General features: G+C 41.5%; 1 protein-coding gene across 1 annotated transcript; it reads left to right on the top strand.

Moving 5' to 3' along the window:
* Window positions 1-17,720: 17,720 nt before the first annotated feature.
* On the top strand, window positions 17,721-66,449 carry ADAMTS5 (ADAM metallopeptidase with thrombospondin type 1 motif 5). The gene is made up of 8 exons (XM_068144475.1): window positions 17,721-18,982; window positions 32,013-32,145; window positions 47,983-48,150; window positions 54,147-54,430; window positions 55,647-55,830; window positions 57,069-57,244; window positions 58,083-58,258; window positions 61,786-66,449. The coding sequence occupies exons 1-8, from the start codon at window positions 18,026-18,028 to the stop codon at window positions 62,363-62,365; spliced, it is 2,658 nt and encodes an 885-aa protein (XP_068000576.1). The 5' UTR covers window positions 17,721-18,025; the 3' UTR covers window positions 62,366-66,449.
* The last annotated feature ends 5,640 nt before the right edge of the window (window positions 66,450-72,089 follow it).

Here is a 72,089-nt window from a genome sequence, read left to right as displayed (position 1 = left end):
AGTTCCTTTGTTCCAAGATTTGAGAACAAAAGGAGGTAAAGATGCGGGAGGAGAAGACAAAATAGGCTAGTTAAGGTTTTCAAGGACAAGTGAAAAAGCTCACCTTTTCACAGGTATTCCACAATCATCTCTAAGTGGAATGGTAAATCCACATTGCTGTGATTTTCCAAAGCACACTATTCTGAGGGATTAGTAAATGTATTCTGAAATAATTTCAAGTTATGGAAAGCTCTGTGACCATTTCTCAGTCACCTTCGATGGCATTTAAGATTTCCAGAGAGGCCTCAGAAACTTACCTGGAATGTGAGCGTGAGAACCTGTAGAAAAGGTTTTGCTGCCATTTCATAAAAGCTCTCAGTTAGGTAATTTGTACATACTTCAACTACAGCTTACTGCAAGTTTGGATGCTTATCAGGTTTGGATAAGGGTCTGCCATGTTCAATGTATTCTTAACAAGCTGGAGAACTAAAGCAAAAGAGCATCTGAGTTCTGAAAGGTTCCTCATTCCTCCCAGTTTCAAAGCCACTCAAAATATCCAGCTGGCATGACACCAGCCTACCTTTTCATTTCTTTGTGTGAACTTTGACAGATGATGAGTGTGCAAGCTAAAGGACTGAAAACCTGACCTCAAGCATGATAAAAGAAAAAAAAAAGGGGGAAGGGGGAAAGAAAGGAAAAAGATAAAAAAAAAAATTAAAAAAATAAAGAAAAAGAAAGAAAAAGAAAGAAGAAAAAAAGGAAAAGAAAAAGAGAGAGAACAAGGCTCTGAACAGAATGAACTAACAGAGAGGATTCAATAAATAGTTAATGAGGGGGCCAGAAGATCCTTAGAGGTATCAATATTGCCTCCTTCCTCACTGATAGGCAGCTGCCTTGCATCTGCACCTGGGGTGCCACATGGCCTGTGCAGCAGGAGGGGTGACTGAAGGAGATGGAGGGGCCAAGGCAGCTCCTCACCAGCCCCAGCCTTGTGGACAGCACTCCCAGTTCTCACACCTGCTGTGTCTGGGACTGCAGCCCAATATTCTCTTCTTTTATAGGCCACCAGTAGGTCCAAGAGGAAAGAATTTTTTATAATGGGGGTGACTGTGTTCCCAGGTCAGTCTCACACAGCCATGCCTGCTACTCATGGAGGTGACTTTCTGTCCCTGTTGAAATGAAAACATCTTTGTTACTGCATTCTAGGAGTTTGTTCCTCCAGCTCAGGCTCTCCAGGTGACTCTGCCCAGGACACCTGATGTTGCAATATATCAGCTTTTCTCAGCTGCTTGGCTTGTAAAGCAGAGTAAGATGAACTTCCCGGTGCTGCAGTGTCATGCAGCGAGGTCTCAAATTCCCTGATAAAGAGGACCTTGGAGAAACAGATGCCACCCAGGCTCCTTGTTTGGTTTAAGTCCCTTTATGAAGAATTTCCCATTATTAGCCTGATTTCATGTTTATCTACTAAATCTGCATAGCTTTCTGCTGTGACCCCTTGGTGACTGGAGAAGGAGTAGAGAAAGTTGCAATAAAAATAGCAGTGGCAGGGTATAAAACATGAGCTTTTGAATCTGTTTATTTACCAAGTACAGCACAGAATGTCTACAAATTTTTGTGTATATACATGAGGAACTGGATGTTTCAAGACCACTTCACTGTAGGCCTTCAGATTGGAAAGTTGTCTAGTTTCCAGAAAACCTCTGATTAAGAGTTGCAGTGTCTTAAATCCGTGGAAGCAGAAATTAACCTTTCCAGGTAGCAAATCTGATTAAGAGTTGAAGGCTCTTAAATCTATGGAAGCAGAAATTAACCTTTCCAGGTAACAAATCTGTTTGGGTTATGGGTTTTGGCTTTTGGGTTTTTTTTAATTAAGGAACTTTTATTGTTGTCATGCTAAACAACAAGAGAAGGTCCCAGCCCTTAAAAAAAACCCCACCTCACATAACCTGTAGCCACTAAGCTGAAGGCAACTTCATCCCTGCTCACTCCACACATCTCTGTGGTAGTGAAGAGCTTTCAAGTAGAGCAATAACTCAAACATGACCTTCCCTGAGGGATGCTGCTAGAGGCAAATAGTCTCTTGGGCACTGGAGAGAGTAGGAAAGAACCAACCCACAGAGCCCACAGGGCAGCAGGAAGCTCAAGCAGAGGACACTAAATGCCTCTGATGGAGAGAATGGGAATCTGGAAGTTGTACCTGTTAGTGACATTTTAAGAGAAGAGCAGCCAGCTAGAGCTGGAAAGGGTAGAGTGTAACAAATCACTGAAGGGTCAGTGATTTTGCATTCTGCAAAGGTTTTGCAAAATGATCTCCTATCCTTTTGGAAGGGTTTCCTTGCTTTCTTTAAAGGGTGCAGTCAAGAGACAAAGCAAATATTGCCGCTAGATACTGTTGATAATCATTATGAACTGTGACCCGAGTCAGCAAAATACCATTTGACTCAGCCCCAGACTAAAACACTACCTAACAACCTTTTGGAGTACACTCTTTCACAGAAGAGAGGTTTCAATTTTTCTGTTTTCTTTTGGGGGGAGTTTTTCAAAGGTACAGACAGTATTGACACAATGTGAAGGACACAGTCATCCATGGGTCTTTTCAGGAAAAAAAACAAACAGTTATTCTGCGCTGGGTTTTGTGTAACAAGATTTTCATAATCATCCAGCAAAGCTCTGACAGAAAGACTTTCCACTACCACTTACCTCCTACTTCTGTAAATGAGTTGTGAAAAAAGCTGGTAAATGGTAACTTTAAATTGCATTTCAGTGATATTAGTAGGCTGCCAACAAGGAACTTTACTTAAAGAATCATTCTGAATCTCAAAGAAAACAAAGCCTATCTTGCCTCCACATCAGTTTCCATGCTCCAATCCAGAATGCTTCCATATTTCATTTTGTTTGAAGGAATAAAAGAAAGGTTTTACAGGAATTTCCCTTATTTTAAAGTGACCTAATTAGTCCCAAAGTTTGCATAGATTTAAATTTAAAAATCAAGTGCAGTGAGACAAAGATGTTCTTTGCTTTGTTTACTCATCTGTTTCTTTGCATTAGGAGCAGAGGAAATGAGGCAGGACTATTTAATGCAAATGGTACTGAGAACATGGAACAAGTTACTAGTGTTGGTAGTTAGTGAAGAGCATGCATGTGTTCGAATCACTGTAGGTTGTTTCTCTGGTAGGGAGGATTGAGGGATGATAATGCAAAACCCTGGGACTCTGCTAAACTAAACAAAGGAGTTGATACTAAATTTTGGACCGGATGCCTTTTTCCTGAAAAGGTTTTGCTTCCAAGTGATTCAGGTGCAAACTTGTTGTGTGCTGAGACTGAGCGCCAAGAGCCCTTGATATTGCTTCTGGGTGTGACACGTGACTGCAGGCAGGGGGTTTCTGGTTGTTTTATTTCTGATGCAAGTCTTACTTTTTTATCTGTAAAGTATGTGTGCTAGGAAAGGAGTCCTACAGGCTTTGGCTGAGGTTGGGATTTTGGCCAGGCCTGAGTGGGTGCAAAGGAAGGGAGAGAAAGACAGGTTGAGGGTTGAGGTTGTTGGTGAGCTGCAGGTGGAGATTGTTGGTGAGCTGCTTCATGTTCAACAAAGAGGCTACTGGGTGCAAGGATGTTCCCTGAAAACAGCTGTAGACAAACCATCAGTTCTGTAGAAAAATCTGTTTGGCAAGAGCAATTGTTATGCCACATGCACAACAGAAAAGAAAAATATGTACTCTCTTACATGGTTTTCTTCTGAGGTAAAATTCCTCTGATATCCATGGAGGCAACACAACTCTGAATCACCTGAGGACTGAGGTTTACCTACAAGGCATCAACCCAGATGATTGCAGAGCTTTGATATTAGCTCAAACACAGAACTGAACTAACATGTCTGCAGGACTTCTAAATTAGAGCTGGCTTACGTCCAGGCAGTTCGAAGCATAAGCAAAGGAGCCTCAGGTCTGTCTGAAATGTCCATATAGATGGATTCTCAGATAGGATGCTCTGAAGTGTTGCTTCTTGTGGTTACAGTTAGTGTGTGGGTGGCTGAGTTCTCTGAATCACACATTGTAAAAACAGCAGTTTGACAGTTCCATTAACAATACAGATGAGTTTGGTTTCAGTATGAAAATGCTTCTTTTTGGAATTCCCCAGATCTGCAGAATGGGTCAAAGGGGGGGAAAAAATAAATAAATTTTAAAAATTATTCTGAACTTGAAAGGAATTCATGTCTTTGCCACAACATTTACTACTGGGAAACATTAGTAACTTTTACTATAAGAGCTATTGACCAATAACTCTCCTAGTGTTTCTCTGGTAGCCCAGCAAAGCATTAAGTGAAAAAAGACTACAGAATGAGAGCGGTTTCATTTCCCATATTACAAAACAAAATAAGATCCTCACCTTGTGCAGGCAAATATACATGCACACAGAGTAGCTTCAAATCTGCAGAAAGAGTCTGCAACTCAAAATAATGGCAGAGCCAACTAAAATTCATCAAGCTTGTGAACACAGGCTACTCATACCACAAACATAATGAAAGCCATCACAAGTCCAGCTTCATGTGGCTTTCATGGACCCACAGCATCTGCTTGCTTTGTTTTGGAATTTCTCTTCTGCCCCATGCAAGTCACTGCTTCAAGAGAAATATGTGAAGGAGTCACTCTGGGTCTACAGAGCAGGAACAGCAGGAATATCCAAGCTGAACCATCCTAGGTGCTTCTTAAAACTGGTTTAGCCAAATGAGAAGAGAAAGGTCCACAAGGGTTGTACTGCAGAGAACAGACAGTCTGATAAGCCACTGCCTTGCATTTTGTGCCTTCATTAATTTTCACGTGTGCAAACTAAGAGTAAGATTCTGCTGTATCATAATTCTTTGGACAATTATAATGGGGACTACTCCATACAGATTTAAAACAACAAAACAAAACAAAAAAACCCAAGAGATTAGAGGGCCTTACTCAGACTTTACTTCCAAGGTAAAGTACAGTTTACTCACAATGATATGCCTCAAGGCTTTTTGTCAAGGCTACGTGGATTTTCCTCACCCACCAAATGTTTTCTCCTTGATGCTTAAAACTCAGCAGTGAGGCTAGTATATTGCTCTTCACTAAAAAAATGGCCTGAATGCCACCAGTGAGTGATGAGTTAAAGATTACAGAAAAGAATGGATGGATGTTTTAAGGAAAAAGAAAAAGAAGAGGAAAAAGAAAAAGGAGAAGAAAAAGAAAAAGAAGAAGAAAAAGAAGAAGAAAAAGAAAAAGAAGAAGAAAAAGAAGAAGAAGAAAGAAAAAGAAAAAGAAAAAGAAAAAGAAAAAGAAAAAGAAAAAGAAAAAGAAAAAGAAAAAGAAAAAGAAAAAGAAAAAGAAAAAGAAAAAAAAAAATGAAAAAGAAAAAGAGAAAAAGGAAAAGGAAAAGGAAAAGAAAAAGGAAAAGGAAAAGGAAAAGAAAAAGAAAAAGAAAAAGAAAAAGAAAAAGAAAAAGAAAAGAAAAAGAAAAAGAAAAAGAAAAAGAAAAAGAAAAAGAAAAAGAAAAAGAAAAAAAAGAAAATGAAAATGAAAAAAAAAATTAAAAATAAAAAGAAAAATAAAAAGAAAAAAAAATGAAAATAAAAAAATGAAAAAGAAAAAGAAAAAGAAAAAGAAAAAGAAAAAGAAAAAGAAAAAGAAAAAGAAAAAGAAAAAAAGAAAATGAAAATGAAAAAAATGAAAAAGAAAAAGAAAAAGAAAAAGAAAAAGAAAAAGAAAAAAGAAAAAGAAAAAGAAAAAGAAAAAGAAAAAGAAAAAAAAAGAAAAAGAAAAAGAAAAAGAAAAAAGAAAAAGAAAAAGAAAAAAGAAAAAGAAAAAGAAAAAAGTAAAAAGAAAAAGGAAAAAAGTAAAAAGAAAAAGAAGAAAAAGAAAAAGAAAAAGAAAAAGAAAAAGAAAAAGAAAAAGAAAAAGAAAAAGAAAAAGAAAAAGAAAAAGAAAAAGAAAAAGAAGAAAAAGAAAAAAAAAAGAGAAAAAGAAAAAGAGTTCTTCAGAAGATGCAAACAGGACGGGTCAGAAGTTTTTATGTTTATTTCTTTCTTTCTTTCTTTCTTTTTTTACAGGAGGTACTATCTGAGCCCTGTGGGTAGAAATATGTGTGAGCAGCAAAACCGAGCTGGAGTGAGGTCAGCAGACAGAGGATATAAAGGAGGGAGAGACCTATAAGACAGAGAATCCTTATCCAGCCTTATTGCAGTGTAGTTGCTCGATGTGATTCATGTGGATTTGCCTAGGCATAGAAAATATGCAGCAAACATTGAGTGTATTGGAAACTGATAGACCTCAACATGTGATTGTAAAGCAGTGCTTATTGTCAAGCAAGATTTTTCTGGATGAATACCAAAGAACACAATTCTTGGCAAGACACAATTCAATATTTTTATCAGTGACCTGGAAATAGATGCAAAATCATAAATTAAGTTGGAAAGACACTCTAAGCTTTAAAATGGGCTGGATCTTGACACGAAGAACTTCACATCCTGAAGTATTGAGCAGAGCAGTACATCTGGAAACAAAGACCTTAGAAGAGGAACATTTTTTTTTTTGCAGAGAAGCAGGTACTACATAAAAGCAAAAGGAGAAGCTGCTACTGTTAATGAGCTACATGAGTTCCTGGTGTGGTGTCAGAGTTACGGCAAGTCGTGTTGCATGGGCATTTTACACTGGCACGAGCAGCATTGTTTTGTCCAGCTGCAATACCCACATCATAGAGAGAACTTTGATAAACTGAAAGAGTCTAGGGAAAGGATCCTGACTGAAATATTGAAAAATAGGTCTCTGAATATGCACAAAGTCTTTACCATGTTCTAGCCTCCCCCCAAAAAATACTAGTGATATGTCTGTTACCTGTACTTTTACTGGCTAGGAAAAAGAAATGGCAGATCCTTCAAAGTATCAAGGAAAAGTTTAACAAGATGTGATAGCTGGGCACTGCAGCTAAAGGAATTCAGATTATAACTTGGACGCAACTTTTTAACAGTTAAGGTTAATAGGTATTGGAACAAGTTACCAAAGGCTGGTATTTCTTCCCTGGAAATATTGAAATACTGATTTTAATTACTCAGGTGGGTCAAGCTGAGTACTTTGGGTGTGAGCATCCTCAACCCCAAACATACATTGGCTGCAAACTTTATGTGTACACTCTTGCACATACATTTGGAAGCTCACATTTGAGAGCTTCCCAGCCACATCAGGGGAAGAGGTTCAAGCACAAAGTATCCCTTAACATACTTTGCCTTCCCACTGCCTCGGGCATAAGTCAGTGACCAAGGAAGAAGGTGGTGAGGCTGAAAACAGGCTGACTTACAGCTGCCAAATACAAACACAGTGCTAACACTTCCTTACACAACAGGAGCTGGAACATTGTGGTGGACCAGATGCACTGATCAGTCTTCCAGGATGAAAAGGGTGGAGTTTTGTTGGGGAGGGTCATGGGTGGGACACTGTTTTGTTATATTTTCTTTTAAAACTTGTCACCATATGGTTTGCATGTTTTAAAGATGTGAACTCTGTGCGAAGGAGAATGGCTTTCCTACACAGGGAATGGGTGAGTTTTTATGAACCACGGAAAGTCATGCTGTTCATTGGCAAGGGCTTGAGTACACACATTTTTCTGTTCATACTGGAGAACATAAACCCCAGTAAACATCAGGGAGGAAAGAAGGTTGCCTGGTGTGGTTGCGATCCGGACCATGACGTGCACATTTCAAAATGTCCTCTTGGGAGAAAAAAAAAATCTGAAAATGCTGCAGACAAGGAGGCAGAGAAGTGGAAGAGCTCTGAGAGAGCGTAGGTAATTTGGGGAAAAGCCTCGAGGCTGTGATGAAACCTCTCTAACTCAGACTACATAGGAGAGCAAAAGTTTGTGTTGGTTTAGAGGTTCCTTGCCTTGTTCTCCCAGCACCTTGAAAGGCAGGCTGCCTCCATGGGTGTGTTTTGTATACTGCTTTGTAAATCTATTCCAGGTCACATGAGAAAGCCATGGCATTTTGCAGCATGATGTATAGTGGAGGTAGTGTTGCTGTTGAGTGGACCAGCTCTGGTTTTATTCCTTATGAAGACCACAGTACATGGGTTTTGAAAGGACCACTTGTTCAGATGAACTTGAGATCAAGCTAGCCTCTCTCTGTCCATACGTTATAGCTGCCAGGCACTCTATTTATTTATTTGCATATTTCTTTGCAACATAGCTGATGAAGATTTTCAGTACTCATATTTGACAATACTTTGGGTGTCCAGTAAAGAGGGAAATCATCTCATCTGGGACATTGCAGTTTCATTTAATTGCGCTTGAGGAAGATTTACCCATTCCTTTTAAACACACTCCCTCCTGGAACAATGGTGAAAATAGAGTCACGACACTTGGTGATTTCCACCATTTCACTTCCTGAAATGAAAACTATAATGAAATACCATGCACTTTATAGTACCATATGGTCAGGAAAACTAGATAAAGTCTTCCATTGTGCCAGTCTGGTTGTTAAGGGAGAGGATCTGCCTACTTTGGCGTAACAGGATGTTCTGCATATTTTGTAGTCTTGCACAGTGCTCCAGTCCTGGTGGGCTAAACGTTTTCAATAAGAGCAATAAAATTGGAAAAAAAAAAATTAAAAAAATAGAAAAAAAATGACTGAGGCCCTTCTCTTACACTACTTTTCTTTAAAGGGGATATTAAATACAAAGTTTCACTCTTGGTGGAAATCGTCCAACTGACTCCAGGATACTGTGTAATCATTAGGAACTGGAAAAACTCAAGCTGCCTGTCTGTAGTGGCTTGGATAAGACCTGCTGGGTGCATTCCAGAAATGAATATTGCAGCTGTGATGAGACTTGGGTTCAGTCTCTTCTTTCAGGGTGAATTGTGCCCTTGTGCCCAAGGCAAGCACAATCCTTGTACACGATTTATATCCATTTAAGCCCTTAAAATAAGACTAACCTACCAGTTTAATGCTATATGGGCCTCCTAGCCTTTTTGATGGAAGTGTGTGCATTACAAAGTACGTGCTAATCATTAACATGTATGTTCTCACTGTTAAAGACAGGAAAAGGTATTCAGAAAACTGCCTCCCTGTCTTACGTATATGCTCTTTTCTCATTTCTTCATATAGCATTCTTGCCTACAAGTGTCTAAGACACTGGCATCTGAAAAAGAACACTGTATAGCCTTTAGCTGATACTGCAGCTTGTTTGTGTCCCTCTGATGTTCCTAAATAGTAGTAGCAGGACTGGACAGTAAGTAGGACTAGGAAGTAGTGCAGCTGCATAGGAGGTCATCAGGACAGCAGGACAGCTGGTGTTAAGAATGTGACACCCACTCAGTATGAATTTAGATGAGTTTATTTGGTCTAGCTCTAGTCTAGTCCTGTGCTTGTATGCTAATGGGAACATATCTGCTGGTTTAGCTTCATCTGAAACAAATCCCAAGGTGCTCCATGGCTCCTACCTGGTACAAACCAAAGCACATTAATTGGAGATAATAGGAAGAGTTACTTCATAAGCACATTCATGATGCTACCCTAGATGCACCCTGTGTGCACTTAACTGACTTTTTAAACAACATACAAGACAAACAAGTGCTCACAATATGATCATACTTGTGGATTAATGTTACAGAAGTATCTACAGAGAGAGCAAATTGCAGGGTCTCCACATTTCCCTTTCATGGTGAAGCATCTTAAGATTCTATGGTTACTATTTTGAGTGAGGACAAGCCAGATGAAGCTTTGTGCCAGGCATTGGTGACACCTGACAGTGCTCCCCCAAGCCCTGCCTCAGAGGACCTGCAAGATCCTCTCCCTACAAGTTTCAGGGCAACCAGGATTCAGGTGGGAAAATCTGTGTGCACGGCAACATTAACTTGATATCTTAAGTGGTGCAGCGTGTGTATTAATGCCAGGTGAGATCTGGCAAGTGAATGTTTGTTTTAAATTTCCCTTTAATCATTCTTACAGCTTTAACTTTGAAGTCTAGGGAAGTACATTTTCTGGTTTATGCCTCAGATGACATGGAAAAAAGATATTCCACCTACAGTACTGGAATATCATTTATAGATGTGTAAATTCATAAAGCTATGCCTCTAACAGTTTGCCCACATGGAACTATCCCAATTTGCACCAACTGTGAACTTGACTGAAAAAAGAAGACAAAATAGCAGTGTTTGAGGCATTTCTTTTATGATAATTACCCCAATATTTCAGCTAGTTTGGAATATGTGGAAGGTTGGACTCGATGATCCTCGAGGTCTCTTCCAACCTTAGTTAGTTATACTGTGAACATACATCCAGCCTATGTGCAACAAAAGAATAAACAAGATTTGGGTAGAAGTGAAGAGAGGCTATTTTCTGCTAAATCAGTATTGAATCAGTTTTTGTTTAGATGTAACTTATGAAAAATTTTAAGGCATATAGCTAGCTGAAAGGGTAAATTCATGAACAGAGCCAGGAGGACCAAAGCAGAAGCTGAACATACAAATCTTTGCTAAAATATTTAAAGAACTAATGATAAAAAGCAGTAAGGTTTGGAGTGGTATAAGACTACTTGGATTTATTCAAGTTCTGTTTTTCTACTACAGATGTTCTGCTAACAAGAGCAGAGATGTTCAAGAGACCACATACTGGCTGTAAAATTCTAGGACTGAGATTAATTAAATGTCTGCTGCTCCTCATACAAACTAGACTCTAGAGTTTTTCAGGCCATCTAGTCTCTGAAAAAAAACAGCTGTTGAATACATCATGTGCATATCTTGCGCTCTTAAAATGTATTTTTATAACAAGTGCCATTGTTTCACAAGGAAAGTTTATCATCTTACCCTTCCTCTGATTATCTTGCTGCTGCTGCTCAGGAAAAAACACAAAAAGAGAGAAAGAAAGAAGGAAGGAAAGAAGGAAGGAAAGAAGGAAAGAAAGAAGGAAGGAAGGAAGGAAGGAAAGAAGGAAGGAAGGGAAGGAAGGAAGGAAGGAAGGAAGGGAAGGAAGGAAGGAAGGAAGGAAGGAAGGAAGGAAGGAAGGAAGGAAGGAAGGAAGGAAGGAAGGAAGGAAGGAAGGAAGGAAGGAAGGAAGGAAGGAAGGAAGGAAGGAAGGAAGGAAGGAAGGAAGGAAGGAAGGAAGGAAGGAAGGAAGGAAGGAAGGAAGGAAGGAAGGAAAGATAGAAGGAAGGAAGGAAGGAAGGAAGGAAGGAAGGAAGGAAGGAAGGAAGGAAGGAAGGAAGGAAGGAAGGAAGGAAGGAAGGAAGGAAGGAAGGAAGGAAGGAAGGAAGGAAAGATAGAAGGAAGGAAGGAAGGAAGGAAGGAAGGAAGGAAGGAAGGAAGGAAGGAAGGAAGGAAGGAAGGAAGGAGAGAGAGAAAGAGAGAAAGGGAGAGAGAAAGGGAGAGAGAAAGAGAAAGAAAGAAAAAAGAAAGAGAAAGAGAAAGAGAAAGAGAAAGAGAAAGAGAAAGAGAAAGAGAAAGAGAAAGAGAAAGAGAAAGAGAAAGAGAAAGAGAGAGAGAAAGAAAGAAAGAAAGAAAGAAAGAAAGAAAGAAAGAAAGAAAGAAAGAAAGAAAGAAAGAAAGAAAGAAAGAAAGAAAGAAAGAAAGAAAGAAAGAAAGAAAGAAAGAGAAAGAAAGAAAGAAAGAGAAGGAAAGAAAGAGAAAGAAAGAAAGAAAGAGAAGGAAAGAAAGAGAAAGAGAGAAGGAGAGAAAGAATGAGAGAGAGAGAAAGAGAGACAAAAAGAGAGAAAGAAAGAAAGAGAAAGAGAGAACAAAAGAGAGAAAGAACGAGAGAAAGAGAGAAAGAAAGAACGAGAGAAAGAAAGAGAAAGAGAGAAAGAGAGAGAAAGAGAGAGAAAGAGAAAGAGAGAAAGAGAGAACGAGAGAAAGAGAGAAAGAGAGAAAGAAAGAAAGAGAGAAAGGAAGAAAGGAGGAAAGGAAGAAAGAGTAAAACAAAAGTAAAAAAAAAAAAAAAAAAAAGTATAAGGATCTGATATTTGCTCTACTAACATCTGATACTTCCTGCAGAGCACTGCCTCCACCCAACATGTGTTTTTAAACAAAATTCATGGTAAGTTCAATGGTCACGATTATTCACTTATGTTATGGCTTATGTGAGCTCATTTCTTGCATCAGTTATTGTAAGGTGAGGACCTCATTCTCTAGGTCAATACCTAGGAAATATTATTTTTCATTTGTGCCTCCTTTTCCTCCTGACTGGACAATATTATAGGTTCTTTTGATCAGTAAACTCACCTCTCCTCTGAATCCTGTATTACAGGCTAGAGGTATGTTTTTATTATGTGATATTTTTATATATGATTAATCTTGCAGAAATCTCTTTTCCTTCTCCATAAGTGGATACCCTCACAAACTGATTTCTAGCAAGACCTGATACAGTCTCCTACTTTAATTTGATATGATACTCACAAATTCACAATATTCTTGTTTTGTTACACTGAAACAATGCAGCTATTTAAATGGTGTCCAACGCTGGTTAATCACTGTACCATTTACGGATGCCTCCTTAACTCTTATGGCAAAATGAAGCTGATGTCAAAGGTAAAATTTTCAGCCTGCTGAAACTTGATACATTACTTACACATGCCACTTATAAAAACTTAAACCCCAAGCCAAAGGCGTCTCCTTCGCTCCCACATGGCTGTAGTTGAAGATGTCATTGACCATAAAGAAGCAAGTAAAGCATTTTGCCTTAAAGTTGCAGTACTTCACACCAAAAAGACTTACATTTCCCACCAAATATGACTGATTCAAGTTCATTATTTTATTGTAACTGGAAATATTTCTATTCTAAATCTGGCCAATTACAACTACAGGTGGCCATATGTGGAGCTGGCTTGTGAGGGGCACAAAGGTACAGTTTGACTAATGCCATCCAGGAGCATCCACACTGAAGAACACCAGCCTGTGCCTTCACTGTGAAAATACCTTTACATTGTTTTTTTTTTTCCTGAGGTAGATGATACTTGACCTTTAAATAAATAATTTATGGCCTACAAAAACCTTGGACTGGACTCCTTAGAAATGCCAGCTGTGTGTGGAGGAAATGCCAACAATGGAAATGAAAGAACGTGCAGCCCACAGCAAGCTTCCCACTACTGCCTTTGCCACATGCAGTGTAAGATGGGTTAAGAAGTTAGTTCAGTTTCCAGAAGCACTTAGTTCCCAACTCATCTGGTAAGACTGAAAGGGAGGATACACCACTAATGGTGATGTTAGTTTATTTATCATCCACAAAACCATTTCCTTATCAACAAGCAAGTTAGAGTCAGTCAAAGAAACTATCAGGAAGTCTCCATCTGAATGGGTTTTTATAGCATTCATGCCATGTAAAGACACATAGTCCAAGTACAGGACAATGTTGACTGTGCCACTGCCTTGGAGTAGGAGTCAAAGGCTGTACAATCTATTCCAAATGCCAGTATATCTGGTCCTCTCCAGAGCACTAACCGAAAATATTCATCTATATGAGTTCTTTGCAAAATTACTTATAATGAGTATTTTATTGAACAACAAGCTTAGAAATTCATGCCTTCAGTGGTTTTAATGCACTGCCATAGGGAAGCTTTAAAATGAATAGACTTGTATGTTACAATCATAAAATTTGTATTATTAAAACTGGGGACAAGACCAATAAACCAGGGTGGATTTGCAAGTTTGAAAGCTGTCCCCTGTTAAGAAGCATGCTGCTACAGGTAGATTCTTATATAAGAACTTACTTACTGGGTCAAATTCCCAGCTACAGGCCTGTGTTGATCACAAATCTATCAGATTTTTGGTTGATGTTACTTTAGAACATGTTAAGCAGCACATCTGCTTGGATTGGAACTTCCTATAATGGTATAGAAAAAAAACTAATACATCTCATAGTAATTGCTGTCTTCCCTGTGCAATTACATAGAAGTGCCAAATACTTCTAAAATCAGAACAGCTGAACAGATTACTTTTATTTTCATTTCCAAGGAGGAAGAGTTAATGATGGTGTTAGGTAGGCAATATCTGCTTGGCCTTAACTACTATCAGATGGCTATAGGCAGGCACAGGACTAATTTGCTGACACCCCAGGTTTATGCTTTTCCACTCCTAGTAATGTGACAGAGAATTGAAAAAATGTAAAACAGGTCCCTTCTATAAGGCAGTTTGAAGGACATGTGAATAAAATGATTAGCAATTTTTTCAGTATCTCCATGTCTCCTTCATATGAGTGTTTACAGTGCTTAGAGCTATATTTCTTACACAGCTAAAATACTATATGCTCTGAATCCCCAGCTACCGAGTCTGTTGCTTGAAGGATCCAAAAGGGTTTTATGGGCAAACCCAGAGGGTAAAACACAATCTTAATGAATGCAGCTTGCAGCTCCCAGAAACTCAAGAGGACTGCGCTTGTTTTACATCAGGATTGAATTTGATCCAAAGTGTACAAAACTTGTGTTGTGTCTTAAAGCTAATTGAAGATTTGTGGTTCTCAGTTCCTCAGTTGGGAAAGGTCAGCTTGGAGATTTCCAGGTCAGAACTGTTTGACAAGTATCTAGTGTCATCCACAACTTGAGACATGCTAACAAGCTTTCTTGTTTAAAGGCAATGCTCTGACTGTAAAGAGAGGGTAAGAAGGCAAAACGACAAGGAAAAGGAAGACAATGTAAGCAATTTATCCTTACACTTCAAGACTCTCTGACTAGAAAAGGGTTTCTCTTGTTGCATGAGGCATGACTGACCTATCTTCCCATTATTGCACTCCTGAGTTATTATGGCTTTGAAATGTAAATAGGAAAGATTTCACAATCTGTGGGGTAATCTGCACAGACTAATTTGTACCTTCCTGGAAAGCCTAGATCTTTGCTCAGTGAACCAGGGCATTGTGGAAGCTCAGCAAACTTTTCCTGTCATTTGGGAAATCAAAGACAACACAAGAGATGACTAGTGAGACACACCATTTAATTACCATTAACCCTTCTGAGCATTCCTGGTTTTCCTAGACTATATGACTGGACAGTTGGAATTATGCTGTAGCATGAGATAATATTACATTGGCCTCCTGTGTACCATATGCCTTTTCATTAACAAGCTAACACTCTTTTAATGAGAGTTTCTGAGGCTTTTATCCAAACTACATTCCTTATCCTAGATCTCATCTTTAGCACCTCTCCCAGAGGTATCTGGACTTTGGACCCAGACACATATATGAATGCAGGGCTTGATCAAATCCCAGTGAAGTCAATAAAAGTATTTCTTGCATTGAACAGGTACCTACTAGGCTCAAATGAAAGGCAAAAGCTATCCAAGAAAAAGTGGGACACAAACTACTGGTTCTTTTTATAATCAAAATATCCCTTGTTCTTCTTAATACCTCCCTTTATATATATATGTATGTGTGTGTGTGTGTATTTACTGTCTTAACTTTCTAACTCAAGTAACTGAGAAAATGTTTAAATTTTAAACTGTTGAATAGTCCTGGACCAATGCCCCAAGAAAGTTGTGTGACCTTCCTGATATATAACTCTTCATTTGTGAATTTACTGACTCCAGTCAGGAAGTTTTGGTGATGACAAAATACTGAAATGTAGAAAAAGAACTATCAGGAGGTTGAGAAATGAACTTTTGTTCATAGTAATCACCATTTCAGGAAAAATGGACAAAGATGACCTGCAAATCATTAGTGCCTTAGATATTTAATAAGCATAACCTCAGCGTTATTTTAATGTAATCATTTACTTGGGAATATTAATTTTTGAAATGTGTGTTGCATTAGTTAACCTGCTCTTAACAGAAGTGCTAGATTCTCAAAGAAGCCTCTGTTAACCAGATAGGCAGGTGCTGGTCTACTATTCTCTGAGCATCCCATCACCATGGTCCTGATTCTGGGAAGTGTTGCAGATGCGCACGTCGATTCCTTGCAGTGAGAGCGGTTGAGCTGAGATGCTATTTGCAAGCTACAAGAAGACTGGAAAGCTGCATCTCTCCTTTGGAGTCCTGCACTAGGGAGCACCTGTTCCTGACACCCGTCTCGGGACGTGGGAAGGAAACAAGAGATAATAAGCAATTTGTTTTCCGTACATCCGTGTCTGACTGGTGCACGGCAAGGCGACCGGTAATGCTGGCACCTCGGTAGGAGGAAAGCCAGGGCAGTCGGACACCACCCGGGTCCTGCTCCTGTCGCCCTCCCAGAGTTCAGGCTGCTTTCCAGCCCTTGCTCATTACGGAGTGCGCTGTTTGTCAGTCTCCTCTCATTCTCCGGGCAGTGTTAATGTGGAAAGGGCAGATGAAAAAGTAAATGCAGGCAATCGCCCTTTGTGGTGTCCCTGATGGAGCACGAAGTGAGGGAAGAAAGACGAGGGGATTGGGTGAGTGTACGCGTGTGTCAGTCAGCAGGAGGATGATCTAAGTATCTGAAGTCATTCAAAAGGTCAAAGCGAGCAGTAAGTCATCCCCGCCCTCTCTCCTCCTCGGGGGCTCTGGGGAAATCACAGTCCGCCCAAACTAGATGACAGCTTGCCGGGCCTTAATGACAGGCTGCGTACAGAAGAGCCGCGGCCTTTCAGACAAAGGGAGGAAGTTTGGTGCCGGCACTGACCCGAGAAAAGGTGCCGGGACCGGGGACGAGCCAGGACATGTGGGGCAGCGGCGGGAGAGCGCCCTCCATAACCCGGCGCAGCCGCTCCCCCAGCCGCCGCATCACCGGCGCTCTTCGAAAAGCCCCGGCCACTTCCCTCCCCTCCGAGCCAGGCGTAAACGTGCCTCCTTCGCTGAACACTGCAAAATGAATGGCCGCGTCAGGCAGGAGAGAGGGGGAAGCAGGCAGGACGTGAGGTAAGCGCAGTCCCACCGTCCGCGGCCAGCGGTGACATGTCAAACCCCGGGTGACTGTAGCTTTAAGCGGTTCGAGGCAAATCTTGCGGTTTTCACACACAAACATTTTTTCTCTCGGTACCTCTCTCCCCCCCGGCTTCCTCCCGCTCTTCCCGTCTCTTGCTTCCCTCTCTCCTGCCTCCTTCTCTCTCCTCTTCTCCTCCCCCCGCAGTCCCCCCCCTTCCCCCCTCCCCTCAAGTTTCTCCCTCTGATTAAATGAGAAGGAAGTGTGGGAGTGGTGGTTTTGAAGCTCTCCCTTTAAGAGGCAGCCTGCAGTGACGAATTGTTGAAATTGCCATTGCAGGATGGCATTCCGCTATAAATTCATTGTTCCACCTCCTCTCATCTTCACATTTCTCTCCCTTCTCCTCTTGTTCACATCGACAGACTGGGGATAACAACAACAACAACAAAGATACAGGGAGAGGGCTTTTACAAAAATCCGGGACGTTTTTCGCTTCTTGGTGCGGTGGTGTTTCGGGGTGGTTTGGGTTTTTTTTTTTGGTTGTTGTGTTTTTTTTCTTCTTTTCTTTCTATTTTTTTTTTTTTTTTCTTTTTAACCATCTCACCGGAGACGATCGAGGGGACTTTCGGTGCCTGAATTTCTTCTCTCCCCTTCTCCTCCTTCTCTTCAAAACACAAGGGGGCAAAAGAAGGAAAGGGAGCCCACCGGAGCCCGAGAAAGTGCCGAGTCGCAGCAGACCTGCCCCCTGCCCTTGCTGCTGCTGGTGATGATCCGGTGACTACATCAGAGAAGTGGAAAAGGAGTGGGAAGTGCTCAGACTTCTCTACTTGCCGGGTCCGAGCCTCCTCTCCTCCCTTTTCTCGCTCCCCTCTTTCCCTCCTTAGCAGAAGTGATTTGAGATTTGTTGCCTCTCTCTCCTTCCATGTGCTCCCAGCTCTTCCCTGCAGAGAAACACAAAGTTCACACGCGAGCGGCTTTTGTTGACATTTTTTTCTCTCCCACTCACACTTGACTCGAGTTTGGGAGGGAGAACTTTTCTGTTTGTTTTTCTTTTTCTTCTTTCTTTTTTTTTTTCTTTTTTATTTTTTCCCCCCTCCTTTCCTTCCTCTTTCTCTCCTTCCCTTAACTACATAGCGGCACTCGTCCGACCGGCTTTTTCCACCTCCCTCCCCAACTTGTGTTGTTATTATTATTACTACTATTAATTATCACCCCCACTGTGGCCGCTCCGACGGCGAGGCAAGCATGTTGCTGAAGCTGGTCACCCTGCTGCTGGCTGCCGAGCTGCACCTCGCTCTGTCCCACCCGCCGGCACCTGCCGACGACGGAGCGCCGCCACCCCCCGCCGCAGCTGCCGCCCCGCCACCGCCCCGACCCTGGCCGGGCCCTCCCCCCGGGCCGCCTCGCCGCCCTTCGCCGCCTCGCTGGGCCAGCGGCGTCGTGAGGCGCCTCGACCCGACGTACGCGGGGGGCGGCAGGGCGGGATACGTCCTCTACGCTGGGGGCCAGCGCTTCCTTCTCGACCTGGAGCGCGACGAGGCAGTGGGGGCGCGGGCGCCGCGGGCCGGCGGACCCGCGCGCTGCTACTACCGCGGCACAGTGGACGGCAGCCCGCGCTCCTTGGCTGTCTTCAACCTCTGTGGCGGCCTCGACGGCTTCTTCGCCGTGGGCCGCTCCCGCTACACCGTCAGACCGGCGCGGCGCGGCGGGGAGACAGATGGCTCACGGATCTACGGGGAGGGCCCGGCCCGCGTCCCGCACTTCTTTCGTCGAGACCGATTCAGCTTTGAGACGGTGCCGGCCCGTACCAGCTGCGAGACTCGCGACTTGGCCGGAGCGGCGGAGGCCGCGGCCGGGGCCAGCCGGCGGCGTAGACGTCGCTCCGTATCCCGGGCCCGGCAGGTGGAGCTGCTGCTGGTAGCTGACGCCTCCATGGTCCGCAAGTACGGGAAGGGGCTGCAGCACTACCTTCTCACCTTGGCCTCCATCGCCTCCAGGCTGTATGCCCACGCCAGCCTTGAGAACCACGTCCGTCTGGCCGTGGTGAAGGTGGTGGCCCTGGGGGAGAAGGAGAAGGGGCTGGAGGTCAACAGGAACGCCGCCACCACCCTCAAGAACTTTTGCAAGTGGCAGCACCAGCACAACCGCCTTGACGATGACCACGACGAGCACTATGATGCCGCCATTCTCTTCACCCGCGAGGTAGGCATCATCTCAAACGGCAGTTTGGTGCCCTCGAATAGTATCATGGGCTGCTTGGGCTGCAATGAAGTCTGCTTGGTGGCTCTTCAGCCGCATTGCCCTGCCTTGCCCAGTGATTACCTCCCTGCTCACAACTTTGGCCTTTCCATCGGGTTGCACTGCATCTCAGTGACAAACATCCATGGTCACAGCCACTGGGGGTGGAGAAGGGGTTGAAAACTCAACAAATTGTGTATGCATTTGTGTATGCACCATCCGCTGTGAGGTCATCCCCGCTGTGGGTGCAGTTACCCCCACTGTGGTTTGTGCCAGAGCGGTGCTGGGACTCCTGCCAGCATGGAGAGGTGATTTGCCTGATCATGGGACTTGGCTGAAACTGCCTTAATTTATCTCTGCTTGAGAGATGACATTGTTCCGTCTTTCCCATGAGATGGTTCACGTACTTCGCCTCTCTCTTTGGGAAGGTGGTCCAAACAAAAACGGTTGATAGTGCTCCCTAGCCTAAATTAGCCCCCAAAACAAACCTGCTAGTGAAAATGGTAAACACTTCAAAAGTACACATGACTTTCTTGTTGAGTGCGTTGAGATGCTATTTCCATCAAGAATAGCTCTGCTGCACTGGGAGCCGGCAGCGCTTGTGGTTCAAGGGTAGGACGTAAATGCAAACCGCAGGTAAACAGAGCTGCAGAATTTGAGTGGATTGGGCTGACTGATTGTTTCCCAACTGAAAAATGGGTGTTCTGATCAACTCTGGGTCAGATCTGGCCAGTGTTACCCATGCAGAGCTGTGCCTAGCTCCCTGCCTGGTTGTTAATTAATTGCATTACCAGAGGTCGTTAAGGGACATTGCTTTAGTAGACATGTGGTTGAGTTTATGCAATGAAGTTCTTCTGTAAGAGTATCCCTTCAGTGGTTTGGGTTTGGTGTGTTCTTTTTTTTCCCTTCCCCAAGAATGAAAAAAATAACTGCATGACTTTCCGTTCATTTGAGTTCTCCTGCTTTTCTACATCGTAGGAGCCTGCCAAAAAGGATGCTTTGGATGGTTTGTGGAAGGAGTTACTCCAGAAGGGGGGCGGGGAAAGTGCCTGACTTGCTTTTATAGCTGTAAATAGTTGAAACATTAGGTTCTGTGTCAGTCAGGGATAACTTGTGCAGCAGGAGACTTTTTTAGCAGTGTAAAGCCCATCGGTCCAATTTGCAAGCTTTCAATTTTTTATCGTTACAATCTGAATGAAAGCAGGCTACCTAGGCTGGGTCAGAAAGCTCTTGCTTTTTTCCTGTAAACATCCTTTTTAATGGCTTATTAATTAAGCCTGGGCCAGAATCCATCACTTTTCCCATTTATTTCTCTGTTATTTATGACAATTCAAAAACTGTCGGACTGTGAATCTTAGCATCAGCTATTAAGTTAATTTGTATTGAGACAGGATGTGAATTTAAAGTGCACTTGCTTTCCAGATGCTTATCTGTAATTCCTTTGCATGGGTGCCCTCCTGCCGGAATAAGAGTGTGCTGCTAATCAGTAATCCACTTTCAAAGAGTCCTGAGCAATGCATCTTCCATGCGTAGAGTTACTTCTTTTGGATGTAAGTAGTACCTAAATTAAACAAAATGTCACAGTTCCTGTGGTCTACTTCCACTCTTAAGATGCAAATATTGCTTGCCCTGTTATTTAGGGATGCAAATGCAAATGTGAGAAAAAAGCACAGGCTTCTGTTTTCTTGGTTTACATTTTAACACATTTAACTATGGGATTAGCTCCCATGCACGTTGTTTGGCATTACCTTGTTTGACTCAGTAAGAATAAGACTATAGCTTCTTACTACATGTGCTCATGATGTTCTTTGCAAGGGGTATGTGCATGTCCACAGGGTTTTATATGCTTACACTTGAAATGTCAACACGAATCTCTTTGCTCTTCTTGGAATGTAAACACAGAAAGGGTTAAAGGATTAAAAAGCAGTAGAGATGTTTCCCAGAGAAAGCAGTCCCATTTTGAACTAAAGAGAGACTTTTTTTCCAGTGTAGCTTTTCAAGGAGAGTGGCAGCATTTGGCAGGAGGATCCAACTTTTACAACTGTGTTTTGAATGTATGAAGTACGTTGCTTAGCTACTAGACGCTAAGCCATGGCTGCATGTTTTGATGGGCTCTGAATTCCATCATGCTAATTTTTTAACATCCAGATGTCTTGTTCTAAATGGCTTGTTTTGTAGGCATGGGGTAAATGTGTGAGGTACATTTTCCATCTTTGTTTACTAACTGAGGCCACCTTGAACTTTGTGTGTCTGTGTTGACAGAATAATATTTGCAAATCATTTGTCATCTAAACGCATGTCCTCTGTTCTGTGTAGCCATTTATGTGTAGTTAGAATCTAACTTTTGCATGCCTGTTGCCATACAAGTCTCTAATATTATCTTCATTCTAAAGTGACATTTACTTGGATGTTATTTTTGTCACTAGAAGAGGCTCTCTGCAAAGATAGTAGCTTTGCTTGAATTTCTTATAGAGAAAGAATCCTGCCAGAGGTCTGACTTGCCAGTACAGAAAAGGTGATCATTTCCTAATAAATCCTGTGAGAGCTCTTCTTAAGGTGACTTGGCTGTAGCAACCAAGTCGGTGTTAAGGTGCGTAGTGAAATGGAGGAAGAGCTTGTAAAGCCTCCTTCTTTTGGAGATTAGCTCACTTTGTTCTCAATGGCAGTGAAGTCAACAGCAAATTTAGAGTTTAGTCCATTTCAGACATTTTTATTGTGAACAGTTCTCAGAAGCTGGAAACAGGTTATCTTCTGTCTTCAGGCTTTTGTGGGTGCAACTTGCCAGATTTGCCACAGTAGAAAACATTCATGACTTGCACTCTACACTTGAACTTAGGCTATTATTTTCTGAGATCCAGCCTACTTTGCAATTAGTGACCCTTAGCTACATTTTAAGTGAACTATTGAATACATTTGAACAAAATCCAGTTCTCTGCCTTTATTTCCCCCCCCAGTTCTGAATCATGTGAACATTAAAATAGGTATTTCTCACAGTAGATACAGGCAAGAAGAGAAAGAAAAAAATGCTTTCCTACGTGCTTTTTAGCATCATCTGTGATAGTACCATCATGCTTGGCTCCAGCAGAAAGTTCATATTAGAGCCAAAGGCTACTATCCTGCCTTTCTCCACCCAGTATGGGTCTTGCTGTGATTTAGTTTGTCAATCTGATGGTGCTGTTGAAATTGAAAGCTTTGGATTTGAGCTAGCAGTGTGCTCTTGTGGCTGAGAAGGCCAATGGTGGTATACTAGGGTGCATTAAGAAGAGTATGACCAGCAGGCTGAGGGATGTTCTCCACCCCCTCAACTCTGCCCTACTGTGTCCACTTCTGGGCTCACCAGTTCAAGAGAGATGGATAATTACTGGAGAGAGTCCAGTGGAGCACTACAAAGATGGTAGGGGAGTGGAGCATCTCTCTTACAAGGAAAGGCTGAGACCTGAGTCTGTTTAGCATGGAGAAGATAATATTAAGAGGGATTATGTCAACATTTATAAATATATATAGGTGAGTGTCAAGAGGATAGGCCAAACTCCCTTCAGTGGTGCCTAGTGATAGAACAAGGGGCAATAGGCACAAACTAGAACACCTAAAGTTCCACCTAAACATTAAGAAAAACTTCTTTCTTGCCAGGATGATAAGGTACTGGAAGAAGCTGCCTATAGAGATTGTACAGTCTTCTCTGGAGACTTTCAAAGCACAACTGAGCATGTGTCTGTGCAGCCTGCTTTAACTGAGCATGTGTCTGCGCAGCCTGCTTTAGGCAAAACTACTTTAGCAGGGACATTGGACTAAATGATCTCCAGAGGTCATATCCAGCCCCTACCATTCTGTGATTATCCCAGCTCTGTGGGTCATAATTTCATTGTGTGGGGCACATGCTTTCTTTGGCTCTAGTTCCTTCCTTCCTTCATTTTTTACTTCTCTGTATTGTCATTTTCACACAATTATTATCTCGTATTAGTAAAACAAGCTCACTGTACCAATGGTCAGTAGAATATATTTCACTAATGTTTATTATCATTACTTTAAAGAAATCATAATGTGATATGTCTATATCACTTTTGTAGTATTTTCACCAATTTTGTTACAAATCTAATACATTTAGATAATGTCCCTGGGGAAAATAAAGTGGCACATAATTTGTGCAGAAGTAATGTGATTCATGCTCATCTACAGAGATGGTGTGGAGTTTCCCCTCAGAGGAACTATGGGTTAGGCAAGTTAAATCACATCTTTTTCCTTGATCATTCATCATGTTTCATGACTGAAACTTTTTTTTTCCCCTTTCCCCTCCTCAGGCAGAGTTCAAAAAGCTTTATCTGCATTTTCCCAATATTTTAAATAATCTGTGGTTTGCATAATGCTATGTTTTCTTTATCTGCTTTGGGGAAAAAGGTTTTGTTAATTTGGATATTCAGAGCATAAGAGTTTTATCTCATTTAGGGTCTATTTCTAACAGTTTGTTGTAGAGTGTCCTGAAATCATGAGTGCCTAGGGTCCTCATGTCTCATATATAAGGGGAGAGTAAGAACATCCAGTCTGGTGAGGAGGGAATTTCTGTACTTAGGTCAATGGAGCATCACATATATATTGGGTTTTCTTGAATTTTACCTTACCTAGAATTCATAGATTCATAGAATTCACAGAATGGCTTGGGTTGGAAGGAGCCTTCAAGATCATCTAGTTCCAAGCCCCCTGCCATGGGCAGGGACACCTCTCACTAGACCAGATTGCTCAAGGCCCCATCCAGCCTGGCCTTGAACACCTCCAGGAAGGGGGCAGCCACAGCCTCACTGGGCAACCTGTTCCAGTGTCATCTCTTAGATGGCAACCAAAGTGAAGTGCCCTGAGCCCCTTGTGCAGGAACCTGGAGCATCTTCAGTCAGGTGGTAGTGGATGGGGGATCACCAGCCCCCTGCCCACCTCCTGGAAATATTCCTCCCTGGGGCACACTGTGATTTTGTAATGGCCATTAAAATTCTCTGGATTATGCTTGGCAAAACCAGCTACAAAACATTTAAGCAAAGCCTCTGAGAGATTTGTACATGTGGTGTAACTGGACAGAACCATGGTACCAAAGTTCAGCATCACAAGTGAGATTCAAATGCCCAAAACTCAGTCCTGAATGAAGGACGTTGACCTGAAAAGACCATCTCAAGTTAAGCTACTGGAGGCAAATATGTAGCTTCTGTTTTGGTCTGTATGGCAGGTATCAACACTCCTGTTTTCCCAGAAAGGTGACCAGACATAGACCTTTTCTTTCAAAGTATGGCCATAGGAGAGCAAAGGAGTAACTTTATGAGTCTGATGGGAGTCCTTCCTTGCTTTAGGCCCATTCTGTGGTGCCCTAACCTGGACAGCCCCCATGAGTGAAGCTCACCAGTGTTTTGGAAAGAGGACTTTACATGGCAGACTTCCTCCAGGGCAGTTTTTCACCATTGTGGCTTGTAAAGGCTCTCTTTTTAAGTATAGTAGTATTGGTTGAAGGGTAAACCAGATGATTCTCTAGTTACCTTGTTCACCAGTTAGCCCTTATCTCAAATACCCTTTGTTTGGTCTTAGGTTTTGTGTTTCTTTTGATGTCAAGATATCATGCACTCCTTGGGTGATACCCATAATACTCTCTGTTTGTGTGAACCTTACTTTCCCTGTCATGAGCTGTTCTGCTTTATTGTGACATTGATAAATTTTTGCCCACTTTGCAGAGTGGGGTATGAGAGGGTGGATGCAGAGGCCTCAAATACCTCCTGACCCCACTTTCCCTTCACATGGCTGTGGTGGGAACACTGCTGCAGGAAGTTGGAAAGTCATGTTTAATTCCTTCCTCTGCTTGAAGGATTTTAAGTCAGTATCGCCTGCCTCCCTGGGGAGATCCTTAACCGGTTGGTTGTGAACTGTTTCAGGTGTTAAGGAAACTTTCCATTCCTCTAACCAAAATTACATCACTGTTTAGAAAGTAATTTAAGATTCATATGGTGAGAAGGAGAGAAATCGTGACCTGAAGCCACTGACTGGAGCACACTGCTCAGAGTAAGGTGGGCTGGGTTTCCAAAGCACTGGGAGAGAAGATTCTTTCTGTAATTTACCAAGGGACTGTTCAGTGTTAAATACAGAAGCAGACTGAGGAATAGAGACCAAAAGGTAGGTCACTCCACCAAGCACTATAAACACTAATTGCAGGCTGGGGCTAGGGAAACCTTAGGCACAGGAGGAGCCGCAGCTCCCTGCACACACAGATGTGCAAACCTTCATTCTCAACCGTAGTCTGGTGTAAACTGTGGGCACACTCCTATGAAATGTACTTCAAAGGATCTTCATCCCTGAAAGGAATTTAAAGTTGGATGACAGTCTTACTGGGCAAAGGTTTTAACTGGTGATCCGTTATGAAGTAACCAGAAAAGCAAGTGAAAAAACACACAGAGACGTAAAAGCTGTTAGCTGAGCTTTAAAAGAAGGTGATGTGCAGCTGTGCCTGCCAAGTCTAATCCTGTTGGTTTCTTGTACATATGATCAGAGAATATCTGTAGACTTAGCTTTCTTCACGGGAAAAACTGGAGAAACATTAGGCATCTCAACCCCAGTCAGGTATAAATGCTTAGATGCTCAGAACTGTAAAACTGTGGCACTCTGGGTCCCATAAGGTCACAAACTGCAAGCCATATGAAGGGAAGATAACTCAAAGACCAGAGGACATGTGAGCCAGTTTTACTCTCCTACCCTTACATTCTACCAAACTGTCCAAGTGGTGCTTTGCATCAGGTCCACAAGCTCTGGCTTAATACCAGGTTTCACTAAACAGCTTATTCTTGTTTTTAAGCCTGCTGCAGAAATCTGAGAATTTCAGGTAAAATAAATTAACTGCTCCAGTGGGTGGCCACAGGAGTTACCTTCATTCACAACAATGCCATGTATAGATGGCAAACACCAGCTGCTCTAGATGTGCTTTAAAATTCCAAGAAAATCTGGCCTTTAATAAGCTGTCCAATTAACTACTCATCTTCCACTGTACAGCTCAGCTTTCCTGCGACATTCCTTTGCCAAAAGTTAAGTCTTAACATCTATTGTCTCTGTGTAGCCAATGCATTCCCTATTTATTCTATTTTGAAACTACTGTAATGCAGAGCAAATGCCAAACTCTGCATTCCTGCTTTGGAAACATCAAGGAACACTTATTCTTCAAAGCTTCTTTTGTTATTGGGATGCAGTTATGTGAATATACAGATCTGAGTAAGTGATTCACTTTTTAAATAGAAGCCATCATGGCTATCATGGGAGTCCTCACTTTCTTAGTGCTTTATCCTGGAGTATGAATGCCTGAGGAGACTAGCACAGACTTTTTAGATAGTATCATTACATATTTATTATATTTTTTTGTTTTAGCTAAAGAATAATTATTTTCAAGGGAAATAAAATCTTTTATGGTCCTTTCAGAAACTTTGCTTCAAAGAATTCTAAGGCTGCTTTCCAAGGCTGCCCAGGAAAACTAAAAGTCACACTATCACAGTATAACTAAGGTTGGAAGAGACCTTGAGGATCATCGAGTCCAACCTATCAACACAGACCTCATGACTAGACCATGGCACCAAGTGCCACGTCCAATCCCCTCTTGAACACCTCCAGGGACGGTGACTCCACCACCTCCCTGGGCAGCACATTCCAATGATGAACGACTCTCTTGGTGAAGAACTTTCTCCTCACCTCTAGTCTAAACCTCCCCTGGCGCAGCTTGAGACTGTGTCCCCTTGTTCTGGTGCTGGTTGCCTGGGAGAAGAGACCAACCCCTTCCCAGCTACAACCACCTTTCAGGTAGTTGTAGAGGGCAATGAGGTCACCCCTGTTGGTGCTGGTGACATGTAATCCATGGTTTATATCAAAACAAATTTTGCCATGAGGGTTTAAATCAGTGGAAATGTAAACAGACATGGCTTTCACAAATGCCACTTGAAATTGTGCTGTGGGAAAGGACCATGTAGATATGGAATGATGAGTTGAACTGATAGCAAACTTTTCAGAATATGTGTCTCAGAGATGCTGCTTGGTAGGCTTCGATTATGTACATAATGTATTCTGTTTGGTGCTATGAATAGAAAGATATGAAAGTTCAAACCATTCAGAAGCAAGAGAAATAAAGGATAAATGAGACTGTAAGTTGAGAACATACTGGAGCTGAGTCTTCAGTCATCTCAGTAAATGATTATGGCAAATGTCAACATTAGCTTGAAAAAGACATCCTCATGAAGTCATGGAGGACTGAAGCCTACAACAAAAAACTCAGCATATGCTCTCTGTTCAAAGCACAGGCAACACGTGCCCTTCCCTAACAGCAGATGGGCGACCTGTAGACATGTCTCCCCAGTAACAACTTCATAAAAAGAAGCTAATGCGAGAAAATATTTCCTGTCCTTGTTTCCAAGATCTTTTACAAGCCTCCTCCATCACTGCCCAACTGGGATTCAGTAGGTGGCTGCAGGGCTCCCCATACCACCTTGATCAGCCTGCTGGTCCCACACCATCTGGGGCCAGCTGTTTTCCAGCTGTTCCTGGAGCGTTGGAGGAGCTAGGTAGTTTTACAGATCAGCAATTTTCAGAAGAATTTAGTTTCTGCTGTGGGATTTCCTAGAAGAAACCCTTATATAATACAAGCTTGTAAAGAAAGTCCTTTTATCCGGCCTAGTCTTAGGGTATTTCATAAAGAAATTGTGAAGCCTGCTTTGTTTTGTCTAGGCAACTGTTATGCAGATGAACACTGCAGATGAACACTGCATTGAAAGTGGGTGGGATGCTGAGATGTGTGGATATGTGTCGTAGTCTGGGAAATGATGGACGTGGAAGAACAGCAGTATGAAGAAGTGGGTTTCTGAGGAAGCCCATGTGTGCAATATGGTACAGTGTTAGTAACATGTGACATACAACATAGGAAAGGTAAACCAAACATTGCTCTGTTAGTGCTTGCATGTAGAATCACAGAATGCAGTGGGTTGGAAAGAACCTTCAGAGTTCATCTAGTCCAACCCCTCTGCAGTAAGCGGGGACATCCCCAACTAGATCATGTTGCTCAGAGCCCCATCAAACCTCACTCAGCTTTCTTGTAGGCCCTCTTCATGTCCAGAAAGGCCATTATAAGGTCTTTGCAAAGCCTTATTTTCTCTGGACTGAACTACCCCAGAAGAGGTGCTCCAGCTCCCTGATTATTTTTGTGTCCCTGCTCTGGACCTTCTCCAACAGGTTAGGTCCATGTCATTCTTGTGCTGGACACAGTACTCCAGAAGCTGTCTCACCAGAGCAGAGAAGAATGGAAGAATCACTCCTCTCAATATGCTGACCACACTTTTTTTTGATACAGCCCAGAATGCAATTTGCCTTCTGGGCTGCAAGTGTGCATGGCTGGCTCATGTCCAGCTTTTCATCCACTGGTACCCCTGCTCCTCATGGCTATTCTCTATCATATCATCCCCTAGCCTGTATTGATAATGAAGATTGTGCCAACCCAGGTGCAGGACCTTGCGCTTGGCTATGTTGAGGTTCACCTGGAGCCACTTGTCCAGTTTTTCCAGGTCCCTCTGGATGACATCCTGTTCCTCTAGCATATTGAATCACCCTTCAGTTTGCTGTCATCTTCAAACTTGCTTCACCTGACTGCCAGGACGTTTCAAATATCATGGAGAATGTCTTGGCAGCTACATCAGCTAATTCCCTTAGGACTCTGGGATGCATCTCAAGAGGTCCCATAGACTTGTGTGTGTTCAGGTTCCTCAGGTGGTCAAAAACTTTGCCTTCACTTACAGTTGGGAGGACTTTGTCCCCCTGGTCCCCTCAACCACAGTCCTTCAGCTTCAGAGGTCTGAGGAGAGAGGTTGCCAATGAAGATGAAGGCAAAAAAAGTTGTTGAGAGACTCAACCTTTTCATCATCTGTTGTTAGTAGCTCACCATTCTTGCCCATCTGGGAGGGGTTATGTTTTCTTTAACTTTCCTTTTCTGGTTGGCATACCTGTAGAAGACCTTATTACTCTTCACATCCCTTGCCAAGTTCAGTGCCAGCCACACCCTGGCCTTCCTGACTTCCTCCTTACACAACTGAGAAGCATCCCTATACTCTTCCCAAGATACCTCTCCCTGTTTGAACTGCTTGTGCAGTTTCTTCTTGCCTTTTAGTTTGGTCAGCAAGTCTCAACTCAGCCATGCTGGTCTCTTTCCTTCCTTGCCTGATTTCACAAGCTTGTGTACGGCTTTCAAAATGTTGAGGGTGATATTGCTTACCAGCCATGAGTTGGAAGGGCTGCTTACCATTAACATTCCTGTAGTAGTTTGCCATACTCCACACTTCCCTCAAAGGAAGTAACCAAAGAAGTTTATGAGATGCCTTCTTAGAAAGACTGTGTTCTTTCAATTATATATGTGTTATCAAATCTGGAGAACCGTTGTGAGGTCTGGTTGTGTTTGCTGGTAAAACTCCATGGCCGTATCACTGGCATTGCTGTTTCTTGTAGGAAAAGGAAAATAAATGATGCACTCCCATAAGACACCTGTATACTGGTACTATTTTGTCCACACTGACAGCAGTGCTGATGTATCTCGGCAACAATGACCCCCAAATACAAGAAAAGACCAAATGGCATGGAATCTGCATGCAGAGATGAGGCCTCAATTAATTCATTTTATACTATTTTTGGTGCTGTCAACCTGAGAGTAATGTAGACCTCCTCCTCCAGCCTGGTTTATGTGCCTTTTGATACTCCTATAAGGATTTCAGTGCAACTGCTTGTGTGAGTTCAGTACAAATTCCATTAGAATAAAGGTACTTTACTTCCTATACAATTTAGACTCACTTAAATCAATCATGTCATCAGAAAAAGGTATTTTTATTGGCTCTATGCACATGCATTTTTCCTGAGTTTTGTTACTCGTGCTGCTGTAGGTAAACCACTTACAGTTACATTTATGTGGAGTTTGCACTGTGTAAACTGTACCCTTAGACTGAATGGGACAGATTAAGAAGTAACATTTAAAAGGCTGAGTGGCTATGAGCTCGAGCAAAAATAATTGTATTTTCCTTGTTGAATATGTCCCAGATGTTTGATGCTATAACATGATCTCACTTAAGCCTTCTTCCAGCATTGATCCAGACATGCTGAAAATTATGTGAAGTTTATTTGCCTAAATAAAACTGGAAAAAAAGCCTGCACTTCTTTTACTTGAAAATCAGCATCCTTATTCTGTATCTTCCCATAACCCATGCAGAGCCAGAAGCAATGTCTGGGGGGTTAACTGGATGTCAGAGGTGGGAGCCAGTGGTGTTAGAAAGAAAACTGCCTGTATATTATCTGCATTGCTACAGAATGGAAGTTTTTCTTAAACCACGTATTATACCTGTGAAGATCTGGGAATTGAAATACTTCTGCACTTTATTCCTTCTCATCTTGTGAGGCTGCTATGTTCAGTAGTACTGTGATATTTAAATCCTGACACCTGGAAGCCAGAACTGATCCTTGTTACGTATATGTAATATCACCATATAATTCTAGCTTGAAAATGTCTACTTCCTCTTGGGAAAAAAAAACCACACAAAAAAACAACTAACAAAACAGAACTAAGTAGAAAAAAATATTTTCTCTTAAGCAGATCCTATGTTATCATATCTGTGAAGTCAAGGTGGTTTTCTTTGACTTCAGTGGGATTTGAATCCTGGGCCTTTTCAAGTGTGCCTAAATTTGGAACTGTCCTCTGACCTGAAGCCTCATACAAGGACATCTGTTACTCAGATAGGTTTATTAGGAAAGGCTTCATAAAAGAAAGTCTTTATAAAAGGAGATAATATATAAAATATATATAAAAGGAGAAGTCTTAAAAATTATGGGGAAAAGGTACTCTTTGATCATTTCACAGTATCACAGTATAACTAGTTGGAAGAGACCTCAAAGATCATCGAGTCCAACCTGTCACCACAGACCTCATGACTACACCATGGCACCAAGTGCCACATCCAATCTCCACTTGAACACCTCGAGGGACGGTGACTCCACCACCTCCCTGGGCAGCACATTCCAATGATGAACATTTGATAATACTCCCATGCCTTGAAAATGACAATTTCATTCAACCACAGTGAAATGCTAAAGTGTTCCAAATAGCGTAGTACCTACTTTTCCTACACAACTAAAGAAATATATATGTACATTCAGACTAGTATTCTTCCCTCTGTTTCAGCAGAAGCACTAAAACATCAATGTTGATAATTAAAACACTATGTCTGACTGAAGCTTCCATTATCATTATAGTTAACCATTATCATTCTGAACAGAAAGAATAAATATCAGGCAACCTGCAGGGATTTGGAGGCACCCCGTATCTACAAGTAGGAAACATGATCAAGTTGTTGCACTAGTAGGCCATTGTCATATCACTGGCTCTTTAAGCAGCCTCTGAGTATTGGTTAAATATTGGGTATATTTGGTAATACATTAGCAATCATTGTCATATTTGACAGATGCATGATCTCAAGTTCAATATATAGTAATCTAATTTCTCAAAGTGCAGGTATAAGACTTTTCTTTGGGAAAGAAAGGTGATTTCTGGTTCAAGGACTGATCAAGAGTCTGAAGCATTCTCTCTGCTTCTGTAAATAAAGAGAATATTCTGTTTTTATTGTCAAGGAAGAAATGCTTCTACAGCATGTGTTTTGAGTATCTAACTCAGTGCAGGAGGTTTGAGCCTGTGGATGCATCACAGAAATAAAAAATTAACTAAGAACAATTAATTACAGAACGTAGTCAAGTTCTGTGAAGTCAATAAAAATACTCCCACTGACTGTACCAGGGATAGAATTGGGTCACTGTGCTTTTAAATTGCATTGCCATCTTTAGCTGGAAGCTTATATTGATGTTTTTATCCAAGTTCTACTGTTTGCAAAGGTCTGGTGACTTTACCCTGTTGTTGCCTGAGGGTGTAAAAATTTATTTTAATGATTTTTTTATTTTTTTTTCCCTTCCTGGGCAGGATTTATGTGGGCATCATTCATGTGATACTCTGGGAATGGCAGACGTTGGGACCATATGCTCTCCTGAGCGCAGCTGTGCAGTGATTGAAGATGACGGCCTCCATGCAGCTTTTACAGTGGCTCACGAAATTGGTATGCAGTGCCTTTTCTGTTCACTTGCCAAATCAAACACTTGTAACAGCTGCATTAGTAACCAAAATACTTTGCAATTAATTCCAGATTTCCCCTGGTCCAGATACTCACTTGGGGATTAAGGCTGTATACATACGCACTTCAGAGTTAACTAATAAGGGATCAGAAGGCAAGTGAAGGCGCACAGTAGGTGTTTCCTTTCTGACAGTGTCGTTTCTAAGCAGTAGTTGAAGTGAAAATTCAAAGGCTGCTGCTGCTGTCCAAGGATGTCCATACTTGTCCCTCCTGAGAAAGTGTTTTGTAATTTGCATTCATTCAATGTACACACAGTGGAAAATAACTCACCTTATATGGCTCTACTCTTGCAAAACTTTTTCTTGGGACAAAGTATTGCCTGCAGATAAAGCTTTTGTGGGTAAAACCAGAGTTCTAATCTTTTCCACCTTCCTTGCAAAATACAGTACTAATAGAAATCCTGAAATAAATGAAGTAGTTTTTAGATGATAAAGGTTTGGTCAAGAAAACTGTGTAACTTTCAGTTTTCACCTCAGTAGGTAACAATTTAATGTGGGAGCCTTATGGGTCCCCTTCCCAAGGATTTGTGAAAGAATTAGTAACAGAAGAAAGTTCATCTTCTGAAATATTATCATCTTTCATGATACATTCCTACAGAGAGACTGCTGTCATCTTGATTATTGTCAGTTTACTAATGTTTTGTGAGCTGTATTCACTGGAAATACTTTTGGTATGAGGGCTATTCACTTTGGTGAGTGAACAGCAATTTGAGAGTGGAGAACTAGAACTTTTTTTTCTTTTTTTCTTTTAAACATTCTTGGAAGGAAATGACAAGGAAAGGAGAACTTTCAGAGGGAGCCAATTGCTGAATTGCCTTGTACCTTATGCCAAACCAAAGTAAAGTTTGCTTTGGGAGTATCATTGCAGTAGTTCAATTTTCAAGTAGCTAGCAGGTAGAGCCCAAGACTTGTGTGCCTTATATATATCTGGCTCAGCAACCAGGGGTCACCAAGTATGAAAAAGCAGCTGGCATGTCAGCAACCTGACCCTTCAATGATTAGTAAACTCAATCCTACTGCTCATATGGTGCTACAAAGAAATGAAATCAGTAGTGGCTGGAGAGGGATCATGCGTTGCATGAAAACATAAAACGTTGTGGCAGTATGAGTCCCTAACGCATGGATTTTATTGTAATAAACAAGAATGTAATTAGAAAGGAAAAACCTCCAAGAAAGCACTAATTCAGAGCATTTGGAGATAAGTACAGCAAAACATCAAATGCAACTTCATACCAGATGAGTTTAGTGGCATCAAACTTGAATGCTGTGAAGGTAATAACCCATCACAAACCAGCTTAGAAAAGGGACAAATAGAGAGATCGGTGAAGTTACCCCATCACTCAAAGGGCAGTCTACTAGAAGTGATGCTTGTATCTTCTTGCATCTAGAAGGGATGCTTACTGATGAAAGTTAGTGAGCACTGGTCAATTTGGATGAGGAACATTCTTATGATGAGAGCATGAAGAAGTGATTAATGTGTCTGGGCTACCATTTTATCAGCAGTGAATACATGTTTAGGTAGATGAAAAGTGGAAGAACATAGATGAATAAAGATAACGATGAGCACTAAATATGCATATTATTACTTGGAATTCCACACAAAATGTAAAGTATAGTGAATTATTTTTAGAGCTCTAGGAGCATGTTTTTGAAACAGAACCATTTTCATGCCTAGACATTTACAGGAATCCATAAAAGCTGTAATTTTCAATGTAAAAAAGGCATGAATTGAAACGAACAAATAAGTACCCTAATGGACGAAAACCCTCTAGTTTGAGGTTGTTTAAAATAACATCCCTTTTTTTTCCTTCTCACCATAAGATATTAAGAAAGGAAGGGGTGTCAAGTCACAGAATGATCTTTGTGTGTGTGGCCTGAAGTGGGAGAAGTTGAGAAGAAAACACAGCTAAAATTGCTTGAGTACTTACATTAAATTAGAGGTCAAAGAAAGATGAAAAATAAAAGTGTGGCATGGATCCCATTTAGTTAAGCACTTGGGGGAAAACCTTGCTTTATTTTATTTGGAGACCAGGTTTCTTCCTACAGTTCAGAAGACTTGAAGTTTCCCCTGTCCTGTGGGCAGGGTGCAGCTTTAATTTTACAGTGGCTTGGTTAGTTGGTGGAATTTACCTGGCAACACAGGAAAGGGGCAGCATCCCTTGCAAGTCACAGGGGATGCTAAGGGCTCTGAGCCTAAGATACTCCGTTCTGTCAGCAGGAGGAGCAAGGTGAGCTGCTAAGTCAATCAGTCACCACCTGCAGTTTTTCAGAGAACCCTGCTGCATGTGCACCGGTAGCAGATGCAGCATCATTAACATGGACTTGATCCAGAGAATGGCTGTGTGTCCTCACTTTGACTTCCAAGGGGATCTGAATGCTCTTGTTTCCTCTCTGAAAGATCCAAGAGCACTTCTAAGGATCAGATTCTTTCTCTGGAAGGCACCCAAAGTAAATGGAACTGTAGCTCAGCTAAGGAGGACAGTGCACAGACCAGGGTCTCAGGTTGGATACATGCATGGGAAGCCAAAAAGCAGCCTGCTTGAGAATAACCCTGTCAGTTCTCTGTCAGGGTTTCTACTATGTTATGTTAGATGTTTAGTTTATTTCTTTCAGATAAAACCAGTGGGTTTTGAGGGAGAGAGTATGAATGAGGAGCAAAGCAGGCAAAAACCTCCCAAGAGCTGTAAATGAGAGCACAGAAAGCATCCAAATTCTTAGTACAGCTTATTAGCTGACAATAAGAGCTGGAGATCCGTATATAAAGATTGACAAGGTAGACTGTGAATCTTGTCTTGCTTGCATGTAGGAAAATCAGGAATAATTTGTTTCCATTGTCAAATGCAGAAAAGGAGGTTAATAGAAAAATATAACCAAGCAAACAAAAAACAAAACAGAAGGAACCTTGTAAATTTGAATGTGATAATCCAGTTTCTCTCCAGAATGAAGAGAAGCAATGCTCATAGCATTAATGTGGTTTTTTTTAATCATAACCTGTCAAGACATCCAGCCATTAACTGTAAAACCATGTAAGGTTGTTTTCTAGCAGGGGACGTGGTGCTAGCAGTTTGGACAGCAGTAGCTTTGCTGAAACAGAAGGTCTTACAGATCCTGCCTGAAATCATCAGTTCAGCTCCATGTTGTGTCATAGGGATGTCTTCTTTAATTTAAAGCAGCTCCTTCAGCTATGCCTTCATAGCTTTGTTGACCTATCTGAGCTTGCTTAGGCACAGTATGTAGACATTCTCCAGTCCTTTGTTATCATCAACCTCTTTGGTGTAAAATAAAATTATGTCTCCTTATTTTTCATGCAGTTCCATGCTTCAGAGAGGCATCTGGAGAAAAGTATTAAAGAACCTATGATTGGTCAATAATCTCAGCATTTGTTTAGTGTTTTCCATAGTGTATTTCCATAGATCAGCACTAGTGTATTGCTTCTCCATGTATCCCATATTAAAATAGCCATCGGGGAACAACAATAACTAGATTCTCATTCTAATACTCTGGACTCTTGGGTTGAGGCTTGTTGCTTTAACAATGTTGAACTGTAAGACAACTGTACATCCCAGGAAGATAAGGATGATCCAACATTGCAAACAGATGTGGTCCTTCAATTTGTTCAGCAGCTCTTATGATGGGACATACCCAGTGCATTGTTTGGTAGTCTGGTGTTGCATTTGGCGATGCAGTCACAGTCCAGAGTTTATGCTGACTTTGGCTCCTCCAGAATCCCATATGCTTCAGTACAGACAGCCCACCATCCTAAAGGGTTTCTCATTTACAAAACAATGAGAAGCTTCAAGAGAAAAGAAGTGGAGCTACTGCTTTTTTCAATAGGTAATTTCCAAAAATCACAAAGGAAATCTCCGGGAGAGCCAAATATTAAACTTGTTTCTTGAGTTTTGATCTAATCCTTAAATACAAAAGCATCCTTCCTGCAGTCTTTAAGCAAGCAAAGCTGTGGCTGAGTTCTGTGAGAGTTCTATGGGTCTAACAACTTACATTATATGTATCTTTATTCTTTCCACCAATCTTGAAGAACGTTTCTTTGTTCTTTTTCTCCCCCTTTTTAAGAGTAGATAAAGAGAATGTAGCGGGATTTTGTGCTCAGTGGTAATGTTCATTTGACCTTGTACAAAGTTCCTTTCTCTGTTATGCAACCACACTGGCATGCTATTACTCCTTCTATCCTCCTGAGTAATATGGTTTACTGATGGTCTTTTCAAGTATTTTATTTTTAGGATATGACTTTAAAATTGCTGCATGGAACTAATTAAACTTCTGTTCATTAATTTTGTTTTATCCTTTACATGAGATTTTAGAGAAGGGGAGGCAAGAGGGCAGCATAAAAGCAGTCTTCAAATATATTAAAAAATGGTTGCAATGATCTGTGTAATAAATCATTCTCATGTCCACCTGGGACAGCAGTAATGGCCTTAAATTGCAGCAAGGGAGATTTACTTTAAGCATTAGCTGAAAAGATCTAACCAGAAGGACAGTTAAGGGCAGAAATAAATTGCTTGGGAAGGCTGTGAGATCTCCATTACTGGAGGTTTGCAGGAGCTGGCTGGCTAACGCAGCAGTAGGTTTGGGTATGCAGATCCTACCCGAGGACACAGAGAAGTGCACAAGATGGCTTTTTGAGGTCTCCTCTCAGCCTCATTTTCTATGGTTGTGTGTAGTTATCACAACTTCATCCACAGCTATACTGCGTAACCCCTAAACCCAAGGAGCTGTACAGAAACTAAAGCTAGACACTAACAATGTGCATGATATTTAAATGATAGTCTTCCTACCAATGTCCATAAAGGAGTCAGAAACACTCTTATTCCATATTTTGCATGTTCTCATTTTGCATACACTCAAAAGTAACTAAACACAGTCATCTTTTCTTTTCCACTGCTGAACATGTAGCCCTTTGATCTCAAGGCTGTTGAGATAAAGCAGATAAAGATGAGCTTCAGACCTGACAGGTACAAATCTTTTGTAGCCTTTCATTTTAAGGGGGATACATTGCCAAGGGCACAGAAGCTCAGAGGCACATGAAGAAAGGTGGTTGCCTGAGTTTCATATTATGTTTCCTTCACAGCGTACAAAGTTTAGGCAAATAGCCAGGTAATCATAATTAGGCAGATTTGCTTTCTTAACAAAAAGAGAGAAAGTACACTCATCCAAGTCTTCTCTGATGACATGCAGCAGGAAAATTGCTCGATTCCTTCTCTTTGAACCTTTTTCAAAGTTCTCTCTAAACTTAGGCTTGCAAAAGCTCTTGTGAATGTATCCCTTTTGCTTAAGAGAAAAGATGGGCAATCAAAGCTAAGCCTTCACAAGAGGTAAAAAGAGGGACAGAAAATTGAACTGATGCTTCAAAAAACGAAAACAAAGTGTTGCTAGTTAAAAATTCTTGACTTGCCCAACAATATTTTGATTAACTTATAATGTTGCATGTAATATCTAATTGTTCCACCTGCAGCACACATGGTCCTTAAAGCAAGCCGTTTTTTTCAGTGAAGCTGAGAGAGTTTGCATGGAAAAGGGGAGAGATGGATGGGGGAAACTGATAATGGAGTCCCTAGGTTCTGGATACGCTGAGTAGATGGGGGATCTTTGCCTTCTTAACATCTGCAAAGTGATTCTTAGGGAGCAGTGAGGAGGTGGAGGTTCTCAACAGGAAACTTCAGGAAATTATTCAGACACAGTACTAACATTGCTTGAGTTTTCAGAGGGTTTTAGGAGCTGTGCTGAACTTTGTGCACATTTAACCTCATGAATAATTAGGTTAAACAAGCACTATGCACTGAAAAGCTACTGCAGATCCTGAAACATCATATCTGAAAGCCAAATATGTGGAGTGAGATATCAGTATCTCTGTAACTGTAAGGGAATTGAGAATAAAACTATGTTTTGCCTAATGGTTCAGAACAATTAGTATCAAAAAAACAAAACTTAAAGGACGTGGTTTAGTGGTGAAATTGGCAGTCTGAGGTTGGATTTAATGATTGTAAGGGTGCTACAAGCTGGGGCCAGAGTGGCTGGAGAGTGGCCAGGCAGAAAGGGACCTAGGGGTACTCATTGATAGTAGGCTGAATATGAGCCAGCAGTGTGCCCAGGTGGCCAAAAAGGCCAATGGCATCCTGCCCTGCATCAGGAATAATGTGGCCAGCAGGAGCAGGGAGGTCGTTCTGCCCCTGTACTCAGCACTGGTTAGGTCACAGCTGGAGTTCTGTGTCCAGTTCTGGGCCTCTCAGTTTAGGAAAGATGTTGACTTGCTGGAATGTGTCCAGAGAAGGGCAACAAAGCTGGGGAGGGGTTTGGAGCGCAAGCCCTATGAGGAGAGGCTGAGGGAGCTGGGGTTGCTTAGCCTGAAGAAGAGGAGACTCAGGGGAGACCAGAACAAGAGGACACAATCTCAAGCTGTGCCAGGGGAGGTTTAGGCTGGATGTTAGGAAGAAGTTCTTCATAGAAGGAGTGATTGGCCATTGGAATGTGCTGCCCAGGGAGGTGGTGGAGTCACTATCACTGGAGGTGTTTAGGAGGAGACTGGATGGGGTGCTTGGTGCCGTGGTTTAGTTGATTAGGTGGTGTTGGATGGTAGGTTGGACTTGATGATCTCGAAGGTCTCTTCCAACCTGGTTAATTCTATTCTATTCTAAGGGTCTTTTTTTCAGCCAGAATAATTCTATGATTTTAAAACAAGTCCACTTCAGCTTTGTGTGCCTGAAACCCTAGTCTTCCAGACTGCAGGAGAAAGTAGGGATTACTTTCCTCTTTGGCAGTGAAGTACTAATGTTATGGTCATGTAATTCTTGTGCATCAAGTACTTCCCTGAGTGGCCATCAATTCTATTCTTTGCAAGTTACTTTGAATTGGACAGATGTAAAATGGGTGTCACCATCTTCTACTATTTCGTTCAAATTAATGTTTATCTCCTACGTGCCCTGCTGATTAGCATAGCAAATGTAGCACAGACCTCCAAGACCACATCTTTTTACTGATTATTTGAGTCTGGGTGCACATCGTGGTTTCCAGTTGCCTAGTTCGCATTGCCTGGACAGAATCTTGCCTGTAAATTGTCTGTCTGATGGGGGTGATGTGTCTGTGATCTGCCATGGAAACCTGTTATAACAAGCCACTTCAGCAGAAGTTTGTTTTGTGTAAAGTCTGCAGGACTGGTGTATGAATGTCTGAGTGGAGCACTTCTTTTTGTTCTGTCAGCTCCTGAAAAGGAGCTGCACTTCAGACTATTGTCTCATTCAGTCTGAAGAACTCTTTTAAACTAGAAATACTAAAAACTGCCTCTGGCCTGAACATGTTAGAGTGATTTATTTTTTCCTTTCTTTTTTCTTTCTTTAATAAATGATAGTAGTCAAAGGAAAAAAAAATGAAGTTCAAGTATGAAGAAAGAGCAATGGCCAGTTATGTCTTCAATGCATGTTTTTTGTAAGCTTGTGTAATTCAAACCACTTCTGTTTTATGAAAAATATAGCTTCATTAATCTTTGTTGCTTAGATTATGGAACAGGTTATCTTCTCAAGCAGCACCAGGGGAGATTTAGGCTGGATGTTAGGAAGAAGTTCTTCACAGAAAGAGTGATTGGCCATTGGAATGGGCTGCCCAGGGAGGTGGTGGAGTCACCATCACTGGAGGTGTTCAAGAAGAGACTGGGTGGGGTGCTTGGTGCGATGGTTTAGTTGATCAGATGGTGTTGGATGATAGGTTGGACTTGATGATCTCCAAGGTTTTTTCCAACCTGGTTAATTCTATTCTATTCTATTCTATTCTATTCTATTCTATTCTATTCTATTCTATTCTATTCTATTCTATTCTATTCTATTCTATTCTATTCTATTCTATTCTATTCCATTCCATTCCATTCCATTCCATTCCATTCCATTCCATGCTATTCTATTCCATTCCATTCCACTCTCCACTCCATTCCACTCCACTCCACTCCACTCCACTCCACTCCATTCCATTCCATTCCATTCCATTCCATTCCATTCCATTCCATTCCATTCTATTCTATTCTATTCTATTCTACCACAGGATTTCTGAGTGATACCAGTGTGCATGTCTTAACGAGGAGTCATGTACTTACACAAGGTAGTTGCATGCAGAAATCAACCCATACAAAAACTACTTCATGCAATCTTTATTTAGCAAAGAAAGGAGCAAGAGAGACTCATGCAGAAGGTACAGGCTGGTGATTAGAACAAGAAATGTTGAGCCAAGAGCTTCCTGAATCCCGGTCCCGTGAGAGCCAGTCACTCACTGGGTAACCTTGGGCGAATCACTTCTTTTGTACCCTAGTCATCCCCACTGAAAATTTGGTGAAAAGCATGAAGAACACATGCTTCACTGGAGCTGAGCTTTTCTAAGAAAACATATTACAATGCCTGCAGCATTTTTTAGCATGCTGTGTCGCTTTTCATGTATCCTGTGGTCAGATTCAGCGCAAGAGCTGTACTTTGATGTGCTGTTCAGTTTGACTATAGATCTGCCTATGTCCATAAACAAGGTGGTTGAAGTTTTTTTTACACAGAGCCACTACAATCTGTGTTTTAGCAACAGCCAAGTTCTACTTGCTGCACACTGGAGACACCTTTTGTTTTCTTTATTCCTATCCTTGAGATACCAGTAGAAAATAAATGAGATTGGAGTAATTTTTGCATGCTGTTCACTCAGAGAACCTCTGCAGATAGTATGGCAACATATCTTAAGAAAATTCCAGGGAAGAAAATAGCTGCAGTGCAGTGTGTTTCACCACACATCCAACATAGCTCTGATGAGCTCCACATTTACCTGAAAAGCTCATTGTGTCCTAACATTTAGACTGTATGTCAAGTTTTAGCTGACTTGTCATAACTACCTAGGAGCATTCCCTCTTCAGATCAGGAACACACATACCATTCCTGCACAGAGTAGGAATTATTTTTGAACCCACTAGGGGGTATTATTTCCTGTTGGGCTGTAACAGGTGTTGGCCTTCAGTAGTTGTTGGGGTAGGGAAACTTGTGCAGTGCGAGGTCAGCTCTCAGGAACAGACAGTGCAAATGAACTGGGATCCAGGGGCTGATGAGCTGCTATGGAGTCTCTCATTTCTTGCTTCAGAATCTAAACAGACTGAGTTGTGCCAAGTGCCTGTTTCAGATGATGTTCCAAAGTCTTGCAGGTTTTTTTCATACTGCTTTCAGCAGTTCAAGGGGAGAAGGAAGGCTGTGAGGAAAGGCTGTCAGTCCATTTAGTTGGTTGGTCATTTTGCTGTTTGGGAAGGAACCAGTTTACGAAGCTAGCTCCTCTTCACTTGCATGAGAGTAAACACTGCCTCCTCACCATCTGTTCCTCTTGCCATTTTGTGCATTCCTACAGTATAACTAAACACCATCCTGCTGGTAAAATTATATTATGTCATTTTCACTCAGTGGAAACTGTCAACACTAGTAAGATGCTTCATTAAGTAGAAAACATCAGATGATCTACTAACTCATTTGCAATCAGTCATCATTCTACAGAGCTGCTGGGAACCTTTTTATTCCTCTTTCAATAGCCTGGTTCAAAGTTTGTAGCAGTGATAAACAGTGTGGTGGTAAAATTGGCATTGTTTTTAAAAGCCTTCTTGTTCCCTAGATCTTCACTTTTGCCCAAAGCTTTCCCTGGGATTATGCTTACATACAAATTTGCTGAAGAATCAACTGTACACTACAATGGGTTAGGAACTGGCTGGAGGGCTGAGCCCAGAGAGTGGTGGTGAATGGTGCCACATCCAGCTGGTGGCCAGTCACTAGTGGTGTGCCCCAAGGATCAGTGCTGGGCCCCATCCTCTTTAACATCTTTATTGATGATCTGGATGAGGTCATTGAGTCCATCATCAGTAAATTTGCTGACAATACCAAGCTGGTGGCAGGAGTTGATCTGCTGGAGGGTAGAGAGGCTCTGCAGAGAGACCTCGACAGGCTGGACAGATGGGCAGAATCCAACGGCATGAGATTGAACACATCCAAGTGCCAGGTTCTGCACATTGGCCACAACAACCCCATGCAGTGCTACAGGCTGGGGTCAGAGTGGCTGGAGAGCAGCCAGGCAGAGAGGGACCTGGGGGTGCTGGTTGATGGTAGGCTGAACATGAGCCTGCAGTGTGCCCAGGCAGCCAGGAGGGCCAATGGCATCCTGGCCTGCATCAGGAACAGTGTGGCCAGCAGGAGCAGGGAGGTCATTCTGCCCCTGTACACTGCACTGGTTAGGCCACACCTCGAGTACTGTGTCCAGTTCTGGGCCCCTCAGTTTAGGAAGGATGTTGACTTGCTGGAATGAGTCCAAGAGAAGGGCAATGAAGTTAGTGAGGGGCTTGGAACACAAGCCCTATAAGGAGAGACTGAAGGAGCTGGGGTTGCTTAGCCTGGAGAAGAGGAGACTCAGGGCTGACCTTATTGCTCTCTACAGCTACCTTAAGGGAGGTTGTATACAGGCAGAGGTTGGTCTCTTCTCCCAGGCAACCATCACCAGAACAAGAGAACACAGTCTCAGGCTGCACCAGGGGAGGTTTAGGCTGGACTTTAGGAGGAAGTTTTACACAGAGAGAGTGATTGCCCATTGGAATGGGATGCCTGAGGAGGTGGTGGAGTCACCATCCCTGGAGGTGTTCAGGAGGAGACCTGATAGGGTGCTTGGTTGCATGGTTTAGTTGATTAGGTGGCGTTGAATGGTAGGTTGGACGCGATGATCTTGAAGGTCTCTTCCAACCTGGTCTGGTCTGGTCTATTCTATTCTATTCTATTCTATTCTATTCTATTCTATTCTATTCTATTCTATTCTATTCTATTCCATTCCATTCCATTCCATTCCATTCCATTCCATTCCATTCCATTCCATTCCATTCCATTCCATTCCATTCCATTCCATTCCACTCCATTCCATTCCATTCCATTCCATTCCATTCCATTCCATTCCATTCTTTTCACTTTGGTTCTCACAAAAGGAAGCACCCTCCCTCTAAGTGCCAGAAATCACCTGAGCAATGTGTGGTAACAGCAGCACGTTGTTCTCACAAACATCACCGGTAGCTACTTCAGAAGCTCAGATACTGACAATCCAGATGATGCATTTTGCACATTATTCCCAACTCAGTACTTCTTTCCTTGTCAGGATTATGGAAAATAATTTTGGAAAAATTAACAAATAATGAGATTCACAAATAATTTGGGAAGATTCTGCTCAAAAAGCTGAGGTCTGCCAAGTAAGGGACTTAGTTCTCACTGTGCATTAGAACAATGGTCTGATTTACTATGGCAGAGTAGACACTGTTAATGAGGTGTGTCCTCAATTCACCCTCTTTATTACTGTATAGTAGCTACGCTGCACTCTAATTAAAGGTGAAGGCAGTAGCTTGACACTTTCCAGAAGATGACCCTGTTTCAGTTTCCTGTGTTTTTGCCAAAGCATTTGGGATGAAATGTTCTCTGCTGAATAGTTGCCTGAAAAGCACTTCATTTTATTTACTCTGAAATTCTCCTCAGAGACTGTCCAGTCATTTCTGAGAAGGACAATGACTTGAAATCTTTTGATGGAAGAGTTTTCAGTCTCTACTCAAAATGGAGAGCTTAAAATCTGGCTGCAAGCTTTAGTCTATCTGAAGGAAAAAGAAAGTAAGAACAACTTCAGTCCACAGTTCAGCATTTTCTGCAGTTGGTGTGTCTGAGAGGGAAGAAAACTATAGCATCTTCAGGCCAGGAGTGAGCTAGAGCAGGAGTGAGCTAGAGCACACTCCAGGAGCCATTGCCTGGCTGTAGGATTTCTGTAGTTTGATGTGGCATAACCGCATTGCTCCAACAGTAGGTAATCTAAGCTGAGGTTCTATAGAAATTGCTCTACAGGAAGAGCTGTAGCTAAAAAATGCACCTAGGAAAGACAAAGAAGCCTTTCCAAGGCCAGGGCTGATGGAATTTTTGCAAGGAGGAACTTAAACGCACAAAAACTCTGTCATCAGAATGCTGTAGGTAGCAGAGAAACTCAGAGTTGTCGCAGTATCACAGTATCACTAAGGTTGGAAGAGACCTTACAGATCACCGAGTCCAAGCTCTCACCACAGACCTCATGACTAGACCATGGCACCAAGTGCCACGTCCAATCCCCTCTTGAACACCTCCAGGGATGGTGACTCCACCACCTCCCTGGGCAGCACATTCTAATGACAAATGACTCTCTCGGTGAAGAACTTTCTCCTCACCTCGAGCCTAAACTTCCCCTGGTGCAGCTTGAGACTGTGTCCCTTGTTCTGGTAGCTTGTTGCTAGAGAGAAAAGACCAACCCCTTCCTGGCTACAACCACCTTTCAGGTAGTTGTTGTCCAAGTTGCTCATTCAGAAGCATGAGCATTAACAAGGCCTGAGCATATTTGAACCATATTTTATTTATTATTTTTATTTTTTAATTATTTTATGTTTTATTATGTGCTCATGTGAGATGTCTGTCACCCCAAGACAAGCAGTTACAAAAGGTGAAGTATGGTTATGCAAGGGATATGAAGAGCAAAGTTATATTGTCAATGAGTGGAGTATTGCAGAGCATTATCAAAGGGTGTGTGAAGGTCAAGAAACTTGAATTCTGTCCTACAAGACCAAATCCTTCATGTCACAGTTTTTGGTAGCTCTGAATGGTGGTGCAAAATGTTGAGTGCTCTGAAGAAGGAAGTTCTTAAATTGCAGTGCCTGTGCTTTGTGTAGCATGTGATGTTATTCAGCTGAACTTTTTACAACAATTCCCTAGCTTTTGCTATTCACTCAGAGCTACTTAGCACCAAGTCAAATGACTCAGAAATTAAACTCCTTTTCCACTGACAGTACCTCATTACCTTACTTCTAAAGTATGCTGCAGTGAAATAATTTCTTGCAGTGCTACAACTTTGAACAGTCTTGAGACATTACATACAAACTCTTCCTGCAACCTTTAAGCATACAAATCATCTCAGTAAAAGATTGCTGTAGTGAGGCTTAGGTCTAACCAGCATGGTATTTCCTTGCTTACTGGACTAATATTTGGAAATATTTAACTGATTGGTAGTATATGTATGTTGAAGTGCATGGATTGGAGTAAAAAACAAGAAACTGACTCAAATTCCTGAACAGCTCTGCAAAGCAGAGTGTGTGTGGTCCCGATTTAAATGGGGAGCTGTGCCATATATTGAGGGGTCTGTCAGCAAAAGCTAGTGGATAGGCCTAAAGCCCTCTCTAGGAAATGTTTGCTTAAGTTACCGGAACACGGGTGAAACACACTACAAGGAGTTAAAGTCAGCACAAAATGGGTCTAGTTATATTACTTCTAGGCATGTGTTGAGGTTCATTAACCTGTCAGCTCTGCTCATACTTCGCAGACATGGGGAGTGACTTGGTACCATTCACTGCATAAGCATGAATACAAGCTTAGTGATAACACTGTATGGAATGGCAGCCAATGCATTTCCTGAAGACATTCATTGTCAGTGTCTAGGACTTTGGCAAAGTCAGAGGTAGTCTTCCCTGGCACAGTAGCTGCTGATTCATCATTAACCGCTCACTCTGTGACACTTCACAGAATCTGCTCTATAGGTTAGAAGTGATGCCCTGATTATTTAGTTACTCTGTCAGAGAAATGTGTCTGTTTGAAATAATAATCTTACTAGTGAATTATTTTTGCTCAACACCAGCATTTGGCTTAAATAAAACAAAGATGTCATCTCTTCAGGGTAAGTATTTATATAGTGTTACAGCAGCTTGAAACTTGCCATGGACCTACTGATATTCAGTCATGTCTCAGTGCAAAATGAAAACATCATTATCTGGCCCAAGGGTTTGCCTATCAGAACAAAAAATAAGCCCTAATCTTACATATAAAACACACTGGTAATTAGACATGCCTTCTGTCTGAAGTTTTGATTTGTTAGGGTTTTGCAGCAATGAACTTGTCATGTAGCATTGCACTAGCAATTAACAACATTAACTGGGGAAGGAGTATTCATTCTCATCAGTGTTAACCCAGGTTCCTTGAATAAATTTGTGCTAGCATTTATAATACTAGAGGTCCTTTTATTCAAATACTGGCTATATTTACATGATGCTGGTAAATGTGTGTACATCAGGCAAAGAACAAGGGGACACAGTCTCAAGCTGTGCCAGGGGAGGTTTAGACTCGAGGAGAAAGTTCTTCACCGAGCGAGTCATTCGTCATTGGAATGTGCTGCCCAGGGAGGTGGTTGAGTCACCGTCCCATGAGGCATTCAAGAGGAGATTGGACGTGGCACTTGGTGCCATGGTCTAGTCATGGGGTCTGTGTTTATAGGTTGGACTCGATGATCCTTGAGGTCTCTTCCAACCTTAGTTATACTGTGATACTGTGACTGAAAAAGAGAAATGTCCTCTTCATTCTCCTTCCCACCTTCCCTCCAGTGAAGATTCAATTGCTGCAGAAGACAGACGCTTTTCTCAGTCATCACTAATAAAATTCAAAGCAATAGGTCAATGTCCTCTTGTCACTTTTCCTGTAGCTCCATCCTTAGGTCAGGAACCTAGCATGTGAGTAAGGCTGACAGATGATAACCTTGACTTCTCTCACAGGACCGAACTGATGTCCTACAGTCTTCAGATAGCTACTTTCACAGTCTTTGATACAGTTTGGCAGTGAGTGCTGCCTGCTGCCTTCATCTCTTTCCTCTTGGCTTCTCTGCCCCCCAGAGCAGATGAAGACAACCTAACAGCTTTTGTTCTTCTGTTTTGTTCTTCTCCAGCCTGTATTGTAGGAATTATAATTGTTGTTACTGTTGTCATGCCTATTGCTACGGTGTCATGGATTGAATTGAACCTGCTGCTGCTATTCATACCATGCTGCAATAATGCCAGCATCAGAAAATGAAAGGGCAAAATGGAGCAAAGTATTATGGGGCTTGAAGTTCATATTGCAACATGGGAGGCTTCCTGTTCCAGTTGCTGCTTCTGGGTTCTTGGGGGTGGTCTCTTTTCTTGCAGGCACAGCAGCAGGAAGAGTGGGAGTTGGAGAGCTACTGGGTTTGGCTTTCTTTTTTATGCCTCTCCCCAGCCTTGTTGCCCTTCTCTGGACACATTCAAGTGTCTCAATGTCCTTCCTAAACTGAGGGGCCCAGAACTGGACACAGTACTCAAGGTGTGGCCTAACCAATGCAGAGTCCAGGGGCACAATGACTTCCCTGCTCCTGCTGGCCACACTATTCCTAATGCAGGCCAGGATGCCATTGGCCTTCTTGGCCACCTGGCCCCACTGCTGGTTCATGTTTAGGTGGCTGTCGATCAGCACCCCAAGGTCCCTCTCTGATTGGCAACTCTCCAGCCACGCCGACCCCAGCCTGTAGCTCTGCATGGGGTTGCCATGGCCAAAGTGCAGCACTCCGCACTTGGACTTGTTGAATGCCATTCCATTGGATTCTGCCCATCTGTCCCATTAGTCGAGGTCCCTCTGCAGAGCCTTCTTTTGCTGAAGACAGTTCAGAAAACCAGTAAAAACCAAGTTGCTGACTAATATACATAAGTACAGTTGACTTCAGTCTTCATCAGGTTTCAGCAAGTTAATGACGTGTCAGCTGATGGCATTGCTTCCTTGCTATATGTAATGCTGTGACCTGTGACAGCTTTTTTGTCTTCAAGCAGATAGCACGTTTCAAATGGACTGCTGTTCAGTTTGAGAATTTTACCTTGACTGTGAGCTCCACAAGGAAAATTCTGTTAAGGATACTCATATAATTTTATTTATTTGCTTCATTTCTGTAGGGCATTTGCTTGGGCTTTCTCATGATGACTCCAAATTTTGTGAGGAGAACTTTGGTTCCATGGAAGATAAGCGCCTGATGTCCTCCATTCTGACTAGCATTGATGCTTCAAAACCCTGGTCCAAATGCACTTCAGCAACTATAACAGAATTCTTTGATGATGGTCATGGTAGGTATTGTCACACCTTGTGCCAGCTGCATGTTAGTTTTTACTCTGATTTTTTTGTTTCTCATAAGAACTTTTTATACCAGCTTGTATGTTCCTTGCTCATCTTCACAACTGTATTGGAGGTGCTTGCAAAATAACCAAAGGGTCTAAAAGGCTGTCAGATTCTCACCCTCTGTTTACATGGTTCAAATGCAAGAGAAGAGAAAAAGATCTGCTTAGCCTGGTGGCTGAGCTGAAAGAGGACGTCACAAGGCTAAAGACTGTAAGTGAGTGTGATAGGGAGATAGACTGGTGGAGCCAGACTCCACCTTCCTTGAAACAGTCCCAAACAGTGCAGGGAGCTAAGGATGCAGAGGGCTCCCCATTCTCTCTCTAGCTTGCTGCACAGGCTGACTTAGAGAATTGGGAACAGTAGTGACAAGTTCCTGCCAAGTGCAGGAGGTGTGTCACCTGAGTACCTATTGCACCTCCACAGGTGCACTTGCATATTGGTCCACTCTCTGCTGGGAGAATCAAATGCACAATGTTTAGGGAATCTCTTTTCTTGATAGATCAGCCCTTCAGAGACTTCTTCTGTTGAAGTTTCCAATTTTCAGTTATTTATTTTAAATCAAAGATTACTCTTAAGACAAACTCTGTGAAGTAAAAATGGAAGTCAGTTATCTAAGTTGCAGTTTCTTCAGATTGTTGTGCTGAGAAAAAAAATGTGCTATTGTAGAAAGGGAACTTCTGGTTTTATTTTCTTCTTCTAGCTGGTGAATGAATCCATTGGTCCCTAATTGCCATTTGTACTATATGCAGAGTGTATCAGAAACAACAGGATCCTAGTAGAGCGTGACACTGCCTTTCAGACTGCTTTGGGCTTGATAATAAAACAGTGCAAACAGGCCATATTTCCATGCCTCCTTCAGAACAAGCATGTGTTTGCTTTTTCAGTTGCTCATTTTCTTCCCTACCTGGGGCAGGTGTGCTTTTGAATAGTTGCAGTGGCTTTGTCCCCTTTTTATTTTTCCCAGGAAGGAGCTTGCTTGCAATCTTCCTATAGACAGAACTCTCTCAAGTGCTGCTAGGCAGAGGAAACAACTTCACCCATTCAGGTGGAAATTTGAGCAGTGCTGCAGACATAATGTAGATAAGGCAGGCAAAAAATTGCAGTTGTGGGGAAAGAGCACAGATGTGTGCATACCAAGCTTTCTTTTAGAATGTTTGTGACCAGCTTAAGGAGACTTTTCCATTCTCTGATAGGCAGTGTAAGCAGTTTGCAGTGGGCTTTTGGTCTGAATAGGCATAAGCTTTGCAACAGAGTGTGGCAGCATTGGTGTAAGGAAATAAATGAAGTACTTAATTTGATACTCCTTCCAGGTAAGCATAATAAAATGTAAATGAAGTCTGGAAAATCAGATCTGTGAGCAGTGTTCTGTTAAAAAAAGAAGACTCAATGTCTTATCAAAGCTTTATGTTTGTTACACAGATTTAGATGTTCACCCCATACTGCTGTAACAGAAAACATCACAGTTGTAACTCTCTTAGTTCCTTAACACCACTTCATCAAGTATTGATGTTTCTATTTTCCAAGTTTGGGAAGTGATGTTGAGGAGCCAATTCATCCTACAAAATGTGGGTATTTACGATGTAGGTAGATGCTCCTAAACTGTGTATTTAAGTTCCCATCATAGTGCAGAGGGGGTCTGATCAATAACATCAGTGGCTGGGCTGATCTCATCAGTTACATTAGTGGTGCTGAATTACACCATAAGCATGTTTGCCTGAGTAGTGAAACATCTGACAGCTGACTGAACTGCATTACGTACAGCTGAAGTCAGCTAAATAAATCCCAGTATAAATGTCTTGTCCAAGGTCAACCAGGAGATCTGGGCAGGATCAAGGTGCTGATTCCCTGTCTCCCGAGGCCCACTCTGAGAACTATAAACATCATTGGCATGATACAACCATTTGTTTTACATTCAGGAGATGACCCCAGACAGCAGTTTGACATTTAGAAAGAAAAGGCTCAATTAGTGTCCAGAAGACAGTGACATTTATTTCCATCTGCTTTTAGCCAATGCTCCTCCTAAGGTACTAATTGCCTTTATTGTCATGCCAACCACTAGACTGTGATATGATTGCTTGCAATTTATTGTGTTTATTCAGAGTGCTTGGTGCTCTGTGCAATTTGAAACAAAGACTACTTCTATTTTAATTAATTTATATCCTAGTTATCTGCTTCCTGCACATATCTTATTCTGCCTTATTTTTTCCAAGATATATTACACGTAACATTGAGGAGAGATAATGAGATGGCTTAATTAGCACAGTCATCAGCCAACAATGCTGCTCTATTCCAGGGCACACAGATGTTCTTTGGTACTTGGGACACAAAATGGGAATAGCAGAATATACATGCTCTGCATGTTGCAATGGAATAGAATAGGAATAGGAATAGGAATAGGAATAGGAATAGGAATAGGAATAGGAATAGGAATAGGAATAGGAATAGGAATAGGAATAGGAATAGGAATAGGAATAGGAATAGGAATAGGAATAGGAATAGGAATAGACCAGACCAGACCAGGTTGGAAGAGACCTTCAAGATCATCGTGTCCAACCTATCATCCAACACCACCTAATCAACTTAACCATGCAACGAAGCACCCTATCAAGTCTCCTCTTGAACACCTCCAGTGATGGCGACTCCACCACCTCCCCGGGCAGCCCATTCCAATGGGCAATCACTCTCTCTGTGTAAAACTTCCTCCTAACCTCCAGCTTGAACTTCCCCTGGCGCAGCCTGAGACTGTATCCTCTTGAATGTAGTGAATGTAGTGAACTGAAGCCTTCTCTGCTTTCTAAACCAGGGAGGCCCAGGGCAAACTGTTCTTAACTCCACTTCTTAACTCTCTTTTCTGACTCTTACAAGAATGAGGTTGGACAAGCTGGTGGTAAAAGCACTTCATTTCAGCTTACCTAAAGGTAGACACTGCTGCTATAAATGTAGAAACTTTTATTTTTTGTCTGTGTGTGAGTCTTTAGGGGCTTTTACTCTCTTCAATTTTGAGTTTTACCATGTGAGGTCAGCTGGAACTCCTGACTTTACAGAAATCATACATTTCCTCAGAGCAGTATCAAGTTAAGAAGTTTGGATCTCATTCCCCTGTGGTCTGGAGGGGGAAAAATTCTCTATTTGCTGTGTAAGCTTGTGAAACCTGTTGTTAACATTTGAAAGGGTTTCAAATGAGTGTTAACTAAAATGATTGGCAAACAATTATATGCAAAGATGAGACTGTTATGTTCTCTTTTCTCAGGATTTTTATTTTCAGTCATGGTACACATCAGTGATGGGCAGCAGTTCTGTCATGTGAAATTAAGTGCTATTATGGTGCATTAAAATACTGAATAGTGGTTCTGCCTGGGAATTTGATAAACTGCAGTATATAAGCAACAGTAGTGTATTGTGGTGGGTTGTAATTTCCCCCCCCATTAAATTTGCCAGACAGCTCAGTTGGAAGCAAATGAAAGCTGTATCTACAAGCAAAACTACAATCTACCATGGAATGAATATGTACAAATATACAATATTTACAGATACTAACAATTAATAAACAGCACAAGGACCTCCCTGGTCAAAGACCAGGGGAAGCTAGTAGCTTCTCCCTCCTTGCCTCCCCCTGACCCTCCTGTACAAAAGGGAGAAGAGAAAGGAGCAGAGAGATGTTAGACTTAGCAAAACCAATGCAGCCAAGGTCAAGCAGAAGCAAGTTGGTATCTCTCCCAGAGCGAAGAAGCAAGAGAAGAGAGATTGTTTTGGGACAACTAGTTTTAGTCCCTTATCTCTTCCAATGGGAGTGTTTACAATCATCTTTATTTTCCTCTTTACACCCAGTAGTGATTTATTTACATTTTACTACCTTTCTGTTGAAGATCTGTGAAAAATTTTAAAGGCATAGCCTAAAACTACCACGTGTATATCACTGAATGGTGATGTGCCAGTGCCTTCCCATCATCTTAACACTGTACTAGTTTCCTCAACAGGTACATGAAGTAGGATTTATGCTATTATTTACTTTTATAAAGTATTTTTAATAGCAGTTGTGCCAATTAAGTAATTTTCAGAAACTCCAGGAAAAAGATCTGTGTTCCTCACTCCATACCATGTCTCTAATACTACAAGGAGGGTTGAGCAGTAGGGTGCTTTAAACTTGTCTCATGGCACTTAGCTCATCGGTTAGCATAGGCACACCTTTGCATTAAGAAGTCATCCTAATCCAGATTAAACATGAGACTGAAGTAAAATCGGGGTCAGCAAAGGGCAAATGACACAGGTTTAACTAGACACAGAGGATTTGGGTGCTAAGTGATGATGCAAAAAGAATTTTTGGGTGCTTTGGCTAACTGGCCTTAGTCTTTAGAAGGAAAAAAAGAAAAATGGCAGGGAAGTGAAAACCCAGCCCAATGAGAGGTGGGCTGGGTTTGTTTTGTCTAAATTCAGTGCCATGGGCTGAAATTCTATTCCTTTTTGTGTAAATAGAGAGGTTTTTATGAAAGCCTTTTTTTCACCCATGATCCAACTGAAGGATACCAGTGTAGGTACCAAAGGGAGGTTAATTGTGGTAAGTTATTTTGGCCAAGGATAAGTGAAGCTTGCCCAGACCACAGATCCCTTTCATGAAATGTAGAAGAGTTTACACTGAATAAATACTTCTGCATGTCAACAAGTGAAATTTTCAATAGTAACAAATACATAGATCTATCAGTAGATCCTCTAGAAACTAAATGTGAATTCTAACTTTTAGTCTTGCTGACAATTCTTTATGTTTATGCTACTTTTTTCTTCTCTGTCTGTTGTTTATGTAATTCTGTGTAAAATGGATAGCCTTCTTCAAAGAATTCCAGAAGCAGCCAAGTGTCATTCATTACAAGGAAAGCCCAGTTCAGTTTTACTGCCAACATGAGGCTGGATGTGCAGCTTACAACTTCTCTTTTTTCCTCTTTTGTATTCTTTTTTCTTTTTCTTGTTTTTTGGTTTTTTTTAAGTGCCTCATTGGCTACAAGTCTATTTTTTGTGATTTTTGGGACATCCCTTTAGAAGCTTTAGCATTTCTAACATTCTGTTTCAAAATTCAAATGGCAACTTTCCTTACTTTGCCTTGAGTCTTCTCATTCCTTAAATCACAAACTGATAGAGTAGAAAGTGCTCAGAGTCAATTCAAATAAAGGAAACCAGGATGAGAGGCCAAAGGGACCTGAGTAAAACTCATTTACACCCTCAGACTGGAAATAGGCAGCTCAATACATAGATCACTGCTGGGGGAGAACACGGTTGCAGTAGAAAGATCTTGGCCAAAATCTGATGACACCTCAGAAAGCCTTTCTGTTCATGTCAGCATCCTTTGAATGAGTGTGACCCACGACAATGAGGTTCTCTGCTATTACTTGCCTGCCCAACTTATTATTGGTCTGCCTAATTTGAATGAGGAGCAGCTGAGGGATATGGAGTTGTTCAGTCTGTGGAAAAGGAGGTTGAGGGGAGACCTTATCACTCTCTACAATTACCTGAAGGGAGGATGGAGCAAAGAGGAGGACAGCCTGTTCTCCCTGGTGGCAAGCTACAGGACAAGAGGAAATGGATACAAACTGCACCAGGGGAGGTTTAAGCTGTATATTAGGAAATATTTCTTCACAGAGAGGGTTATAGAACACTGGAATGGTCTGCCCAGGGCAGTGGTGGAATCCCCATCCCTGGAGGTCTTTAAGCAGCCTGTGGACTTGGCGCTTAGGGACATAGTTTAGTGTTGACTCTTCAGTGCTGGGTCAAGGGTTGGACTGGATGAACCTGAAGGTCTCTTCCAACCAAGTATGTTCTGTGATTCATGGTTGGACCCAGTGATTTTAAAGGTCTTTTCTAACTGAAATGATTTTGTAGAACGATTCTACGATACTGTGAAGCACAGCAGAGAAAACCAGCAAATGAGTAAGAAAAGCTTGGTTTGCTCTTTCAGGTAACTGTTTGCTGGACCAACCAAGGAAGCAGATCGTGGGCCCTGAGGAGCTTCCAGGACAAACCTATGATGCCATTCGTCAGTGCAAACTGGCGTTTGGACCTGAATACACAGTGTGTCCCGGTATGGATGTGTGCTCTCGCCTCTGGTGTGCAGTTGTGCGCCAAGGTCAGATGGTTTGCCTGACGAAGAAACTGCCTGCTGTGGAGGGAACACCATGTGGAAAAGGAAGGATCTGCCTCCAGGGAAAATGTGTTGACAAAACCAAGAAGAAATACTACTCAGTAAGTTACCAACTGTGAACTTAGGGAATTTTAGAAGGCATGATCCTCTAAGGTGCTGATTTTTGTGGAAACGAAAGGGACTTTTTGGAGGTCAGACTGAAAAGCTGCTTTATTCTTTTTTTGGCATGTAATTGAAGTGTTATTGGTGATACAGGAAAAATGCCACCTAGTTTCATGAAGCATGTTTTCTTCTTGAAATATGAAAGCTTTCATTCCTGGAAATCTGGGAGCATCCCTGCAGAATAGAGCATTTGCACATTCAGTAAGTCAGGGCTCAGGACAGGTGGAAAGACTGTCAAAGACCCATTCTGAGTTTCCTGACTTCTTGGCAATGGACTGTAAATTTAACCTACAGCCCTCATCTGAAAGGCCTTGGGGCTCTAACTGGTGAAGAGAAATGGGGATGAAGTTCATCCAGAATGTAATTTCTGGAACACAAATGTTTGTACTTCCAGTGACAGAGTCCCCTCTGTCAATTTTATACACCTCACGAGTCCCCAGGCTCATGAGAACTGTGGACTGCACAGTTCAAATACTTCAAAATTTACTGGGCAGACAAGTAGCAGTGCCCCTTCTGTTGTACCCACTGAAGATATATGGAGTTGTAGAGCTTTGAAGATAATTGCAAACTGTGAGAATCATTCAGCTCAAGCTCCAGCCCTTCTAACACCCTATTTTAAGAAACTCTATGCTTATGCATACAATATTCTTCCTGGTAGCCAATTTAGCAGAGTTGCAAACTGTGTCTGACAACTCTATCTCCTGCCAGTAATTCAAAGCAATACCTACACATCACAATAATTGCATTTAATTAATCATAGATTAGCCTTATGAGCCTATTCTGGGAGCCAAATACCCTGGAGCTAGTTTAAGGGAGCCTATTAGTCAGAAGAGCAATAAACAAGATAGCAGCACATGAGACTAGGGGCTTCTTTCCTGGTGTGTGGTTGTCTTCTATGAAACAGACTGAAGGCAGCTGTGCAGAGCAAGACTTAGTATTGCCTTTGCATGCACAGTGCCAAATGAGATGTCAGCAATGTGCAGGTAAAAGATGTAAATCAACTCTCCTGGGAGGAAGAAGTCTGCTGAGATCAGTTCTCCCCAGTTAAAATGACAGAGGAATCGCCTGGAAAACATTAGCAGTGTCTTTGAGATACAGCACTTTTAGTCACACTGCGATGATGTCCTTACCTCCTTACTATTCCATATATTTCAGGCTTCAAGCCATGGTAACTGGGGGTCCTGGGGACCTTGGGGACAGTGCTCCCGTACCTGTGGTGGAGGAGTTCAGTTTGCTTACCGACACTGCAATAACCCAGCTCCTAGAAATAATGGCCGGTACTGCACTGGCAAGAGGGCCATCTACCGCTCCTGCAATGTCACTCCCTGCCCAGTCAATGGTAAGTACCTTCAGGCTTCAGCTTCTGTGTTCATAGATAGTAAATACTGAACATCTGCTGGGAAAGGCAGCCAGCACCAGAACAAGACGACAAAGTCTCAAGCTGCACCAGGGGAGGCTTAGGCTCAAGGTGAGGAGAAAGTTCTTCACTGAGAGATTTGTTAGCCATTGGAATGTGCTGCCCAGGGAGGTGGAGGAGTCACTGTCCCTGGAGGTGTTCAAGAGGGGATTGGATGTGGCACTTGGTTCCATGGTTTAGTAGTCATGAGGTCTTGGGTGACAGGTTGGACTTGATGATCCTTGAGGTCTCTTCCAACCTTATTGCTTCTATGATTCTGTGAAAGGGAACAACAAAGGTCCATGCTAGTTCCTCCAAAATGTATTTACCAAGGCAAGACATCAGTCATTGATACAATACTATAATTCTTCCCCCATCCCCATGCTGATGCTACATAGAAAGGACAGTTGAATGAAAAGAAATTTCAGTCTTGGAAAATGAACTGCGTGGTAGGTTGAAAATTCCCCTCCCAGCATTAAATTGCCAGACCAGCTCAGTTGGAAGCAAATGAAGCTGTATTTACAAGCAAAACTACAATCTAAAACAAAATGCAATGAATATGTACAAAATATACAATATTTACAATATTTACAGGTGTTTACAATTTACAAACAGCACAAGAACCCCCCTGGACAAAACCAGGGGGCTAATAATAGCTTCCCTTTCCCTGCTCTCTCTCCCTACCCTCCTGTAAAAGAGAAAGAGCAGAGAATTTTTTTGTTATGCTTAGCCACAAGAAGAATGCATTCAAGGTCAGCAAAGCCAGCAGAAGCACAAGTTAGTATTTGCTAGAGTGAGGAAGTGAAAGGAGAAAAAGTCAGACTATACAGACCAACTTTGGTAGTAGTGTTTTAGGACCTAGCATTATTTTCCTTTTCACATCCAATAGTGATTTGTTTACATTCTACCATTTTCTGTTCAAGATCTGTGGAAAATTTTCCAGGCACAGCCTGAAACTACCACAAACTGTGTAATGCAAACTTTAATCCTTCAGTGCATATTATGTCATGGGGAGATTTGCAAGCTAAACCAGTCGAATGATTTGAAGGCCAGTTCTAAGGAAGGATGCTGGGTGATGTAACTTCAAAATTATGTACAAAAGAAATTGGAATAATAGATGGGCATGATGACATTTGCAGCATGGTCTGAAATAGTCACTAATGATGTGAATAATTCTGCAGCTAAATCCTTTCGACAAGAGCAGTGTGAAGCTAGGAATGGCTATCAGTCTGATGCAAAGGGCGTCAAGACATTTGTTGAATGGGTCCCCAAGTACGCTGGAGTTCTTCCTGGAGATGTTTGCAAGCTTACCTGCCGAGCCAAAGGAACTGGCTATTATGTGGTGTTTTCTCAGAAGGTAATGGCATTTCTAACCATGATTTCATGCTCCAGTTGAGAAGTGTCCTCTATCTTAGAAAACTTTTCCTACGACAAGGGGAAAAAAACTTAATCATATGATTCAGAGATTTAACTATGCGCTTAGGTTTAATAGCTTGACCCAGTGATTATACATTGGGGCCAGGATTAGCCTCTAACATGCAGTAAGTTTTTCCACATCTCAATAAGTGCATTCATGAAAAATATGGGCCTCTTAATGTGCTCTGCACTAATTTGTTTTCAGTAGTGGGTAAAGATTTTTTTTTGCCTGGAGAGTCATCTGTCATTCTGGGGGTTTCAGGGGAGAAGGACAAGTAAGAGAATAAGTTTTCCCCTCAGTTATATTAAGGTAGTCTGGAGTAACTCTTACAGATCCAATTAATAGAGTACTATCAACCAATTAGTATAGATGAGACTTGTGGTCAGTTTCCTATATCAGATGCAGTTTGAACTGAAACATCTGTTGTGCTCATACTTGCAGTTTTCTGTTTCTGAATGTTACAAAGGTAACATTTAGATGCAGATAGGTCAAATGCAAGGTTATCTACAAGTACTGTTATTGTTATTACTAATGAACTGCAAAATTAGCACTAAAGCCAGGGTCATTTTAGTGTCTTACACTGGAGTTATCTGTCATTGCTTTCAGCCCATTGCTAAATCTCATCATCTTTTGCACTGGGAGTGTTAAAAGAAACTCCATCTCATCTTTTAGGGTAGGCACTCTGTTCTGAGGAGTAAGTAACTGGGTTTTGCCAGACAGAGTCACAAAAGCAAATCTTCTCCATGGCACTTTAACTAACAGCTATTTGATTGCCTAGGTAACTGATGGTACTGAGTGTAGACCCTACAGTAATTCAGTCTGCGTCCGGGGAAAATGCATAAGAACTGGTTGTGATGGCATCATTGGTTCAAAGCTCCAGTATGACAAATGTGGAGTGTGTGGAGGAGACAATTCCAGCTGCACAAAAGTCATGGGAACTTTTACCAAAAGGAGGTATGGATCTTGAGTATTAATAAATGTACCTTGATGTGCAAATAGTAACTCTGCTATGTGGTTGCTTTCTTTCTGTCTCTAAATGCAATTTACTGTGATAGGAAGATTGAGCAAGAAACTACATGGCCTGTGCTTTACAGCACTTTCCAGATGTTTACATCTGGTCTCTTAACATTAACCCAAAGCTGACAAATAATCACCTGGCAAAACACTGTACCAGATTGTTTTCTGGTATAAAGTACTAGTGATACAGATGAGGACCCCATTAATAGGAAGTCTGCCTAGAGTAAGGCATAGGATCTTGTGCTTGCTTGCTAATCTCAATGTGTCAGAGAGGAAAGGGAAGAGAGGAGTGAATCTGAAAGTTGTTGGAGTCAGTAATCTAGGTGTCTCTGAAACTCTGCATTTCCCAGGTGATACTGTACCAGCAAGTTACACATGAGGAATGTGTTTCATCTACCTTTGAATAACAATAGGAACATCACACCTAATTTAGTGACATGGAGTCCTTATGTAGATAGTGGAGAAAAGCAGATAGCATTAGAGCACAACTGTAAGTCTTCTGAACAGCTGAAAGAGATTATACCCTCAAAATGCCTCTTTACACTGCTGAATATATGTGGAGTTCAGATGGCTAGTTGAGATGTCAGAAGTAAACACAGGCTTAAGTATGGCTTTTGCTATATCCTTTCATGTCCATTGGCATTATATCACTCTCCAGATGGATTTTTATTTATATATCAAATATTTATATCAATCATCCACAAGACATTTTTCTGTCAGAGTTCATCTTTCAGCAAAATGAAAGGAAGCAACCCCATGGTTTTCCCTCATCACATTGAAGGCAGCCGTAAGATTCATACTGAGATACCAATGTCAAGTAAATCTGCTTTCTACCTGAACTCATTTGATTTCCTCTTCAAGTCTTAAGATTCATAGACATTTTTTTAATGATCAATTATATAGATTATAAGGTCTCAAAGGACTGCTGTAGTGATCTACTTAGAAACTTTCAGTTGACAATTTCTGCTCAGTATCTGTGACTGCATTAGTGTACCACTTTTAAAAATGTGCATGTACATTTTTCTCTTTGTGGGGGGAGAAGGCTGGGCCTTTCTCTCAAACCCACCACAGTACATAAACTTCATTTTATCTTCCAAATTCTTACATAGCATGTTGAAAGCTACCAGAAACTGAAATCTGACTCCTGAAATGACCTTTTATTTCTATGCATTTCAACATGCTGATTAATAGCAGGCAAAAATGGCTTTAAGAGTGAATTTATTCTAAAAATAAACATAACTAATCTTCTTCCTGGTAAAGCAATGATTGCTCACCTAACGATGCCAAAAGGCCTCTGCCAAAAAGAATTACTTCCCATACAAATTAGTAATTACAGAAACCAAATATTTTCCAGTTTGTAAATAGTGAAATGTCTGGCATGTCTAAATGAAGAAGACAATGTGAGATATACTTCATGTGATTCAGTAATGATCCTTGCTCTGGAATCTAGGCTCTGGCAAAAATCTTAAAGGGGCTCCATGAGTTTCAGCGAGGCCAGATTTGTATCACAGATAGCCTTGGAAATGGAAAGATTCTACTGTGGTTTTTTCTATGATTTCACAACACAAATCGTGCCTTAACTGAAATGAGACTGAGGCAAGAGTCAAATATTAATTCAGCCTCACTGCATTCAAAAAGTTGCCCCAATTAGAAAGTAATAGTCAACCTGTAACTAACAAGTATGTTCTAACTTGATTTCGATTGAATTTTGGAGCAATGAGGATTTCTTTTTTCTATTGGAAATATTGTTTGAGACAATTCCCTTATGTGACTTTAAAATAAACCCCTCGTTAAAATCATGAAATCTTAATTGTGTGTAAACTGTTTCTACATATGAAAAGGGCTGTGGCTGTAGTAAAATTGTCTTTTCCTCCACTGGAAAAAAGCAGCCCCTGCATTTATGTCCTTTGTAAACCAATCTATACATAAAGTATACAGGAAACTATTCGGCGTACGAGGGGAAACAAGCATTTCCAACCCAGACAACTGCCATAACAACATTTGTTTGTACTTTGGTCTTTTAAAGCCATCAAAGCAAAATCTTGTAGAAAACTTCCTTCCCAAGAACTTCTTTAAAAGGCTGTAAAGCCACATTGTCACAAGTTGGAAAGAGGAGAATTAAGGCTGCATGTGCTTCTTTGTGCACACAGTTCTTTGTGCAGACAGCTTGAATTCTCCAGCGCTGCTTTCATTTCTTTCTTAACAAATGATTTTGTAACTTCAGTAACACGTTTTAACAGAGTTATTTTGGCAACTGTTACAGAAAAATATTTGTGCAATGCTGTAGAGCAGAGTTCCACCCCACCCCACCCCCCCCAGCCTGTTTTTCACACCATATTCCATCAGCCTTATGGATGTGCTAAATCAGTAGTTAGTCATTGTCCCATAACTGCTGGAAATAGCAGGGGAATAGAGCAAGCATTTAATCTGTAGTCTGTGCAGTGTCTACTTGTGCAGCCAAAAATGCCCAAAATTAACAGTCTGTTCTTTAATCAATCCCAAAGGAGGAGACCCCTTCACTTTTATATAATTTCAGTATATTTTCTCATTCTGTTTTTTTTTTTTTCTAGAAGCTTCAACAGTAAGCTTTTCAGAAATGAGATACTTGCAGAATGGTTTTGTCACGAGATTACAAATGAAAATACGTCTCCAAAATCCAGCTGCCAGCTCATAGCTATGCATAGTCTTTAGATTTTGTTTCTATATATCAGTAAAGTTAAAATAAGTAGCATGCTTGAGAAATCAGTAAGTTCCAGAACACACTTGCAGGCTTGGAATGTTTGTCACTTTTGGTAGAAGAGCTAAATACCTTTCCCTAGATTTGAATTGAGATACTTCATAAGCAGCAACAGAGCAAACTCTGTGATGGTACGAATTAAACATTTGGGTGCACCTCATGTTAGACACTTGACAATTAATCTTTGCCTTTATGAATTTCAAAGTAAACAAATTCTTTCTCAGTGATCAAGATTATTTTTGAATGTTCCCAAGGTACCTCTACCCAGCTGTTACTCTGCTCATGCTTTCCTTAATCATCATTATAGCAAAGACAGCAAGAAACAGCTGTAACCAATACATATCTCATTATCTTTTCTTTGGCAGGCAAGACGTGCATTGTATCTCATATCTCCCACCCATTGCTGAGACATATAAGCTATCTGTTATTTTTCATTCCTCTTGTATCTGAGTCACATAAAATTATTACCGAAGGTAAAGATTAAGCAATTTGAAATAAGTGCAGTAGAAATTTCTTCAAGAACACGAGGAATACCACAGTAGACAAACAGTGAAACCTGGTTACATTAATCTTAGATGAGCTTCAGGCCAGATGCGTTCAGAGCCTGAACTAAAACGAAGCAACGTGTGCCATGCCAGCACTAGGTGTTGCAGCAAGACTTGAAGCTCATTTCACACTAGCTACTGAATATTCATTTCTGTTTTCTTGTTTTTTCCCCTTCATTCAGCAAGGGCTACACAGATGTAGTGAAGATCCCAGAAGGGGCAACCCACATCAAAGTTCGGCAGTTCAAGAATAAGGACCAGAGCAGGTTCACTGCCTACCTGGCCCTGAAAAAGAAAAACGGTGAGTACCTTGTCAATGGAAAATACATGATCTCCACTTCAGAAACAATCATTGACATCAACGGGACTGTCATGAACTACAGCGGCTGGAGTCACAAAGACGATTTCTTGCATGCAATGGGACACTCTGCAACAAGAGAGGTTCTTATTGTGCAGATACTTGCGACGGATCCAACTCAACCGGTGGATGTCCGCTATAGTTTCTTCGTGCCAAAGAAGCAAGGGCAAATGACTAACTCTGTCACTAGCAGTGGCAGCAGCAGCAGCAGCAGCAAAGTAACTCCAGAGCTCACACAACCCCGCTGGGTTACGGGGCCGTGGCTTTCTTGTTCTCGAACGTGCGACACAGGATGGCACACCAGGACTGTCCAGTGCAAAGATGGGCACGGAAAATTAGCTAAGGGATGTCTTCTCTCTCAGAGACCATCAGCATTTAAACAGTGCTTGTTGAAAAAGTGTTAACCTGTGGTTGTGATCTTCTTTTTAAAAAGAGGTTTTATTAAGCCATTGTTGACATACTGGTATTAGGTCTGCCCAGTCAGAGAGAAGCAAAGGCTTCAATGTACTTATCTACAGTCTCAAATTATGGGCAGAATCTGCCTATTTGGACCAAATGAAGATGTGCACTGCTTTCAATAATAGTAGGGTGATCTTGATATGTCAAAACCCTAAGCATTAAAGTTGTTATAAGCCCTCTGTGTCTGCAAAAACATACAAAATAAAATAATGCAAAAGAAGACAAACTAGTGAATGGAGGATCCTGGGATATCTGAAGGTCACAGCATCATCTCCCCTTCTTCACCTACCTCTAATACAGTATGTCCTTAGAAAACATCACATGTACCCATGATACTGTAGTAGCTTATTTTATGCTGTTCTGTAAATATCTTTCATTTGGTATGTCACTTTATATCACCTGGTTCTATTAAAAAAAATCAAAAGACACTAGATAAGCAAAGTGATTGACCAAAGTATATCTGCAGCTCTTCTGGGCTTGCTCCACTCTTCAGAAAGGGGCTGCAGATGTTTTACTGGAAAATTAAGAGCTCGCTGCTGGTTTTAAGGTTTTGACAAAAGGAATCATTTTTATGCTAGGAATTTCCTGAAGCAGATCTTTATTCTTTGACAAATACTGTGGTTTTCCACCAGTGAATTCTCAGGAGCATTGCAGCAGCTTGCAGACCAGGGATCCCAACATGTACACTGCTCAAATACCAGCACTCCTCAGTATGTGTGCCAGACAGACAAAGGAGGAGGAGCTGACTGCTAGAGGGAATTTGTGTACACTTTGCTTATAAACCTGCTAGTTCCAGCTGTGTCACAGCTTGGGGTCTTTGTTGTTGATGAACAATAGCTGCTAGCTTCTTTCCATCAAACAAAGGCATACTGTATTTTGTAGAAACCAGTTAGAGAACCAAAAAAAAAATTACAGGTAAGATAATTAAGTGTCTTCTAACTCAGATATTCTGAGGCTGTATTCAGCTGCTTTCTCTGTTACTTTCTCTATGGCTTCTGCCTTGACTCTAACAATGTGTAATGTACCTACATCTTCTGAAGAGGCTATAAAGGTCAAAAAAACACAGCAAGCAGTTAATATTTTTTATCACTGTTTTGTCCATCATGTCTAACTCTGGTATTCATCTTACCAGCAAAAGTTTGTAACCATTTGTCTTATTTTTATTGTTTCTGTGTGTTTGGGGTTTTTTTAAAGCTATAGAAGGCATTCATATTTTGTACTTTGGGGAGGAAGAGGGGTCACTAGGAAGTCAAACCACATCAGGATGTGGGGACTTGCCCAATATCAATAAGACTGTTTCCACGGTACAGGCACTAGCTGGTAATAGTTTTCATTGGCAACAACTTCTGAATCCTGGTAGAAATTCTGGTGACCAAGGATGGGCAGTTCACCTTAAGCAGGTAGCAGGTGGAGGCTTGATAGCAATCGTGTTAAAACTGCCTCTTTTCGATCAGCAGGCTTTGAATTAAGCCCTAGGATGAAAGGTACCAAAAGAAATGGTTCTGATATACTGAAGAAAGTAGAATCTTTTCTGTGTTTTATTCCTCCATTCATCCACACAGGAGAGTATAAGACTACAGGAGGATTTTCAAATAAGCCTCACACTGTAAGTCAGTGGTACCTGAGCACTGAAATCCCTTAGGCTCCTCTGATAAATCCCAGCCATTAAATCAGGAGAAGCAGCTTGTTGGTGTGCGTAGCGAGATGGGCAGGTCTCACTCCAGGGTGACACAAACATGTTTTTCCAACTATGGCATGTTTGTGTGAGCTCCTAGAAAGCATGTGATGATTTCAAAACAGCAAGGGATTGCTGCATCTACAAGTGTGAAACCTGGATAAGAATCTATTTTTGTACCCCTGTTCTACATAAACAGTCATCTCTGTCAAAATAAATTACCAGCAAATGTTATTAGTCATCTCAGTGTAGGAAAACAGTGTGGCCGCCTTTTTAGGAGTAACCCAATGAAAAACTGTGGATCTTGAGGAAACCTCCCCACCTAATCTCTGATTCCAGTCTAAGAACTGAGATGAAGGCTCTGAATATTTTCGGATTTCAGGAAAGTTAGGATTTATGCCTTCGCTATCCATTAACAGAAGATCCCTTTGAAATGTCTCATTTTCCTTTCAAGCAGTCTAATTCCTATACTTACTTATGTATTGCACATGTTCTGGAACCTCTCAAAATTGTTCCTAACAAATACAAAGCATCATGAGAGAGAAAATAAGGAGACTTGATGTGCCTCAGCGTAGTCTTAACATTTGTCTAGACACACAGCTGTATTAAGTGGCATTTGTTTTTTTTCCCCCTGTGTTTATCAAAACAGAGACAGAATGTGCAAGGGCTTTTGTTTGCATAATAGTAATAATTTATTATATATTCAACGAGATGAGTAAAGCTTTTGGTTGCTGTTCAGGCTCCAGAAGAGCAATACCATAGACGGGTATAAATGTAAAGCTTCCTTGGATCAGAAGTACCTTTTGATAGAAAGAGTTTATTTATGAAAGAATAAATAAGCAGGACAACAAACCACTGGAGTGATTTTTTTCCCTCTCATGAGTGTAGTAATGAAGCATACTAACATGCAAAAATGCAGTTGCCATTATATTATGAAAGGGCAAAGACCAAGAAAGTAGCTCTCAAAGTGTAAGATACACTAGGTCGGCCTGCTCTAGCCGACACTCGCTTTTAGCTGTTTTGTTGTAATCAGACTCCAGTTCCAAACCTCACTTTTGTCAGTTGCAGATATTCCATGTAGCTGATGAATGAAAAGTTGGTGCAAGATGTGTAACTATCATTTCAGTTTCTGTTCTCAACTGAACTCCTTGTCTCTCACGCTGTTGTTATTGTTTACATTACTGCCGAGTGTTGCCAAACAGGATTCATAAAGTGCATCTAGGGGATAGAAACCTGGAGTATGGCTCTTTGGGTAGAAATCCGCCATCCTCACTGTCAAATTCATTGCTGACTTTTTGGGCTGTATTTCCAGTGCCCGTAGGTGAAGCTGGACATCTAAGCAGCAGTGCTTTTCAAAGTACCAGCTTCTCAAACGAGACATACTGTCGCCAAAAAACAAAGCCCATCACCTTTGGGCTTAGCGCATGCAAGACATTCAATTGAGCTGCCCTCCTGTGGAAACAGTTTTATCACAAGGGAAGAGGGAATAATCTTGTGGATTTATCACAACTGTAAAAGAAAAAAAAAAAAAAGAAAAAATGAAAAAAAAAAAAGGCAACACAGCACTGAAAAAAAAAAGAAAGTAATTTATTGTTTTTACAACTGGTATGTGAACGGATGTAATGAATTTATTTATTCTTATTTAACTAAAATACCAATTGTGCAAATTCTATATTTAAAATGATTTGCTATCGTATCTGTCCGTCTCTTTTCTCCTCTCTTTTAATTTATGCTTCAAAGTTACCGTTGGAAGTACGCCTTGTGAGTTTACAATACTGTATGGCACTGGTTACTTTGTGTGTGTGTTCATTTAGAAGGCTTTCTGCATAAACCGGGAGTATCTGTGTACCCCTGCCTGCACGCTGTATGGATGTCTGTTCTTTTTCTGCTACCATCTTCTTCTTGGAGAAGTTGTGGAGTTTTAGTTTTGTGACACCTCAAAGTTCTTGGTTACACTTCCCTCCGAAAATTCTCTCTACCAAGTCACACAGGTCTGTGGACCAAAAAAAACCACACTGTACCAGCTTCTAAAGGAGTCAGGCAGCAAACTAGTTTTGCACAGATTCATGCAGTTCATGACGCGTGCCTCGGTGATTTACCACCAAAGCTGGTAGAGTCTTACCCTTTGCTTCAATGGGAGCAAGTTCAGGCTTCTAGTAAATGGGAGTTCTCTACATGTGAATGAAGTTTCTTTGAGTTGTCGGGGTGGCAAGTGGGTCTTCTGTCATGCAGCTTCTTATGTTTAAGTAAAAGCACTAGAGAAACTCTTGTGTGTCTCTTTACAAATATTGCTGAAACAATGTATGATTTGGTTTATGAAGTCTGAACCATTAAAAAACCTACTTTTTTCAATCTTTCCAGTGTTTATATACATATACAGATATATACAGATATATATATGGCTATACAAAGTACAAAGCCCAAATTGGAAGGCCTTTACAGTGTTTCATTTTGTATTCTAGCTCTTTGCACCACATCAGGCAAAGTTAGGCACAAAATAAAAAGCCAGCAAACCCAGCACTTCCACTGTTTTCCTTGAAAACAGCAGTGTCTGTCTGCTTCTGCTTTTCATCCAGCCCAGCTACTGCTAAACTCAAGGGAACCTGTATTGGATCCAGTGTAAGGGGAAGGGGGTGGGGAAAAAACAACAAACCAATATAGACAAACCTGCATCTTTTCCATCGTCAATTTATTTCACAAGAGTGACTTCTGTAGCCACTTTACCATATGTGAAGAGGCTACAGACTGCAAATAATCTATTTCAAAGAGTTGGCAGTTACTTCGCTCATAGGTGCACACATTCACACGAGCCAGATTCCAGGTAAGCTTTTTTGCCCAGTGTCTACTGCTGTCAAGCCAGCCAGAAGGCTTTAGATGCAATTGTGATGGCCAGTGGGTGATGCTTCCCTACTGAAGACCCAAAATGCCAGGGAATTACTCTAAGCCTGGACTTTGATGATCTTTAGGGCAGTCTTTAAAAGGTATTTGTAAGGATGTTAAAAGTTGTGGAGTTTCATCAATATGTTCAGGTGAGTGTTTCCCCCCGTGCTAATGAATGCCATGCTGTTCTTTGCCACTGAGGAAGATTAAACCTACAGCAAGAACCAAAATTAGATTTTCTGAGTAATTTGCTGCAGTTTTCAGAGAAAAAAAAAAATGCTGTTTGGAAGGGTCTGTTACCAGTTTTAGTTAAGGGATTAGTAGAGTTGCCAGAGTGCATCACTGCATTCATGCTTGTTACTGGTAACATTTTCAGGAGGGCTTTTTAACTGGGGGTACACTGATACCAGCTTGTATAGGAAAGCCAGGTCAACATTTTGGTTTTGAGAAGCACTGAAAACGCAGATATTGCTGGGTTTATCACATGTGCCAGTAATGACTCTTAATGTAAGAGAAATTGTGAGGTCTTCAGCTGGCACCATAAAATGTAGCTTTGGGATTTTAGAGTATTTCATTAAAAGTACAAGTCTTCAGTGACAGTGTACAAACATTGGAAAACTACAAACATAGTCTTCCACGTGAGTGGTTCAAGAACTTGTCTGCTGACACACCACAGCAAACACCTTACTACTGTCCCACTGTTCTGCAGGTCAAAAAGAAAATGCAGTATGTTGTCCTGAAAGCTTTCTGTAGAAGCTCATGATCACTGTAGGGATGCTAAGGTCATGATGCATCAGCCTTGCATGGTCCGTGGTGCAGCATACACATGGGCATGTGTAGAACTTAACTGTGGCTAAAGGAAAATGTGTATATTTTGTATGTGTGTACTTGTGTATTACCTAAACACATGCATCTACACATATATACACACTGAGCACTTGGGTGTCCATTAATCCCCCTCCCAGGGTGAAATAGTTAGACCAGCTTCAGTTACATCTGTGTAAATTCAGAGCAACTTCATTGCATCATTTGGCTTTGCAGGAGCTGCTTCAGACTTTTACCACTATAAATGGCAGCGTAATTTGTCTTTTAATTTAGAGGAACAGGTTTACACAATTTATCATATGAACTGTGAAATTTGCAGATAGTTTATCCTATGAAACACTCATTGACAGTCAGGTATATAGGCATTGTTAAAACTCCCTTCAGATACAGGAAATAATAGACTGAATTCAAGTAAGTTGGAGACAGTGTAATGCTCCTGTACAGCAATAAATCAATTTAATTCCTATTGTCGGGTCATCTGCCCAACATCAGATAAGATAAAACAAGAGAGGTATTGTAGGGAAGACTAACAGGAAAGGAGAACATCTGGTTTTACTTAGTTTTCTTCATGTGCCTCTTTATCCACTATATTAGTGTCAGCTTACTCTGGAAAGTGTCACTTTGTGCATTACAGATAACTTAGCTGAAATACCAGTAACCTCTGACAATACAAGACCTGTCACAAAACTTTTTATCATCCTAGTATGTGTCTAATCAAAGAGAGTTAACATTTTTAGAGCACTGCTACGTCGTCAGTTTACATCATAAATAATATGTTATGCAAAACAAACTCATTTGAAACTAATTGTACAAGGTCTACACTGTATTGTGACACATTGAAGGCCAATATTTTGTTTTGTAAACTATTCCATATGTATAATTTACCAGCTGTAATCTTCAAAACATTTGATTCTGTGATTTCAGTAAAAGTAATAAATATGAACTCTTATCATAGGTCCCAAATACTTGTTCTATATGGTATATTTGTGGGCTGCTGTTTGCCATTCGTGCCCTACTAGAGACAGACAAGTAACAAAGACATGGAGTTGATCTTTACATCAATATTCTTTCCCTATGTACACACTGAATTTGCATTGTAATGGGGTGGAGGTCTGTCAGAGTGTCCTTTTGAGTCATGATATATAAAAGGAAACTGCAGAAAGCGGCCGTCAGTGCCCTTCCAGAGCCTTGCACAAAGTTGCTATTTGCTGCAGTTTAGGACATACACTGCTAATCTCCTGAGCCTCAGTAAAGCCCCCATGAAATCCATTGCATCTGTTCAACTGCACTGCCCTGCAGACCTGGCAGATAAAGATATTCATAATGAGATTCCAAATTAGCCGTATAAGTCAATCCAAGAGTAGTAAAGACCTGCCCGAATGGATAATGGCAGCGTAGGATGCGTGCAGAACTGGTGGCACAGCATATGTGTCAAAAGAAAGACAAAAGCAGTAGCTAGAGGATTGGGCTGGTGAGACAGAGTTGCATACATGCTCCAGTCACAGTCTGGCTCTTAAGATGAGTTATTACCAAGATTTACTTTTCTGATAGTACCATCTTACCATGCATTATAATTCAGATTTCATGCTGATTTCTTGCTTATCCTTTCTCATTCCACAACACTAAATTGGAGGGTTTTTTGTTCCCCAAAATGATGTTTTCTTTCCAAAAGTGCAAGCAAGCCAGTCCTGGCCAAATCTTATTGTATGTGCACACCTAATCCAGCAATTGCATTTCTAAGGAATTTTGGGGTTTACTTTTTTTGTTGCCATTGTTTTTTTACAAGGTGTAACTGCAATTTATTCTTAATTACAGAAAAATATATGTGTGTCTGGGAATAACTTTTCTTCCAAGGTTATTCAAACAACAGAAGTAAAGCTTTATCCTCAGTTTAGGAAGGATGTTGACTTGCTGGAGCATGTCCAGAGAAGGGCAACAAAGTTGGTGAGAGGTTTGGAACACAAGCCCTATGAGGAGAGGCTGAGGGAGCTGGGATTGCTTAGCCTGGAGAAGAGGAGACTCGGGGGTGACCTTATTGCTCTCTACAACTACCTGAAGGGAGGTTGTAGACAGGCAGAGGTTGGTCTCTTCTCCCAGGCACCCAGTACCAGAACAAGAGGACACAGTCTCAGGCTGCGCCAGGGGAGGTTTAGGCTGGAGGTTAGGAGGAAGTTTTACACAGAGAGAGTGATTGCCCATTGGAATGTGCTGCCCGAGCAGGTGGTGGAGTCACCATCACTGGAGGTGTTCAGGAGGAGACTTGATGGGATGCTTGGCTGCATGGTTTAGTTGATTAGGTGGTGTTGGATGATAGGTTGGACACAATGATCTTGAAGGTCTCTTCCAACCTGGTCTGGTCTGGTCTATTCTATTCTATTCTATTCTACTCAAGGTCTTCAGGAAAATTCATGTAATAGTCTGTTACACTACAGAGTAATCTGCTTGAGTCACGTTACAAAACACCTGTCCTGCTAGTGCTGGGTACAGTATATGGCTATATATGTATATACACATTATTATATATTGCCACCTATATGTGTGCTTCAGAAAATCTTGTTTGTACATTTACACTACATGGTTATAGGACTGGTTGCTGCGCATCAGAATGCAACAGCAGGGTGCAGTGAAAAGTCTGTACTGGAAGGCAGATTTACTATTTACCCTGCTTATAAGGTTTTAAGGATATGAGTCACCTGCTGCACTCTTCAGTAAAAACTAACAGGTGTTCCTACTGCTCTGCATCTTTCCTCAGCTATGATGTGAGGGCAGAGTGAAACCTCCACTAACTCCTTGTCTCCTCCTGCCCACCTGCAGGTAGAAAGAGTAGACATACAAACTATATCACAATTTTACTCCTCTAGTTTTAGATACTTATTTGGAGACTTCCACAAGTGTTAGCACCTTCACAATACATCAGTACCTCCTATGTATTTCTGTCTGCAGAGGAAGCAGCAGTGTCACCAAGTGATTATGGCAGGTCCTGCCTTCCCAAAATTAAAATTTTCTTTCCCCTTTTAGAGTTTGCAATGGCTCAGAGAAAGCCATCACTGGGAATGGAAATCCATTCATATACAAATCAAACAGAGCAGAGCATTATAGACTTTCTTAAATGTCCAGTGCTCTCATAATCCCATTACTGTGCAGGGACTGTTCTGTATCAGGAAGATGAGCTCATTCTCTCTTGATATATTTTCCATCTCTTCATAATATGACATTTCACCTCTTCAGAAACTACACCTAATTATGTTCCCAAGACTTTGGTTCTTGTAGAAGCGAATTTTTAGGTGAGGATGCAAGATGGACTTGATCCTATTTCAGTCTTCCAGACAAACTGATCCTTGGGGGCGGGGGGGGGGGGAGTTTTGGAAACTTCAAATTATAGCCAAGAATTAAACTAGAAAATGCTCAGGTCTTCCCACATTGCTTGTACCATTCACCTCATTCTCCTGGTGGCTGTGCACTGCAAAGTTTAAAGTAATAAATTCATCTCACTTAGACTGCTCGGCAGCATTCTAAGCTGACCCAAGGATGGGGTTGAGGAGCAAATGCGTGGGAAAATGACTTAAGAAAAACCAAGGGAAAAATCGTTATTTTCCATGCTTGGAGGACCAATCTTTTTGCTTTCCCCTGACTATTCTGGGAAAAGTATGTCCAAGTGAAAGTGCACAGACATTTTCTCAAGCAGCTGTTTAAGAAAGCTTTGTTGCGGCAATTGTTTGAGCCTAAGAATCAGCTTATTAAAATGGGCACTCTGGCCACTGTCACCATAGGCTCACTGTTCCAAGTGTTGCTAAACAAATGCACTAAGACAGGATGAAATTCTGTGTTTCAGTATGAGAGAGAGTAGAGTGCCTCAGAAGAGGTAAGAAGTGTTGTAATCTTCACTAGCTTAAATGCATTTTACTACAGGAAGTTTATAAGCACGTACTTTTGCCTACTTGATTCACCGGTGTGCCTTTATTTTATTTCTTCCATCTGTTCCTCTGTCTCAGTAAGACTTCACCTAAAGGGCCCAAATCTGTAGAACCAAAGCCAAACCTTCCTCGCATGTGTATGGCTGCATAAATCCAAGATCTGCTAACAGACTCACGTTAGCCTCTTCCCAGTAAGTCAGCACAGCTGCCAGACTCAAGGCAGCTAAAGGAATGACATCTCCCACCGCTGCAGCTGCCAGGAGAAGAGCAGGGAAGGGGCATGAGCCCAGCAGCACTGCACAAGAGCCCTGCTGGCAACCGATTCTTGAACTGTACCCAGGGGTGAAGTCGGCTGAACTTTCAGGTCCTGCATCT

This window comes from Melanerpes formicivorus, unplaced genomic scaffold (assembly GCF_026170545.1).
Source record: "Melanerpes formicivorus ecotype bairdi unplaced genomic scaffold, bMelFor1.0.p_v2 SCAF_11, whole genome shotgun sequence".
Classification (NCBI taxonomy): domain Eukaryota; kingdom Metazoa; phylum Chordata; class Aves; order Piciformes; family Picidae; genus Melanerpes; species Melanerpes formicivorus.
The sequence above is the reverse complement of the archived record's forward strand: the minus strand, read 5'-3'. Positions and strand labels throughout refer to the sequence as shown.

What these genes read in the sequence shown, in the direction of transcription:
- ADAMTS5 (XM_068144475.1), top strand. Translation starts at nt 18,026, where the DNA reads ATGTTGCTGAAGCTGGTCACCCTGCTGCTGGCTGCCGAGCTGCACCTC. An exon ending in CCATTCTCTTCACCCGCGAG is followed by an intron (nt 18,983 to 32,012) that starts GTAGGCATCATC and finishes CTTCCTGGGCAG; the next exon opens with GATTTATGTGGGCATCATTC. An exon ending in CACTCCCTGCCCAGTCAATG is followed by an intron (nt 55,831 to 57,068) that starts GTAAGTACCTTC and finishes ATAATTCTGCAG; the next exon opens with CTAAATCCTTTCGACAAGAG.